General features: G+C 36.2%; 3 protein-coding genes and 2 non-coding genes across 5 annotated transcripts; 3 read left to right on the top strand and 2 right to left on the bottom strand.

Moving 5' to 3' along the window:
* Window positions 1–47,166: 47,166 nt before the first annotated feature.
* LOC133802846 (small nucleolar RNA R71) lies at window positions 47,167–47,273 on the bottom strand. The gene has a single exon (XR_009877591.1). It is a non-coding gene; the product is annotated as a small nucleolar RNA R71 (small nucleolar RNA).
* Window positions 47,274–47,961: 688 nt separating this feature from the next.
* Window positions 47,962–49,110, top strand: LOC133799954 (uncharacterized). Its single transcript, XM_062237938.1, has 2 exons — window positions 47,962–48,353; window positions 48,879–49,110. Exons 1-2 carry the CDS (start codon window positions 47,962–47,964, stop codon window positions 49,108–49,110), a joined length of 624 nt encoding a protein of 207 aa, XP_062093922.1.
* A 9,564-nt stretch (window positions 49,111–58,674) lies between these two features.
* Window positions 58,675–64,995, top strand: LOC133801956 (callose synthase 11-like). Its single transcript, XM_062240191.1, has 3 exons — window positions 58,675–64,097; window positions 64,282–64,439; window positions 64,668–64,995. The coding sequence occupies exon 1, from the start codon at window positions 58,778–58,780 to the stop codon at window positions 64,082–64,084; it is 5,307 nt and encodes a 1,768-aa protein (XP_062096175.1). The 5' UTR covers window positions 58,675–58,777; the 3' UTR covers window positions 64,085–64,097; window positions 64,282–64,439; window positions 64,668–64,995.
* LOC133803056 (small nucleolar RNA J33) lies at window positions 61,725–61,805 on the top strand. Its single transcript, XR_009877787.1, has one exon. It is a non-coding gene; the product is annotated as a small nucleolar RNA J33 (small nucleolar RNA).
* A 444-nt stretch (window positions 64,996–65,439) lies between the features above and the next one.
* LOC133801957 (uncharacterized) lies at window positions 65,440–68,450 on the bottom strand. Its single transcript, XM_062240193.1, has one exon. The coding sequence runs from the start codon at window positions 68,440–68,442 to the stop codon at window positions 65,527–65,529; it is 2,916 nt and encodes a 971-aa protein (XP_062096177.1). The 5' UTR covers window positions 68,443–68,450; the 3' UTR covers window positions 65,440–65,526.
* Window positions 68,451–72,089: the final 3,639 nt, after the last annotated feature.

Genomic DNA, 72,089 nt, shown 5'->3' with positions numbered 1-72,089 from the left:
TCTTGACATTCTTCTCCTCATGGGTCATGGCAATCAATGCCTTGGCCCTAGCTGTCATAGCCTGGGTCGGGAGCGGTCTATAAAAATGCCCAACGTGCTTAAACTTGGAGTAGTTGGCCTTTGCATCCTTAGTAAAGAAATCTCTTCTAGAGATCTCTTCTAACAAGGTGTTGATACCCTCACTCATATAATGGTGGAAGTGGAAATACCTCGAGTTGCACCGAGAAGGGTTTTTCCTTAGGTCAAACAGGTAATGGATCTCGTGAGGCACTGGAGCAGCCCATTTTCTGTGGTGATAGATAATGTACAATGCAGATAAGACCAAGATCGCATTAGGAGCCAATTGAAAAGGACTAATACTAAAATAGTCTGCAACACTGTGGAAGTATGGATGAAGAGGAAGTAGGGCACCAGACTTAATGGCAAAACGTGTCCAAGCGCACATACCCAGAGGGGGATCCCCAGCTCTGTCATTTGGACCAGGGATAGTAATAGACACGTCGGAGAGGTCAAAGGTCTTCCTTAAGTTCTTTACCTTTTCTTCAGACAGAGGCCGCCCCCTTGAACCAAACTACCTCATAATCAGCAGGGTGAGGCTTCTCAACTGATTTCCATACGACTTCACTGGCGAAGGTGGCCCCAGAATCTGATGAAATGAACTCCTTTTGTCATCTTTTCTTCTATTGCGCAGTTGGCGAGACCGTCTTGCTCTTGGAAGGAGGGGGAACCACCTTAGACCGAAACTTGTGAATAGAACGTGTAACGACCCAGATTTTCAAGACTCGATAATGCGGAAATATAAATGTTTTCATTTAACAAAATGTCTCAAAAACCCGTATAAAAAAAACTTTTAAAAAAATTGTATGGCCATACTTAACATTTAATACAAACATATTTTATGAATAGTAAAATGAGCCTAGTTTATGAAAATAACACAACATTTCCAAAACAAAACAGCTTCTCAAAAAGGTCGGTCCACATGTACATTTGCAAGGTAGACTCCACCTCTCACTGCTCTGCCTTGCCCTTATTCTTACCTACAACAGGGAACAACTAGGTAAGCGAAAATGCTTAGTAAGTTCAACTTTAAAATAAAAGCATGCAGAGAATTAGGGTTCCGGATCCATCTGGACCCTACACAATCAACTTCAAGAACGCAAAAGCATCCTGGCAAACTTATGGTCATGCCTGATATCCAATGACAAATTATTTCATATAAACAGATAAATTCATGCATTCATAAAATCCCAGAACAAGCAGATATATTATATCACAACTATTTATTATCAACAAATAAATCTCTGCACTCAGAAAATCTCAGAGCAAGCAGATATAATATATCACAACTATAATTCGAGACCAATGCTCAACAACTTCCAACAATTCGGGCATAACACGGCCTCCAGCATAAATGCTAATCTGTAAGAGAGAACCGAGTCTCAACGCTAAGATCTAGCCAATAAATATCCCCATCAAGGGTAAGTATCGTGTTCCCTAGGGCATCGCTACTTATCCAAGAGTAAATCCCTCACAAGGGTAACCGTCAAGTTACCTAGGGCATTACTACTTATCCAAAAGTGTAATCGAAGTTACATCGTTTTACAGAGACTTCTATGTTAATCAATGGTGCTGGTGAGAAGTTGCCCCTAAGGTGTTCAACCTCACTCAAACTTGGCAACCCCTAGTATCTCTAGGCACTCTCATTGAATGGCCAATATTCACAGCTACTATTCGAGAATAACTTATCAGAGCACTTGCTCGGGTTCTAACCGTTCACTGATTAAGTAAGCATGAGGGCCCCTAGGTCCCATTCATTTTGGCTCCCCTAGGTTTAAACCAGCAATTCTCACCTCTTGGCCACTCGTCGCGGTAATGAGCCGGACATAATAAAATCAAGCAGTGTGGCGGGGATTAGCCGTCTAAAATATGACGGATATCTACCGGTCATATTTTCTAAATCAGCACCTACTAGATTAACGTCTCTAAGCAAAATTTCTACAACAGTGTATATATGTGAATTTGTCTCTATACTAACATACAGTACATTAGTCATTTCATGTTGCAGCCACACAATATAAGTTGACTTACTTGGAATCCTTAGCTCTCAGCAGGATTTCACCCTCCAATGTATAGTCCAATTATGCTTAGCCAATATTGTAATTACCCATACAGTATACTCGGATTAATTATGGCACTTCATAATTCATTATTATTATTTTGGGCAGTTTGGTCATTTAAAAAAATCATTTGTAAGGATTAATGATCCTTATTTGGTTATAAACCCATTCAAGAATTTCATACTAAAAAATTTGAGACTAAACCCTAAGACTCGGGGAGACCTATTCTATGGTCTTGATACCTAGGCTCGGGTATCACAATAGAATTTTCCCACAATCCGCTAAAAATCTGATTCTTTAAAAGTATCGCTATTAACCCGTAAAATATATAGAAGATTTTAGCCGGTATTATATCCAGAAAATACTAATTAAATTTCTTAATTATTTTTCAAGAAAATAAACTCTTAATTTTCCTTTTATTTTTCTTAAGGTTTTAATCTCTAAACACTGTTTTAAGAAAATTGCCTAATTTATCTTAATTAGAAAAACCGTTAAAAATTTCCCATCTTGACTTGTTAATTTTTTTGAAGTTAATTAATCAAGTTTACTTACTAAAAAAATAATTCACTTAATTAGTTTATCTAAATATAGGGTTTTAAACCCTCTTTTAATTTATTAACTTATTAATAAATTAATTCTTTTATTTTTAGAAAGAATAAAAACTCTTTAATAAAAATAATTCTCACTAAACTCAAAGTGGTATTTTAGGTCAAAATATGTTTTCAAGACTTTCCAATCAATAAGCAAAATTTTACTTTTTACCTTGAGTTCCAAAATCTCATTTTTACACTGTGTTAAAACTCTATTTTTCACATTTTTAACTACATACTTTGTTAGGTCATAACTTGAAATTTACTTACCCAATTATTACCAAAATTTCCCAATTCCATTTTTTGGTATGCCATTTAGGTCTTTGAAAAATCTTAGGTCAAAAGGAGCATTTTTGATTGGTGAAATTATTTTCCAACAATGAGGTAAAAATGACCTTATTTTCAAGTCCTTAATTTTTCCAAACTTTGGCACTTAATAACTTTCAAATAGTTTAGTATTTTGTTACCAAATTTTACAGTGGAATACTAGGTTATGCCAAGATTATGTCCACCAAATTTTAGAAAAAACTGGGTTCATTTGCTCTATATGGTGGCCATCCAAACTTAGTCCCGAAATTAAGAATACGAAAAAAAAACAGTGTTTTACCTAAATTTTGAAATAGCATAACTCACTCATTTTTAAACATTTTTAGTGTTTGAAAAGCTTAATTTTATGTAATCAATCTCAACAACATCACAGTAAAATTAAATTTTACAAAATCAATATACAGTGGATGCTTGACCCCTTGGAAGTCACAACTCAAAACTTGTATTTTGTTTTAGGGTTCTCACCAAAACCCTTAGGGATTTTGGTCCCTATTTTCAAAAATTAAAACACAAGCATCATAAAAATTATAGAGCAACTACCATAGCCTTATTACATCACCAATAAGAAACTTTAAGCATTAAATATACAAAATAATGCTTAAAAATAAAAACCATACAATAACAACCATAAAAAGTAAACTTTTTACCTCTTGTTGTTCTTTCTCTTGGTTTTGATGTTCCTACTAGCTTTGAGTCCTTCAAAACTCTTTCAATACCTTAACCAACTCCCCCCAACAACATTGATAGTTAACTATTGAAATACCTATGGTTAAAAAATTTACAAAGTCAAGTTTTTTGAAACTTTACCTTAGGGAAACCCTTACTAGACCAAAGCTTAATGCTTCCAAGCCTTCTTAGTGTTCTTGAGGTTGAAGATGGAGAGAAAACTTGAGAGAGAGTTTTAAAAAAAGATGAGAGTGAAAGTGAGAGAGAGTGGTTGGTTTTGAACGGGGGGGGGGGGGGGGGGGTTAGAAGAGTTTAGACTTCTCTAAAATATCCTAAAAACATTTGAGTGTTTTACTATCCACTTGCCTATTTACCCTAATATTTGAAAATGGGATTAAACTTAATTACTTTGGTCTGCCCAATATTTTTCCCTCCATGGCCGGCCACCCTTTATTTATATATGTGATTATATATATATTTTATATATAAATGTTAATAAATATTTCCTAAGAAGAAAAATCCAATTTGACTTCCTATAACCTTTTTCACTCTTATTAAGTTTTAAAAACAAAACTTAACACATAATAATTACATTAAATGTCTCTCACATTTAATTTAATTAATCACAGAATAAATTTTAACCTAAAGTCCATTCATGGAATAAAATTCCCCAATTAGGTAAAATTAAACATTTAACACAAAGTGCCCTAAAATTTCCATTTTCCCTTAGGTTTATTATTTTTTACCAAACTTTAATTTTTATGAATGTATTTTAGTCCCAAAATATATTTTCCATAATTTTTCATTTTATTTTCTAAGATTTTTACCCGATTAGGGTTTTTGTGTCAGTCCAAGACCGAAAGTCTTATCTTGACTTTTAAACACAAAATTCATAATTTGGCTAGCAATTACTCATGGAAATAAATTCCAAACAAATATAATATTATTTAAAATAATATTCTTAACTTGGGGAAAATTCCAACCCGAGTCATTTCAAGGCACCTGAAACGCAGGACGTTACCATACGCTTCTGAGAATGAGTAGCATAGCAATGAGAACCCTTAGTATGTTCTTGCTGAGAAGAAGATTGATGGGGAACTCGACTAGTATCTCAGTGCAAAGGGCGTTGCAATGAGTCTCACTGACCTGACCTATCCCGCTGAGAAGAATGACTTCGCTGAGATGTGCCTTGGGAGTCGCGGGGCATACTGTGCTGAGAAGAAATCTAAGAAGAGGCAGGCGAGGAGCCCTGAGTGATGTGCCTGGCAATATGAGGATCATCTTCAGAGGGTTGCCGAGTCTTCTATTTTACTCTCGCCATTGGACAATACCTTTTCAAGAAATCTTCCTCGCGGAACAAATATAAAGCGGAGCGAGGGAGAATCGTTTTCACCCTTTCCAAGAACTCCAGGGAAGTACGCTCACTTACTGACTTGTCTGATGAAGAGGAGTTGGACATCTGCAACAAAAGAAAATTGAAGATTAATGTTAGTAAATGAGCATAATGAAGCCAATAGCTGGGGGCATATCCATGAACTAAGGAGTAAAATTCTATATAAGGGGTCGACCCAGTGAGCCTATGCCTGGGCCGACCACCCTGAATCCATCAAATTACGAAGCATGAAAAATGGGGCATAGGTGGTCGGCCTACCACCTTAGGCCGACCACCCCAGGGATGCGAGCCTCAGAAAAATGCTAGAGGACTGTTCAAGTCTTCAAAAAAAAGTAATTTTTACAATATAAGGAAGACCCCCAAGGAAATCAGTTAAGAGATGGAAAAAATTATTTTTAGGGTCCCAGGTGGTCGGCTTATGCTTGGGCCGATCACCCTGGATCCTTGAAAATCGCCCAAAGGGAGGTACTCGGCCCATGAGGTGACACTACTCGGCCCATGAAGCTCCAGGGGTGGTCGGCCCTAACCCTAATTCTAGGCCTGGAAATTGCCTAAGGCAAGGGAAGGGAAACCCTGGAGGTACTCGGCCCATGAGGTGTACACTACTCAGCCCATAAAGCTTTAGGGGTGCTAGGGCCAAACCATGTTCCTAGACCATGAAATCGCACAAGGACAAGCCCTGAAGGTGCTTGGCCCAAACCCTGTTCCTAGACGTGGAAAGCGCACAAGGAGAAGCCCTGAAGGTGCTCGGCCCAAACCATGTTCCTAGACAAGGAAATCACACAAGGAGAAGTCTTGAAGGTACTCGGCCCCAACCTTGATCCTATCCCTGGAATCGCAGGTGCTAGGGTTCAGAGTCCCATAAATCGCTGGGACTAGTGAGGTGGTCGGCCTAGGGTCTTACATCCCTGGAAATCTCCCACCATAGGGTTTATAACCCTGAAAATCGCTCAAACTAAGGAATTTTACAGAAAAATCTTGATTCAAGTAAATCAATTATTTTGGATCAAAATACAACAAAACAAGAAGATTCAGACAAAAATTCCTCAAAAAATTCAAAGTGTTTCTTATAAATCTAAGCATATTTAAATTAAATGGTGTGAGGATTAGAAGAAAGTACTTACCAAAGATCTAAGTTTGATGAGAAACTGGAGAAATCAGGCTTGGAATTTGTTTGGAAGTGGCGCATAGAGCTAGAATGAGAAGAGAGGACCTACTTATAACCTCTCAGGCAGACAAGATATTTTTAGGAATTCAAATTTCCTTGAAAAATATTTTGTATTTTTAGGAATTAATATCCTTGAAAATATATATTATATTTTTAGGACTTTAAAACTCCTTGAAATATACGTTATATTTTTAGGATTTCAAATTTCCTTGAAAAATATATTAGATTTTTAGGAAATTAATTTTCCATGAAAACCCTAATTATTTGTAGGAATTACTAATTATCCCTGAATATATTTGGGTTACTTGACGCGAGGCGATCCTGGTGAGCAAGTTAGCGAAAAAGCCACAACGGGGTTAAATACCCGGCTCGAGGTGAGCCTAGGGGTATTTTGGTAATTTAGTACATTACCAGGGTTTATCGGGTAATGGGAGATTAAATGATTATTATTTTGAGGTAGTTGGAATTAGAGGAACACTCGATGATTTACGGGAAGTGGCAATTGACGGAATTGCCCTTGAGGTCACTAGAGGATTTAAGTTAGTTATAAGGGCATTTTGGATTTTTTGGCATAAAGGTTAAGCTGAGACTTTAGAAACACTCAGAAGGAAGTAGAAGACTTCAGCTCTATAACACCCTACTACCCAAGGACTGTTACGTTGTGCATTTTAAACAGTGTTAAACTCACTAAACGAGTCATTTGGCCATAATCGTGTAACTAAATGTGATTAAAGGTTTAGGGTTAAAAATTTTGGTCAAAGATACGACGTTTCACTAAAACGTTTACTGTATACACTGGGATCCCAAAATATATTTTAAAGGTTAAATACAATAAAATATTTACAACTAGCTGACCTAAGCGGCAAAATAGGTTTTAACCCTAGTTCCTCTTTAAACCATCGGCCGTGATGGTCGAGCAACCGCATATGTACACATCGTCACCTAAGCTCTCCAACTCAAGGATGGTCTAGATTTCTCTTGCCTTTACTTGCACCACATAGCACTCGTGAGCCGAAGCTCAACAAGAAAACTCAATATGCTCATGAATAGGTAATAACATGTCATTGAATCACAATAGCATGCCTAGCAATAATAGCCCTACTTATGCATGCATACAAGTCCAAATCAATGATTGTGGACCTTGCCCTCCTGTATGGATGACTATCAAGTCAATCCTAAGTGAATATCAATAATGATTCTGGTAATCATGCTGGGGCTTGCAGCCCAATCAGATAAGTGACAAATGAGTCACGTACTTGAACCAGATAAGTGACTAATGAGTCACGAACTTGAACCAGATAAGTGACTAATAAGTCACAAACTTGAACCAGATAAGTGACTAATGAGTCACGAACTTGAACCAGATAAGTGACTAATGAGTCACGAACTTGGGCTCCGCACCCTAAGCCATGTGATATTACGGTCTCCTGAGCATTTTGGCTCTGGCTCTATGTAACTAGCCTTTAGACTAGACAAGAGCTTGTATTTTAATTGAACTTGAGGTCAGTCAAGCATTTCATGCTTATATTAATAATGCTTATGTCGATTAGATCTAATATTTTTGGCTTGCGTTAAACACGCTAATATCGTTCTTGACTCATAAGCCAATACCATACTACCAGTGCCCAGTACCTCTGCCGAACTTGACTAATAAGTCACAGCTTCACAATCAATACTGACACCATTGTCGTTGCTGACTAATAAGTCAATACCATTCACAAGTAAGCAATGCAACCAGGCATATATCATATGTCAAATATCCAAATACAGGGCATTCAACATGCTTACTCAAAAATCACTTGCATAATTATGATCATGCACATTTACAGAGACTCAAGCTCTGACCAATTCCATATTCAATATTCATGTCATTCCCTAATCACATGTGCTACTATGCATTTACAATACAATCAAGGCCCATATATAGAGCACTCAACTGTTGGGGTTTTATGCCCTAATTAAAACCCAAATTCTTTGTAATCTCATTTTTATTATCAATAAAAGAATAGAAATCATTTTTTGACTTGGTCAATCACTTTGCTCACATGTTTTATTTTCATGATTATTTGTTTAATATAAACTTCTATTAAATCCCGAGCATATAGCTAATCTTATTTATAGTGACGTAATCACAGTGGAATATAAATATGATTATATGTTCAAAAATAAGTTAGTCCTAAGATTAGTCAGTGCACCGGATTTACACTGACTTGCCAATCTACGATATGATCTACTTACACATTACAGTGTTATGTTCTTTCCAGAACATTAGCAAAGTAGATAAGATCGGATGTATTTGTTACATCGGACAGGACCGATATTGACAGTTGATAAGATAAGTAAACATACCGTTATTATCTATTCTAGTCATATCATATAGTTGACCATAGGTCAATTCAATCTCAATTATGAGTGGTTAGTATTCTAACTGATTGTATTATTTGAGTTCTTTGACTTGTTCGTTACCAGCTTACCCTACGGACTAGCCCATACTTACATCTTGGGAACTCGGTAGTATAATTGAGTGGGAGTGTTAATCATAGATATGAACATCTATAGCTTCTGATGAAGAAGTGAAACGATGGTTTCCTTTTAGTTTGGTTCAAGGTGTTAAATGATAGAGATCTCATTTCAGTAATTAAATTAGTTTACTGAAATATCATTGATAACTCTACAAAATAGAGTTATTTTACCACATTTTATAAGCCAATTGTTGCTTAGTTCTTGAGTTTTAAATTAATTTATCAATTTTTTAAGTAATTTTGAATTTATTAGTTTTATTTTGATTTTATGTATTTTTATTTATTTTTTGTATTTATTTTGTTTAATTATGTTGTTACTAATTTATGTGTGTTTAATTTCTTTATGTAGGTGTATTTGTTGGGGCAAATGAAATGTTGATAAAATGTTGGTATAAAGAAATGAAGAAATCAAGCCCAAAATGAAAGGCCCAATCCAATTCTTGACAATGCCATGTCATCAATCCATGTGCTTCTTTCTCCACCATTGGATTTGTAACTATAGGAAAAGATGACAATTTTGAGCATGAATCCATGTGCTTTTTTTTTAGACCAATAGGAGTGTTATCCTTTACCAAAGAATTTATCTATAAATAGGAGTCTCATTTCACCATTTCAAGCACACCTTCTCTTACACCACTTCTTCCATCTCTCTATTCTCTCCATCTTTTTCTTTTCTTAGATTAGTTTTTATGTATTTTTAGAGGAGTAATTTGGAGGTTCCTCCTCCAAATTTTCCTATTTATGTTGTAATTTTTATTTTGTTTTTAATAGTTATGGGTTTCTAATCCACTTAAAATTATTAAGGTGGAGGATGAACCAAGATATAACTATATAGTGTTTATTTTATGTTGACCTCCCAAAATGAGCAATAAAGTTTATGATTTTTCTTCTTCTAAATATTTCTTTCATCTATAATATCATGTATTTTAGATTGTTAGAACATATTTTACTTGGTTCTTAATTGTGCAAAAACATAGTATTCTTTGATTAAGATGTGTCATTAAATTGTTCACATCCAATGCTTAGAACAAAAATACTATATTTTGCTTTAGAAATAACATTATTTGATTTTTTTTGTAGTTTCATTAAATTGATTCACAACTAATGCTTTGAAGTTATACTATTGAAGTGAAGGAAAATCTATATTTTTGAATTAAAGAAAGCTTAAAGGAAGTATAATGTTTTAAAAAAGGTAATTAGATTGATTTCAATTATCACTAAAAATTGGGAAGTCAACATATTAATAAATATTATTATTTATATTTTGTGGATTCTAAAATCTTAATAATTTTATAAATAACTATTAAAAACAAATCTTTTTAGTTTATTTATTTATTTATTTTTTTAGTATTTTCTTTCTTTATTTTAAAACAAAACACATCAATTTTTGGAACTAGGTTAGAAATTTATTTCACTTTGATAAAAATAGTTTTCTCTTTTGATTTAAGTCAACTCCTTTGGGTTCGACCTCGTGCTTACACGAACACTATTCTATAAATACGATTCGTGCGCTTGCGAGTATAAATATTTAAAACATACCCGTTTTGGGTCCATCATCATTTACAAGGAACTAAGTGTTTTAAGGATAAAATATAATGAGGGGTAAAACGGTATTTTAGTCCTATCTCATTGTAGACCGTCTATAGAGGATTGAGTGACAATTATGGTTGTAACAATGGATAATTAATAGCGTATCTATATTTGTTATAGAGCGTTCTATGAATTCAAGAGTGCAATTCCAAGTCTATAGTGGAGTCACGAGGAATTAATAAGTTAGTAAATTTATTTGTTAGATTTATGATAACTTATTGGAGCTTGATTTCATAGGCCCATGGTCCCCATTGTACCTTGGATAAAATCATCTAGATAGTCTCAATTAATTGATTTAATCATCAATTAGAATTATCAAAGTTGACTAGGTCAATTTTGGATAGTTTCACAGAGTTGTGTAATTTTGAGAAGAAAAGAGAAATTATGGCAGATTTATTAATTAAGATAAATTGGTATCTAAATTAATAAATAAATTTAAATCAAGGTTCAAATTATAAATAATTAATTTGATAAAGGATTTAAATAATTATTTAATTAATTAAATCAATAGAAAATAATACAGGCCTTGATTTTAAGTCCAATGGGCTTATAATCAAATGGGAAATTTCACGGGCCTATAGCCCATGATAATTTCGACCTAGGGCTTCAAAATGGCTGTTATTTTATTGATTTTTTAATTAAATTAAATGGCCTAATTGAGTCTATAAAAGGAGTGCTTATAGAGAAGTCAAAACAAGGGTTTTTGATAAGTCAGATTTTCTGATAGTTTTATATTCTCTCTAAACACAAGTCCTTTTCTAAGCCTCTTTGTATTTTCTCTTCTTCTCTCTATATCTATCTCATGTGTTGAGAATTGCCCACACTAGTCTAGGTGGTTCTAAGGATACATTGGAAGATCGTGAAGAAAATAGAAGATCGGTTCAGTTTCTTGATAATACTCTGCGACAGAAAGGATACAAGAGTTAGAGAAACTGAAGGAAGGACTCTTAATTCCGCTGCGTATACTGTAAGTATTATATTGTTTGTTTCTCTTTGAATTCAATTTAGAAACATGTTTTAGGCTATCTCGTATTAATTTGTTTAATATCAGATATACATGAAAATAAATAAAGATCATGTATAAGTTATTTCCAACATCAACATGCCTCATCAATAACTATGCATTTCACATACTGGGTGCAGTTTTCTTACCTTTGGTCCAGGCACAGGTTACCAATAAATGAGCCATAAGCACAGGTTACCAATAAATGAGCCACAAGCACAGGTTACCAATAAACGAGCCACAAGCACGATCCTGCTTCCAAGCCCCTAGCGATAACCTAGTCACAACCACAATATAAAACCTCATAAAAAATGAGTAAATAAATACTTCCAGACCCAAACCTAGCCTCTGGGGCGTGGAATCCTACTCAACTGGGTAGTAGGATCGATCCCACGCCCTTAGAATGAAGTTCCCATGATTAAAAGCCAAATCTAGGAAAAAATGCACAAACCGGTCACGACTTGGCCTAGTGAGTCGCGACTTGCCCAAGTCAGAGAGCCCCTGCCTAGGCTTTGGGGTGGGCCACGACTTGACCCCTCTTACATCACGGTGCACCCCCCAGGCTTCCTTTTCCTGGCACCTGGCTTCATCCAAGTCGCGACTTGGTAAGACAAGCTCGCAACTTGACCACAAAACCAGCCATTTCCTCCAATTCTTACCACTTAAATCCTTCTAAAAACCTACCGAAACATATCCAAATTCAAAAATCAAAGTTCCCAAACATCCTAATTATCCAACACCATTAAAGCCCAAGATTTAATTCATTCAAAAACTCATCAAACACACAAAATCCAATTCAAGCTTAAAAACTTTAAAAACTTAGAACTGAAAACTCAAATTACCTCTGATTAATTCGTTTTCCAACTAAATCCTCTGGATAATAAGCTTATAATCTTTCCTAGAATCGCTATGCCTCGATCCTTGCTTGAATCTGAGTCCTAAAACTCAAGTTTCCTTCGAAAATGTGATCGGGTGTTGAAAATGGAATGGGAGGGAGAGAGAACGTTCTGAACGTTCTTTTATTATTCTGACAGGTTAATTCAAGCTTAAGTAACCTCAAGCAAATCCTAATGCTCGGGGTCCCAAAAACGCCCCCGGGGTAAAACAGTCCAAATTCCCATAATTTCCCCCTGATCTCACTAACTCCCAAGTTATCATCAAATATTTATTCCCATTACCCAATATCCCGGTAATGTGCTAAATACCCCTTGACTCACTCCAAGTCAAGTATGAATCCCTTTGTGACTTTCCCACTAGCTTGCCCCCTAGGATCGCCTCGTGCTGAGTTACCGAAGCATAACCAAATTATAATGAAGTACCACACACATACCACATATATGCCAAATATACCCAAAGCGGGCCAAATTATGAAAATTTCCCAATTAATCAAAAATGGGCCCACATGCATATTTAATACACCTAAACATGCATATCAAGTCATATTATGATATTATTCACATAATCACATAATGATACACATAAATATCATATAATAACATAATTCCAAAATTTTCCATCCTGGCCCCCTAATCAAGGCCCTAAGCCTTATTAGGAAAGGATTCTGAACTAAGGATTTGAAGGTTTAAGATTGGCTGAGCTTGGGATTTTGTTCAGGGCAGAGTATATCTTAAAGGTAAGGACCTGAACTTGAATTTCTTATGTCAATTCTGTTGATCTTGTGGGAAGTTTAGAGGTTGCATGTGAGAGGGTTTGAAGATTGAATTTTGGATTTTGATGAGTTTTCAATCAAGTTGATTTAGGTTTTATTGCTGAACAGGTGTTAAATCGGTTATAGGAAATGAATTGAGATTTTAAGTTGATTTGGGATAATTCTGATTGGGTTTGGCTGAGGGAAAACCCAAGAATTCTGGGTTCGAAGGGGTCGGGTCGCGGCCCTGTTCTTGGGATGTCGCGACCCTCTTCAACCCAGGGAGCCAAGGAAGCATCTGTCGCAAGGGCGCGCCGCGATGCGTGTTTAGTAAAAAGGAGGTTGAGCCTCTGACTTGGGGCGGGCCGTGGCGCTGGGGCATGGGGCCACGACGCTTAAGGGGTTTTGAACCCCGAGAGTGTTTTTGAGTGCGGGAACTCAGCCCTAAGGGCTTGGGATTGATCCTACTACCCAATTTAGTGGAATTCGATATCTCAGAAGCTAGGACTCGGTCGGGAAGCCTTTATTCACTCGTTATTGACGGGATTCTTTATCGTGGTTGTGACTAGGTCATCATTAGGGGCTCGGTTCAGGGATCGTACTCAAGGGCCGTTTGTTGGTAGTTTGCACTTGGACCAAAGGTAAGAAAATTGCACCCAGAATATGATGTACATGATTAGGGCTAGACCCTAATGCTGAACATAATCTTGATTTGGGTGTTGGCCCTATAAATGCGCATGATTATGATTATGCCTATGTATATTTGTTTAAACGTATTGTAATGCATTGTATTTGTATGTTTGATAAACATATTATGTGAATGTCTGCTATGGCAAGAAAGCTTGGTTTATAAGTCGAGGACTTGTTGTTGTATTTGGTTAAAGATCAACTTACGAGTCGAGGGCATACTTGATTTAAGGGGCTCGACTTACAAGTCGAGGGTCTCCGAGGCTCGACTTATAAGCCGAGGCTTTGCAAGACTTGGCTTATGAGCTGAGATCGGCATTATGCGTGTTGAGTGCAGGCCGCTATGGCTAGGCACCTCGAGAGTACATTAAGCACTTGACTGGCTCGGATTCCACATGAATAGAAAGAGAGTGCAACATGCACTTGAGCAACCCTATGTCTGGTGATCTGTATAGTGTTTATGCTTAGTTCTAGTTATTACTGTTAAACCTGTTGTATTATTCTGTGAATTGTTTGAATTTGTTTTCTTGCTGAGTCTTTTGGCTCATAGGTGCTTTGTGGTGCAGGTAAGGGTAAGGAGAAGCTTGGCCAGCCTTGAGTTGGAGAGCGATAGCAGTGACGTGTACATATGTAGTTTGCTCGACCGCCATGGCCGAGAGGTTTCAAGGAAGCTAGGGTTGGATCCAGTTTTTCTGCCTAGGTCGGCTTATTTTGTAACCTTGGAATTGTAACCGACATTTAAGCTTGTATTTTGGGATCCCATGTAAAGACCAAAGTTTTTGTTTAATGAAAATTTATGACTTGACCAAAATTTTAAATACCTGAACTCTTAGTGGCTTAATCACATGTTTAGTCCAAATGACTCGTTTAGTGAGTCCAACACTAATTTTAAACACACATGGTAACGAACCCTAATTAGCAGGGCGTTACACAGGAGCTTCCAGACTTGGGATTTACAATAGATTACATATTCAAATAATACTAGAAAAATACATTCAAATATCAATTACAAAAATATCTTGGGATATTTCATAATATCCTATGAAATCTGGATTATTTAGGTTAAATGACTTGTTCTTCGAGTAGGCCTCTCTTCGAGCAGCTTCATAAGGTGGTACCAGGTTCCTTCCCTTCGAGCAGCAAACTTGGTGGGCTTTCAATCTTCTACAAGGCAGACTTCTACCTTCATGCTGATGAAGCTTACACAAGCAGCAAACTTATCTTGACCAGCTCTTAGGGGTTTGATGTTGTTTACTGCCACGTGTCCTCTTCAAATTCCACGTTACCATGTCCAATTTTGTGTTAAACATTTTCCCCCCAAGTTTATCTCAGTGCTACTATCACTGGATAAACTCGTATGCTTTGTTCAGGTTAGCGCCTTTTCAAATTATGACACACTGAAATTCATAGTAGCACTTTTATGGGCAATGATAACACCTTCTTGGTAAGGCAACTAACAACTTTCGGGTTCCCAAAGTAATCTGACACCACGTTTGAAGGCAGCAATGATGGTACTTTTTGGAAAAAAGAGGCAACATTTCGATTCTCCGCAACTAACATCACATCACCCCAAAAAGTCATGATGAAATTTCTTTGATGACGCCAGCTACTCGCATGAAGGCAGTGAGGCTATAAATAGCCCTTGCCTCTCCTCTTCATTCTTTACTTCTTTCAAAATTTCTCAAACATTTTTTCTCTCAAATTCTCTCCCAAACCCGAATCTTTGTTCTTCATTTCCTGGTTCTCAAACTATTTCATCTTCAAATTCTTCTTCAAAGTCACTACTACAGTAAGTTTCTTGATCTCGTACTCATATTTGCTTTGCTTTGTAAATTCTTTCTCTGATATTTACTGCATTTGGGTCCAATTCAGGTTGAAAGTTTAAATGGAAAAAGATACATTTTTGTGTGTAGATGATTTCTCCCGTTTTACTCGGGTTGACTTTTTAAGAGAAAAATCTGTCACTTTTGAAGCTTTCAAAACTCTGTGTTTAAAATTAAGAGTTGAAAAAGATTGTAATATTGGCAAGATTATTAGAATTCTTGCGATCATGGTAAAGAATTTGAAAATACTGTGTATGATGAATTCTGTAAATCTTGTGGTATTTCTCATGAATTTTCAGCACCAAAAACTCTTGAACAAATTGGAGTTGTTGAGAGAAAGAATCGTACTCTTCAAGAAATGACGAGAGTAATGCTGAATAGCAAGAAATTGTCCAAACGATTGTGGGCTGAAGCTATTAATACTACTTGCTACACAATAAATAGAGTATTCTTACGCCCAGGTACTACCAAAACTCTTTATGAGATCTAGAAAGGTAAACGTCCAAATGTAAGTTATTTCCACATTTTTTGTTGTATTTGTTACATATTGAGGGATCACGACATTGTTGGAAAATTTGATGCTAAAAGTGATGTAAGTGTTTTTCTCGGTTATTCCATTAACAGTAGAGCATATCATGTGTACAACATGAGAACTCAAATTGTTATGGATTCTGCTAACATTGTTGTTGTTGATGTGAAAGATTTTTCATAATTTTCAACAGAAGCCGAGATAGACAAATTCACGGAAGACATGCATGCTGCCTCATATGCCCAGAATGATGTATCAGAAAGTTTATCTGCTGCGACAAAAACAACAAAGGAATTGTAACACCCTACTATCCAGGGATTGTTACAGTGTGCATTTTAAACAGTGCTAAACTCGCTAACCGAGTCATTTGGCCATAATCGTGTAACTAAGTATGATTAACGATTTAGGGTTAAACAATTTGGTTAAAGATACAATGTTTCACTAAAACGTTTACTGTATACATTAGGATCCCAAAAAATATAATTTAAAGGTTAATTACAATAAAATATTTACAACCAGCCGACCTAAGCGGCAAAATAGGGTTTAACCCTAGTTCCTATTTAAACCCTCGACCATGGTGGTCGAGTAGCCGCATATGTACACATCGTCACCTAAGCTCTCCAACTCAAGGATGGTCCACCTTTATTTTACCTTTACCTGCACCACATAGTACCCGTGAGCCGAAGCTCAGCAAGAAAACTCATTATACTCATGAACAAGTAATAACATGTCACCAAATCACAATTAGCATGCCTAGCAATGATAGCCCTACTCATGCATGTAAGAAAGTCCAAATAAATGATTATGGGGTCCTGCGTCTGAATAGATGACTAATGAAACAATCTCTGGGGACCTGCTTATTGAATAGATGACTAATGAGTCAATCTCTGTGTGGGTGACTAATGAGTCACACCCTGTATAGGTGACTAATGAGTCACACTCTGTATAGATGACTAATGAGTCTATCTCTGTTAGATGACTGATAAGTCTATCTCTAAGGTAGATGACTAATAAGTCTCTCAGTATAGATGACTAATAATTCTATCCTTATGTAGATGACTGATAAGTCTATCTCTGTGTAGATGACTGATAAGTCTATCTCTGTGTAGATGACTAATAAGTCTATCTCTGAATAGTTGACTAATAAGTCACTCTCTGAGATAGGTGACTAATGAGTCACACTCTGGATAGGTGACTAATGAGTCACACTCTGGATAGGTGACTAATGAGTCATTTTCTAAATAGATGACTGATAAGTATATCTCTGAATAGTTGACTAATAAGTCACTCTCTAAATAGATAACTGATAAGTCTATCTTTGTATAGATGATAAATAAGTCTATTTCTGAGGTCCCATGCCCTCCTAGCCATGTGACGTTACAGTCACCTGAGCTTATAGCCCTGGCTCAATATAATTAGCCTTTAGACTAGACAAGTGCTTTTAGTTTTCATCGAACTTAAGGTCGGTCAAGCATTTCATTCTTATGATGATAATGCTTATGTTGATTAGATCTAATCTTTTCAGCTTGCGTTAAACACGCTAATACCGTTCTTGACTCATAAGCCAATACCATACGACCAGTGCTCAGTACTACTGCCAAACTTGACTAATGAGTCACAGCTTCACAATCAATACTAACACCATTGTCGTTCGCTGACTAATAAGTCAGTGCTTCCTCAATGAGGTAATGCAAACAAACATGTATCATATGTCAAATATTCAGATATAAGGCATTTAGCATGCTTAATCAATAATCAAAAGCATAATCATAATCATGCACAATTATAGAGACTCAAGCTCTGATCAATCTCATATTCAATATTCATGCCATGCCCTAATCTCATGTATCTTATGCATCACATACATCACATACTGGGTCCAGTTTTCTTACCTTTGGTCCAAGCACAGGTTACCAATGAACGATCCTCCAGCATGATCCTGTTTCGATTCCCCTAGAGATAACCTAGTCACAACCATAAACGGTGTTTCAATGAGTTTAAGTTCCAAAACCCAAATCCCGGGACCAATCCCACGCTCTCGGGGGCCTTTAATCCCACAAAACAGGGTGGTGAAATCATCCCCCGAGCCCTCAGGTCAAAACCCCAAAAAGTACCAAAAACCAATTTCTAAAGGCTGTGTAGCGCTACAGCGCTACAAGCAGACTCAAAACCCCCAAAACAGAGCACCTAGCGATGTAGCGCTACCAACCTAGCGCTACAGCGCCCAAACCAGAACTTCGAATTTCTGGGCTTCTCTCTTTGTGTTCTTCGAGCTTCAAAGCTCCAAATCCAACCCCGACCTATCCAAACCTCAAAATTAAAGTTCCCAAACATCCTAATCTCCCAAAACCAATCAAACCCAAGCTTCAATTCATTCAAAACCTAATCAAAACACAAAATCCAATCCAAGCTTAAAAACTTTAAAAACTTAGAACTTAAAACTTGAATTACCTCCGATTGAGTTGTTTCCCCGCTAAATCTTTCGGTTAATAAGCTCTAACCTTCCCTAGAATCTCTATGCCTATCTCCTCGCTTGAATTCGAGTCCTAGAACTCAAGTTTCCTTCGAAAATGTGATCGGGTGACGAAAAGGGAACGGGAAGAAGAGAGGATGTTCCGAACGTTCTTTTTATGTTTCTAACAGGTTACTTCAAGTTTAAGTAGCCTTAAGAAAACCCTAATGCTCGGGGTCCCGAAAACACCCCCAGGGGTAAAATAGTTAAAATTCCCAAAATTTCCCCCTGATCTCACTAACTCCCAATTTAACATCAAATATTAATTCCCATTACCCAATATCCTGGTAATGTACTAAATACCCCTTGACTCACTCCGAGTCAAGTATGAATTCCGTTGTGACTTTTCCACTAGCTTGCCTCTTAGGATCGTCTCGTGCTGAGTAACCCTAGCATAACCAAATAATAATGAAGCACCACACACACGCCACATATATGCCGATATAACCGAAATGGCCAAAATATGAAAATCACCCAATTAATCAGAAATAGGATCACATGCATATTTAATACACCTAAACATGCATATAATCATTTAATTGCATAATAAATCAATTATGGCCCTCCCGACCTCCTAATCAAGGTCCTAAGCCTTATTAGGAAATTTGGGTCATTATAGGAATTATCATATGGCATCTAATGCATCCACATTTGAACAAGCAAAGGCACAAAATCCAAAAATCATCATTGATTCAATACATAGAGAACTCTCAACTAGGGTTAAAAGAATCATCCTGTTGATCCCATTCTAGGAGATTTGGAGGAGAGCATGGTCACAAGGAAAAGGTATGTAAATATCGTTCAACATGTGTGTTTCACCTTTTCATTTGAACAAAAAAATGTGAAAGAAGCTTTAACTGATGATTCTTCGATGAAAGTCATGCAAGAAGAGGTTGAACAGTTGCAAGAAATGATGTGTGGACCCTTGTGCCCACACCAAATCACACAAATTTCATTGGGACAAAATGGATTTTAAAAAATAAAAGTGATGAATTTGGCACAATAATAAGAAACAAAGCTAGATTGGTGGCACAAGGGTACACTCAAGTGGAAGGTGTGGACTTTGATGAAACATTTGCACCTGTTGCTAGACTTGAATCGATCAGGTTGTTATTAGCTATTGCATGTATCATGGGTTTCAAATTAAATCAAATGAATGTTAAATCCTCTTTCTTGAATGGCTTTTAAATGAAGAAGGTTTTGTTGAAAAACCTAAGGGCTCGTTTGGTACACATGATTGGAGTGGATTATTATTTAGGGCTGGAATGTGCTTAGTGATGTCCAGTGTTTGGTGCAGTGTTGGACTATAAATTAGATTAGTAATCCCATGTTTGGTGGAGGAAGGGGACTATACAAAGTTTTTTCTAATAAATAATCATTAAAATTGATTAATATAATATGCACAATTTAAAACTGTAAATTATTTTTAAAATATATTTATAAATTCAAATTAATAATTAAAATTAATTATCATTACTAAAATCCCAGATTTGGAGGAAGTGTTCAGTAGCGAAGAGTTTCTTGAGTCCCAGGCTTATTTTAACCCAATCTTTTGATGGGTTAAATTTATCACTTACTAGGGGTCTTAAATTGGGCCTGGACTCTTTTGTCTATGGACTAATTACAACACCAAACATAGATTAAGGCCTAAATAGTTCAGTCCCTTTAGATATCCAGTTGACCAAACATGTCCTAAGGGATTTGAAGATCCACATTTTCCAAATCATGTTTTTTAGTTGAAAAGGCTTTGTATGGTTTGAAACAAGCCCCACAGGTATGGTATGAAAGATTGACACAATTTTTAGTGTCTCATGGTTATCGTAGAGGTGGAGTAGACAAAACATTTTTCATCAAAAATATCAAGAAAGACATAATTATTGCTCAAATATATGTTGATGATATTGTGTTTGGTTCTACATCTAACTCTGAAGTGCCTAAATTTGTTCATCAAATGAAGGAGGAATTCGAGATGAGTATGGTGGGTGAACTAACCTATTTTTTAGGATTTTAGGTCAAGCAATCAGAAGATGGTACTTTCATATCTTACAGTAAGTATGCCAAAAACTTAGTGAAAAAGTTTGGGCTTGATACTGCAAAACATACCAAAACTCCCATGGGTACAACACTCAAATTAACAAAAGATGAGAATGTAGTTGAGGTAAATCCCACCTTATATTGCAGTATGATTGACATTTTTTTTTATCTCGCTGCTAGTTATCCTGATATATGCTATAGTGTTGGGGTATGTGCTAGGTACCAAGGAAATCCTATGGAGTCTCATTTGACAGCTGTAAAACGAATTATTAGATATGTTCACAGTACTTTAAAATATGGGATTTGGTACTCCGAAGAAACAAATTCTAATCTTGTGTGTTTTAGTGATGCCGATTGGGCAGGTAATGCAGATGACAGGAAAAGCACAAGTGGATGGTGTTTCTATCTGTGGAACAACTTGGTGTCGTGGCATAGCAAAAAACATAATTCCATATCACTTTCTACAGCTGAGGTCGAGTACACTGCTGCTGGCAGTTATTGTACTCAACTGTTATGGGTGAAACAAATGATGGCTGACTATGAGTTTGAATTGGATACTTTAACTATTTTTTGTGACAAATCGAGTGCAATAAATATTTCTAAAAATCATGTTCAACACGCAGGCACAAAGCATATTGATATTAGGCACCATTTCATTAGAGAGCTTGTTGAGAATGAAACATTGATCTTAGAATACATTGAGCCTAACAAGCAAATTACTGATATTTTCACTAAGTCTCTAGATTCAATTCGATTTGATTCCCTCAAGAAATCCTTGGGGGTTTGTAGCATGTAATTATTTATTTTCTCATGACCATCCTAGCTGATTACCAAATATTTTCATACCTGTAAAGAAATTTTCAAACATTTTCAAAAATTTTGTGAGTACTTTGTGTTAGATTAATTATTTTTTATATATGACATGTTAGATGTGTTGGTTTCAAAATAAAAAATTTCTTCATGGTTTACTTTTAAGAAAAACGCATACTATGAGAGTATTAAGCAAAATTAACAAAATTACTTCAATTTCAGATTCCTTTGGGAGAATAGAGCTACCTATGCTAGTGTGTGAAAGTCAGCTTTAAGTAAGTTGAGTCTGTGTAATTAGAGCTATGTAGAGGATACACTACCATTGAAAAGGGCTACCACTAGTGTAGTGTGACAGCGTCTCCTTTGGGTACTACAGACAAATGCATAAAATTGCCAACATGGGCAATGACCCCTATTTTTACACTTCACACACAACTACCTGTGTTTGAATGATGAAAAGTAAAAAAAAATAAAAAATAAATGGAAGTCTCATCCTCTATGTTAATGTTTTTCCTAAAAATATTTTGTGCTCTTGAAAATTTTATTTTTATTCCAACACTCTCAAGCTTGTTATATAGATCAAATAATTGTTCTAAAATTATAGTACTCATTTAATTTTTTATCGTTTGGTAATTATTTTTTAGGTTTTGAATTTTTGTTAGCAACAAAAGGAAATGTTATGGCCATACAAAAATAAAAAAAAATACAAAAAATAATAAAAAAAATGAGAATATCGAAGAAAAAATGAAGGAGAAATCTGAATGTATTTTGTGGGGTATTTGAAAATCTTGCTTGCACTCTTTTTGTCTAATTGATTAAGTGTTATTTTTGTTAAAATTCTCTCTAAATTTAAGGTTGCTTGTTTATTAATTGTTTTATGTGTTAAAAAATGACAGTTGGAAAATAAAATATATATCTTTGATTGCTTTTGTTGGTTTGGTCACAATTAAGACAAAACTGTAATGCCCCAACCTCCAGGGACCGTTACGGTGTGCCTTGTAAACAGTGCTAAACTCGCTAACCGAGTCATTTGGCCAAAATCGTGAACTAAGTATGATTAGCGGTCTAGGGATTAAAAACTTTGGTTAAGATGTAACGTTTCACTAGAACGTTTAATATATACATTGGGATTCCGAAAATATAATTTCAGAGTCTATTACAGAAAATATTTACAACAGGCCGTTCTAAGCGGCAAAACAGGGTTCAACCCTAGTTCCACTTTAAACCTCGGTCGTGGCAGACGAGCAGCTGCATATGTACACGTCATCACCTAAGCTCTCCAACTCAAGGATGGTCCAACTTCCTCTTGCCTTTACCTGCACCACGTAGCACCCGTGAGCCGAAGCCCAGCAAGAAAACACCATATAACATGATATAATATCAACAGATAACATGACGTAATATCAACAGATAACATGATGTAATATCATCAGGTAACATGATATAATATCAACAGATAGCTCAATTAATAGGTGGTTCCTTCATAAGCTTGATCAGGATAGGTGCATGGTGATAGTCACCAACATAACCATCCTCCCGACTCTAGAGTCGTAACTAAGGACAGCATCCCCCAGCCATGTGACAAAGAGTCACCGGGGTCATATACCTTGGCTGAAATCATCTGGTCTTAGACCAGGTAAGCGCTTATAGTTCTCATTGACCTTCCGGTCGGTCCAGCACTGATACCCTATATGGGTCATCCAATGCCGACCTCGATTAGATCTAATCTCCATTTGGCCCGGCGTTCACAACGCATTGCCACCTCTGACTCTTGGGTCGGTGAAACTCGACCAGTGTTCAGCCCGCTGTGAACTTAACTAATAAGTCACAGCTTCACAGATGGATGTGACACCATTGCCGATTCTGACTAATAAGCTAGCGCCATACACAAGTAAGCCATGCCACCAAACATATATCACTTATCCAACATCCATAAACAAGGCATTCAGCACGCTTACTTAACAGGTACTAGTACAATTAGGTCCATGCACAACACAGAGGCTCAAGCTCTGAACAACATCATACCCAGTATACAAAGCATGTCCTAATCACATGTTTCTCGTGCATCACATGCATCATACTCAACAATCCAACATGCACTAATAACCATCATGCATGTCACGTTCAACAATTAACCAACATGCATCAAGAATAGCCATGCATGTCATACTTAATAATCAACCCACATGCATCAAGAATAGCTATGCATGTCACATATACACAGGGTGCAATTTTCTTACCTCAGATTCGAGCTAGAGTGATTTAAAGAACGACCCTTAAGAACGATCAACTTTTAGTCATTTAGCGGTCACCTAGTCATAACCAAATATAAGATATCATCAATAAAAAATGGTCAACATAAATTCCCAAACCAATATCTAGCCTCCGAGACATCAATCCCCACTTAACCGGGTACTAGGTTCAACCCCAAGGCCTATGGCTTGAATCCCTAAGCTTAAAACACCATTTTGGGCTAAAATGACCTTAAGGGCCGCGGCCCTCCCCAGCTGCGCCGCAGCGCGCCCTCAAACAGAGAGGGCCTCCCTGCCAGACGCCAAGGGCCGCGGCGCTCCACAGCCGCGCCGCGGCGCTCAGCCCAAACCAGCAAAAAGACCACACGCGAACTCAGTTTTCCCCTGTATTTTTCCTCTCAAACCAGCCCTTCAAACCAACTCAAAACCTCCTCCAAACACACAATTAAACCCCTAAACATCACCCATAACTTCCCCTCATCAAAACCCAACCTAAACTTCAATTAAAACCTCCTCAAATCCATACTTCCATCAAGAAACCAAAAGCTGAAGACTTAAAACGAAAACAGGGTATAACCAGAAACTCAATGGATAAAACTCACCTCAAACCTGGAATTAAATCCTCTCCAATAGCTGAACCAAGCCTAAAACCTCAGCCCCTTGATCTCCTAGCTTGATTCCACCCTTTGAGCTCAAAACTCCAAAGAAGGAAAGAGGAAAATGGATGTACGGGAAGGAGAAAGTTCTTACTCTGTTTTTGTTCTATTTCTACAGCCTTCCAAACCCCAAAAACTGATATAAATCCTTAAGGTCAAAAGACCATAATGCCCTTAAGCCAAATAAATCCCTCTAAAAGCTTCCGAGGGTAAAACCATCCTTTCCCGCCTATCTCGTTAATTATAATTAACGCTCTCCAATTCCCGCTATTCTCAATATTCCCAAATACCAATAAATCATATCCCATTACCCTTTAATTCCCGGTAATGCTCTAATCATTAAAATGACCCCGAGACTCATCCCGAGCCCCGAACTTAAACCCGTTATGACTAGTCTGAACACTTACATCTCATGATTGTCTCATGCCGATTAGCTCGAACCAATCCACCTTATAATGTGGCTATATTAATTAATCACAACCATGCACCCAAAATATACAATTACGCCCACAGTGGCCAAATTACCAAAATACCCTTATAATAATAAATACTCCCATATGCATGCATTTACCATCATATAATAATATAATTCACATGAACATGCATATAATCATTAAATACTATAATAAATCAATTATGGCCCTCCCGGCCTCCTAACCAAGGTCCTAAACCTTATTAGGAAATTTGGGGCATTACAAAAACCTTCCTTTTTTTCTCTCATAATCAAAAATGGGTAACTACCCATTTTGTTTTGCCTATATCCCACGATTGACACCGCACTCCCACGATCGCTCTTAGTCCCTCTCACTTTATACTTTTGTTTCTTTGTATTTTCTCTGTGTGTTTTTCTCTCGGCTATCTAGTGCGCAGGAACCCATGTTGGTAACATGTGTTTACCATGTGCGCAGCAGAAAGCACTGGGTGTTGGGCCCAGAGATTTCAAAAATTATTATTTAAACAAACTTTAAATAATCGGATCCATTAACATGCAATACATTAATCACAGAGAAATAAAAGATGAGAATTTACCAGTTGAAGAACTATCAAGAATCATCGCTATCTTTTTGTATCTCCAACGAACATCCAATCCAAAACAGTTCTTCAAAATACTCAGACCAAGATCTTCCAAGATGTATATCTACACCTCAAGACATGTGTAGGCACGTAGAGTAATGATAGGGAAAAGGATTGAGCTTTGCGCATCCCTTGATCTCCGCCTAACCGGGGCTAGGCTAGTTTCAGTGTATTTCTTATTCACAAGATATTCTCAACACATGCGATCTTGGAATATTAGGTCTGAGACAGTTTTCAAGGATAGAGAAAAATAATACGATCTCTCTTTTTTTCTGTCAAAAATCTTATGTTTTTAAAAAAAACCATTTCCATCTGATAAATATATAAAAGAATTAATTAAAATTTTGAAATTCAAAATTCAAATTATAAATCAATTATTAAATAATTAAATAAGTAAAAGAAATACCCAATACCCATTATTGGACTCTGTTGCACGCCAACTACATTGCATGCACTATAGTTGGCATGTAGCACATCCCTGATTTCAGGGATGTGGTCCAACCATTTTCTTTTAATTATTATTTAATAATTATTAAAAATATCTAAACTTGATAACTTATTTATCAGATTAATTAAAGAATAAATATCATTTTAAATTCAAATCCAATTTGAATTATCAGAAATATCTTTTTCACATTATTTAAGTAAATAAAACTAATTAATTCCAAATTAACTATTTTAATTATTTAAATTCTATTTTCGAATATGTCATTTTAATTAAAAAATAAATTTCGAAAATATAATTAATTAATTTATTAATTTTGAAAATTAATATATTAATTAATCAATTTATCTCAATTTCATATTTAATCATAAAGAACAAATTTCTTCCAAATATGTTATTTTCCTGATTTTTTCCAGTTTCAACTCTTACCTTGACTAGTGTTGATAAAGTCATCTCGGGGACCTATAGACCTATAATTTCAAGCTCCAATAAATTTACATTATTAATTAAAACTCTTTAATATAATAACCTTAATTTATCAATCTCGATATTATTCCACTAAAAATATGAGATTTCACTCTTGTAATTATAGACATTTATTTATTGAGTACTTTTAAATCATAAAAGTGTCAATCGATTTAATCAGTACATACAATTCAATCATCTATTAATGTTTCATAATTAAAGTAGGAATTAATTACCATTTAACCTCTTTAATTATATTTTGTTTCCTTAAGTACCATTAACTTTACTAGTGAAGGTTAATTCATAAATTGATTTATGAATTTGAGCTTAATAACCTTTCAATTAAAAAAGTCAACCCTTAAGAGAACTATTATTCAATTCCTCTCTGAAAGGTATAGATTTCATATCTGTATACTATGTCCCCAACCATTTACATCAATGAGTTTCCAAAACAAAAGTTTTCAGCCTGATCATTCTGACAAACCATAACGAGTGAATAAAAGAACTCATATGACATAAACAGGAGTACATAATAACTTTAGGATGAAGATCAATTTATATATAATCATCTTATTGATATGTTTAATTAATACTTATAAAGAAAATAATATTATTAAGTATTAATAACATATCGGGTCTTGTTCGTGTATAACCACTTTATACAAAGTACCTCCACTAAGATGTCCTACTACATCAGTAATCCGGATCTAAATTACATGTATTCATAATTGATAAGTATCAAACTTGTCTATTTTTAATTCATTATTCTTCTATAATTATGCACTTTATTATTTATTTATATATGTTTAATTAGTTTATTTTGTGTTTTTAAGATTTTTAAGACATTTGGAAGAAAAATAATGAATTTGAGATGTTTTATAAGCAATGGTTAAACTCGGAATTACAAGTCTGAAACTTCACACTATACTCTTTTGGAAATCATTTAAGAAATAACATTTAAGATCTTTTTCTTAGTTTTCCATAGCTTCTTGAATCGTCCAATTCCGAGATATATCGAGGAAGTTATGGTTAAAATACCATCAGTGGATGTAGCTAAAGAAAAACAAAAAAAAAAAGGAAAAGATGCTATGGTCGCGGCTAGGGATGCACATTTTCCCCATGGGAACGAGGCCCCGTGGGGACCCGCCTCTAATGGGGCGGGGAATCCCCGTCTAAATGGGGAACGGGGCGGGGATGGGGATAGCACTCTCTGTAACAACCCGAATTTTCAAGACTCGATAATGCGGAAATATAAATGTTTTCATTTAACAAAATGTCTCAAAAACCCGTATAATTATTTTTTTTTAAAAGTCGTATGGCCATACTTAACATTTAATTACAAACATGTTTTATAAAGAGTAGAGTGAGCCTAGTTTAGGAAAATTACACAACATTTCCAAAAATAAAACGGCTTCCCAAAAGGTCGATCCACATGTACATTTGCAAGGTAAACTTCAGCGCTCACTGCTCTGCCTTGCCCTTGTTCTTACCTACAACATGAAACAACTAGGTAAGCGAAAATGCTTAGTAAGTTCAACTTTAAAATAAAAGCATGCAGAGAATTAGGGTTCTGAATCCATCCGGACCCTACACAATCAATTTCAAGAACGCAAAAGCGTCCTGGCAAACTTATGGTCATGTCTGATAACCAATGATAAATTATTTTCTATAAACAGATAAATTCATGCACTCAAAAAAATCCCAGAACAAGCAGATATATTATATCACAATAATATTTTATCAACAAATATATCCCTGCACTCAAAAAATCCCAGAGCAAGCAGATATATTATATCACAATTATATCTTATCAACAAATATATCCCTGCACTCAGAGAATCCCAGAGCAAGCAGATATAATATATCACAATATAATTCGAGACCAACGCTCGACAATTTCCAACAATTTGGGTGTAACACGCCCTCTAACATAAATGCTAATCTGTAAGAGAGAATCAAGTCTCAACACTAAGATCTAGCCAATAAATATCTCCATCAAGGGTAACTATCATGTTACCTAGGGCATCGCTACTTATCTAAGAGTAAATTGAATTTACACGGTTTTACAGAGACGTCTATGTTAATCAGTGGTGCTGATGAGCAGTTGCTCCTAGGGTGTTCAGCCTCACTCAAACTTGGCAACCCCTAGTATCTCTAGGCACTCTCACTAAATGGCCAATATTCATGGCTGCTATCCGGGAATAACTTATCAGAGCACTTGCTCGAGTTCTAACCGTTCACTGATTAAGTAAGCATGAGGGCCCCTAGGTCCCATTCATTTTGGCGTCCCTAGGTTGAACCAGCAATCCTCACCTTTTGGCCACTCATCACGGTAATGAGCCGGACATAATAAAATCAAGCAGTGTGACGGGGATCAGCCGTCTAGGATATGACGGATATCTACCGTTCATATTTTCTAAATCAGCACTCACTAGACTAATGTCTCTAAGAAACTTTCTACGACAGTGTATATATGTGCATGTGTCCCTATACTAACATACAATACATAGTCGTTTCATGTTGCAGCCACACAATGCAAGTTGACTTACTTGGAGTCCTTAGCACTCAGCATGTTTTCACCCTCCAACGTTCAATCCAGTTACGCTAGCCAATACTGTAGTTATCCATACAATATACTCTGATTAATTATGACACTCATAATTCATTAATATTATTTTGGGCAGTTTGGTCATTTTAATAAAAATCATTTGTAAGGATTTATGATCCTTATTTGGTTTTAAACCCATTAAGGAAATTCATACAAAATATTTGAGACTAAACCCTAAGTCTCGAGGAGACCTATCTTATGGTCTCGATACCTAGGCTCGGGTATCACATTAGTATTTTCCCACAATCCGCTAAAAATCTTGTTCTTTAAACGCATCGCTATTGATCCGTACTTTCAACAAGTCGGTTAAAATATATAGAAGATTTTAGCCGGTATTATATCCAGAAAATACTGATTAAATTCCTTAATTATTTTTCAAGAAAATAAACTCTTAATTTTCCTTTTATTTTTTCTTAAGGTTTTAATCTTTGAAAAACTGTTTTAAGAAAATTGCCTAATTTGTCTTAATTAGGAGAACCGTTAAAAATTTCTCATCTTGACTTGTTAATTTTTCAAAATCAATTAATCAAGTTTACTTACTAGAAAAATAATTCACTCGATCATTCTCTCAAAATATAGGGTTTTAAACCATCTTTTAATTTATTAACTAATACTAGATTAAATCTTTTATTTTTAAAAAGAATAAAAATTCTTTAATATAAATAATTCACACTCAACTCAAAGTGGTAATTTTAGTGAAAATATGTTTTCAAGACTTACCAAATTTATATCTTGCAATAAGCAAAATTTTACTTTTTACTTAAGTTCCAAAATCTCATTTTTTTACGTGAAGTGTGAAAAACTTATTTTTCACATTTTTAACTACAGATTTTGTTAGTTCATAACTTTTAATTTACTTACCCAATTGTTACCAAAATTTTCCAATTCCATTTTTGGTATGCTATTTAGGTCTTTGTAAAATCTTAGGTCAAAATGAGCATTTTTTATTGGTGAAATTATTTTCCAACAATGAGGTAAAAATGCCTTATTTTCAAGTCCTTATTTTTTTTCCAAACTTTGACAGTTAATAACTTTCAAATCGTTCAGTATTTTCTTACCAAATTTTATAGTAGAATACTAGGTTATGCCAATAATATGTCCACCAACTTTTAGAAAAAACTGGGTTCATTTGCTCTATACAGTGGCTGTCCAAACTTGGTCCCGAAACTAAGAATACGAAAAAACAGTTTTTTACCTAAACTTTGAAATAGCATAACTCACTCATTTTTTAGTGTTTCAAAAGCTCAATTTTATGTACTCAATCTCAAAAACATCACAGTATAATTAAATTTTACAAAATCAATATACAGTGGATGCTTGACCCCTTGGAAGTCACAGCTCAAAACATGTATTTTGTTTTAAGGTTTCTAACAAAACCCTTGGGGGTTTTGGTCCCTATTTTCAAAAATCAACACACAAGTGTCATAAAAATTATAAAACAACTACCATAACCTTATTACATCACTAATAAGAAACTTTAAGCATTAAATATATAAAATAATACTTGAAAATAAAAACCTTACAACAAAATCATAAAAAGTAAACTGTTTACATCTTTGTTGTTCTTGCTTAAGGTTTGGATCTTCCTATTAGCTTCGGCTCCTTCAAAACATTTCAAAAACCCTAACCAACTCCCCCCAAAAACATAGATAATTAGCTATTTGAAAATCTATGGTTAAAACTTTACAAAAGTCTAGTTCATTGAAACTTTACCTTAGGGAAACAAAATCCTTCCTAGACCAAGGCTTAGCTTCCAAGCCTCCTTAGTGTTCTTGAGGTTGAAGATTGAGAGAAAACTTGAGAGAGTTTTCAAAAAAAAAAAAAGATGAGAGTGAGTGAGAGAGAGTGGGGGTCGGTTTTGGGGAGGGTTAGAAGAGTTTCTACAACTCTTTAATATCTAAAACACTCAAGTGTTTTTACTACCCACTTGACTATTAACCCTAAACTTAAAATATGATTTAAAAGTTAATTAATTTGGGTCACACCCTTTTAAATCTTCACATGGCCGGCCACCTATTTTATTTTTTATATGTCTTATATATATATATATATATATTTTATAATGGTTAATAAATATTTCATAAGAAGAAAAACACAATTTGACTTTCTATACCTTTTTCACTCTTATTAAGTTTTAAAAACAAAACTTAGCACATAATAATTATATTAAATATCTCTCACATTTAATTTAATTAATCACACAATAAAATTTAACCTAAGGTCCATTTATGGAATAAAATTCCCCATTTCGGTAAAATTAAGCATTTAACACAAAATGCCCTAAAATTTCCATTTTCCCTTAGGTTTATTATTTTTGACCAAACTTTAATTTTTATGAATGTATTTTATACCCAAAATATATTTTCCATAGTGTTTCATTTTATTCTCCGAGATTTTTACCCGATCAGGGTTTTTGTGTCGGTCCAAGACCGAAAGTCTTATCTTGACTTTTAAATCACAAAATTCATATTTTTGCTAGCAATAACTCATGGAATAATTTTCAAACAAATATAATACTATTTAAAATAATATTCTTAACTCGGGGAAAAATCCCGACCTGAGTCATTTAAAGGTACCCGAAAATTTAGGACATTACACTCCCTGCCCCGATGAGGCCTCGTTTAAATTTTTAATATATTTTTGTAACATTTTATATATATTTTATATCTTTCTTTATGTGTTATTGTAGTACAGTAGTAAAAATTTTAATATTTTAAATTTTATTTAGGATAATGTTTAATATTTTAAATAATAAATATTGTGAAATATTTTAATTTACATATAGGTTACGAACTTTATTTTAAAATTTACTTTTTAAATAAATGGATTCTCCGTGGGGATTCCCCGCCCCTATAGGGGATTCCCCACCCCGCCATTGATGGGGAATAAGCGGGGATGGGATGGGGACAGGGTTAAAAATATAAACGAGGATGGGGGGAACACTCCCTGCCAATTCCCCGCCCTGTGTGTATCACTAGCCACGGCCAGCCACATTCCAGGTAGCGACCACACCAACAAAGCCCAGCGGCCGTGGCTAGCAATGTCCTAAGCCGCGGGCGACAATCGATTTTTCCTTAATTTTTGAATTTTAAATGTATTTTTGAAAGAGTTATTAAAGGGGTTAGGATTAACTTTTATAATACTTTGGATTGCGAATTTTAAAGGCTAGAGCAGCAAAGGACGAGAAAATACAATTGTAGGATCTTGGAATTTAAATCTAGATGCATGCTTCCTATTATTTTTTCAAACACATAATTGAAGCATAGAATAACATGACATACATATGAACATCATATTCGTAAATTAACATAAACACAAAGATGTAGAAACTTACGAATACGCAACGAAACTGGAACAACTCCTTCCTTCAATTTCTCTAACTCTTGATTCCTTTCTGTAGCAGAGTATTATCAAGAGATTGAACTATATCAGCAACATAGTCTTCCTCACCAATCCTTTGATCAACCTAGAACTAGTGTGGGCTGGTTCTCAACACATGAGATAGAGATTTAGAAGAGAAGAAGAGATAGTGGCTAAGAAAATATTAGAGTGTCTAGGTTTTCACTTACCCAATGAATCAACTAAGACTGACTTCTGAAAACCCTAGATATCATATTCCTTATATTGACAACTTAATGAGCTTTATCTAAATTTAATTTAAATTTGAATTAATTAAAATAATAAACAAAAGATAAAAGTCTTGGGCTCCCACAAATGGACTTGGGCCCAATACCTATATTTTGAATTTAAATCCCAATTGCGCCTAAATTCAAAACCTTTTATTTATTTATTTTTAATTAATTAATTAAATCATTATTCAAATTAACTAAGTATAATTTGAAACTTGATTTAATTTTATTTATTTATATTGACACCAATTTATCAATATTAATAAATTTACCCAAAGATTCTCTTTTATTCTCTAAATCTCATATCTTTGTAAATTTTCCAAAATTGACATAGTCAACTTTAAAAAATCCTAATTGATAATTAATCAATTAATTGAGACATTCTAAATGATTTACTCAAAGGTGATGCGGGGACCATGGATCCATGAAATCAAGCTCCAATAAGTTACCGTGAATTTATTTACGAATAATTTCACTACCTTATTAATTCATCATGACTCCACTATAGACTCGGAATTGTACTCTTGAATTCATAGAACGTATTTTCCAAATCATAAATATGTTATCCATTGTTATAACATTTAAAGTTAGTCAATCCTCTATCGATGACTTACTAACAAGCTGGGTGCAAATTACCATTTTACCCCTCATTAGTATTTTATCCTTAATTCCCACTAAGTTTCTTATAAATGATATTTCCGTGAACTTAATCACAGAAATGAGATCTCAATCATTTGACATTTTAAACAAAACAATTAAGGAAATCATATTTTCACTTCTCATACAGAAGTTATAAATTTCATACCTATGAATAATACTCTCACTCAATTACACTACTAAATCTCCAAGATGTAAGTATAAGCTAAGCTGGTAACGAACAAGTCAAGATATTTAAATAATATAATTAGCATAATATTATCACTCGAGTTAGGATCGACTTAACCTATGGTCAATGTTGTGACATTGATTAGATTCGATAACAACGATACTTATTTATCAATTAATAATCAATATCGATCCTAGTCCGATGTAACCAAATACATTCGATCATATCTACTTTGTCAATGCCTTGGACAAGACATCACACCCCGAATGTGTAAGTAGATCATATCGTAGATTTCCTAATCAGTGAAAATCTAATGCATTGATCTAATCTTAGGACTCGTAGTTTTGAACATATAATTACAACTATAATCCACTGTGACCTAGTCACTATAATTGTAACTATCCATATGTTCGGGATTTTATGAATGTTTGTATTAATTGAATAAACATGTAATAAAACAAGTGAACAATGCGCTTAAATAAACAAAATGATTTCTACTTCTTTTATTGATAATAATAACGTGTTACATAAGAAATATGGTTTTATTAAGGGCATAAAACCCAACAACATTATCATCTACATTCTTTAATCTAGTTTTTCTTTCTTCTCAAAACTCCTTTATTTTCATTGAATATTTATGTTTGTGAATATGAATGTGATTATGGAGTAGTTTTCTTTATAGTTGAGGGTTATTTCAAAACCCTAGACATGAGATCTTGAATGCATTGATGAATTTTATTCCTTCTATTCCCTTATATTAAATTGCTTCTATTTTTCTATTTCAATGTTATGAATCTTGTAAAATCTTGTTTAGATGTCCACTAATTAGGGTTTTTCATTGTTCGACTATCATCTTAGGATTGCTATTCACCTAATAGTTTAGGATTCTAAGTAGTGATAAATTGCAATTAGGGTATTGTGATAGGCATTTTAATTGTGATGAAGAATAGAACCTAGGTTAAATGAATTTGTTAACTAGATTAACTTGTTTCCATTGAATGTAATGCTTTTTCTGGGTTAAACAGATCACATGCTTAATGAATTTATTGCTTGGTAAAAAGGATTAGTTAAGAGCGCTTAACTTTAATTAATTATATTAGGGAAACTGGGATAATTGATTGCTTAAGTGTTATCTGTGAGGTTAATAGTTTAATTGGGAATATGGAATATTATTTGTCATTGTTGATAGATTGATTGTTGAAGGTGGAGAATAATTCTTAACTGTTTCTTTAACAACGTACTATCCATTGTTCTTTGTTTATTATTTTATTTTATGTTATTAAATCTTGAAACAAAATCCCTTATTTAATTCTTGTTTTTATTTTGAATGACAAATTGAATAATAATCATCATGGGTTCGACCCTTACTACCACTTTACTAATAATTTAGTGAGTAATAAGAAATAAATATATTTAAATTTGATACGACATACGACATGCATCAATAATACTAGTGAACCGTACTTACATTATTTAATCCAAAGATTCCAGATAACTTTGTTTTACTGCGAACTATTTAAATTCATTCCCTACAATCTTAATCCTCTCATACCAATACAAGATTGTAGTCACAATAACGTATTTGAGAATTTTCTAATATTCATATAATATTATTCTAATAATAATAATAATAATAATAATAAACAAACAAACAAACAATATATGCAAAAATTCATTTCAATTATTTATTTCATAAAACATTGTTCAAAACATATTCTTTAAAGGACATTAATCCTAACAACCCATGGCTCGAACCGAGACAACCGGAGCTCCCAGGCCTTCTGCCATTGCTACAAGTACCTTTGCCCCATCAACTTTGCCTCCGGTAGCTTCAGGACCTTCCACCAAGTCCTCCATCAAGACCAGGGCTTGCAAGGACACATTTCCCGTGCCCACAGCCTCACCCTTGACACTTCCATCTCTGTCTTTTGCTCTAATGGCTCTGCCCGCGCCACCATCTAAAGAGGTGGTGCCTACTGGAACTCTTCCCTCTGAAACTGAGAAACTTGATGTAAACCCTAAGACATCAAAGGTTGGGTCTGCAAAATTGAAAGCCTTCATTGTTGTTGCACAACCCATTTTAGGTCTGTCACCTGCTTCCTGGACTCGCTCCAAGTCAACTGCCTTTGTTCAACAGTAGTAGTGAAGAAAAGGGGAAAACATGGCAAAACATCTCCTACAAAGAAATCTCCTCCAACGAAGAAACTCAAAATCACTCCGCCTCCGAGTTCATCATCTGGGTTTGATCCCTCTGAATATCCTTCTGGTAAAGCTGCTACTCCATTTGACAATTCCAGTTCTGAAAGCACTCAGAAGTCAGAATCTGACCTAGAACTCGAAGATTGATTGCCTTTGAAGAAAGGGTTATTGAATCAAAAGATGGTTCTGATGCATCAGAAACTCTGTCTGAGCCTTCTGATCATGTCTTAGAAACTCTGCCTTTAGAATCAAAAGGGAAGAAGCCCATGACTTTTACTAGTGCAAATGCTCGTAAGGTTCTCTCCAAAACCATTTGATCAGGTTCATATTTTGTTCCTCACTCTCATCATTTTTGCTATAAGGATCATGAAAGGAACACGATTTATTATGCCAACCGTAAGCTTATTTGTGAAAAGAATTTTGACCTTGCTACTCATAGGGTATTTGGGGTGATTGTTATATTACAAGAAAGAGAATGGTTAGATTCTTTACATGGCTATTCTGGGTATGTTGATTGTGTTGTCAAGGAATTTTATGCTAACATTACTGATGATTTTCTTAATCATAATTTCTTTATGTATGGCAAAGTGTATGTTCGGGGTCATTGGTTTTCTTTTATAGTTAAAGATATTATTGTTGCCCTAAATTTGTCTATTTGTGTCATTCTGGATACCCTTGAATTTGATAAGGACTTAGTCCTTCCAGAGCTTATTGGTCAAAAGGTCTCTTGGAATCCAACACATCATTCTCCATTACTGATCTTACATACACCTATGTTGTGCTTATGCATTTTTCTCTGTCCAACTAGATGCCCTCATCTAATCCAGTTGTTGTGTCTCAAGATTTGACATTCTTTCCATTTAAGATCAATTCTGGTGCTTAGATCGATCTCCCTTCCTTGATTTTGGATCAAATTGTTTCTCTAAGGAATGCGAAAAAGAAGGGGTTGAACTTGTTGTTTCCACAACTCATCTTTAAGGTTTTGTCCTCACAAAAAGATGTTTTGATGCCCAATGAGTCGGTCGAGGTTCCTCCACCTAGTCCTACATTCAAAACATTTGAAGGGAAATACCAATCTTCGAAGAAGTCCAAGTCTGTGGTGATTCATTCTGTCTCCACTGTCATTGCTACTGATTCATCTGGTGTTGGTCCTGAGACATCATACATTCTCGCCATCAAAGCTAATTTGGTAATGGTTAATAATCGCCTTGGAACCATGGCGGCCACCCAACAAGCAATCCTTGCTCAGTTGTCTGGCATATCCAAGGGTGCTTAGTTTTTTTTTTTTTTTTATCTTGCCTTGTTTTCTGTCTTGTTTAGTTTAATGTGTCCAAAGAACAAAGTCTCTTGTTTTTGTTTCTTATTTTTCTTTACTTTGGCACCTTGATAGACAAAAAGGGGGAGTATTTTGGTTTTTTTGTGTACAACTCTGGACCCTATTTTCAGGGGGAGTTGTGTGGTTGTGTCTTGTTAGACTTTTTCCAAAAAGTTGACAAATCTTATCTTTGTTAGTATGCTTGTTTGCAGGGGGAGTTCTTAGGAACTTAATCATTTCTCTAACAAAGTGTTTGCTGCAGGTTTTGAGCTCATATTGCTACAAATATATTTTGTCTAAAAAGTTGCCAAAATGGGATATTGTCAAATCCTAATATTGGTTGTCTTTTTATTAAATATATTTTTCCAATTTAATTATTATTTTCAAAAATTCTATCTTGGGTAATTAGTGAATTTTGTCTTTTCTGGGTAAGTAAGAATTCTATATTAAATGAGTTTTATATAGTTAAAGTTTCCCTATTTGTTTATGGAAACTTTGTTTATAATAAGCATGACTGATATAGAATTGATCATTGCATATATTTCTTAATTTTATTTGATTTAAAAAGAGGAAACTGAAATATTCTTTCTGCCCAAGTAAGTTAAATTCAAAATGAACCTAGTTTGGGTTTAAGTCCAGGTTTGTCTATTTTCCTGATGCTACATGATGATTCTTTGTTACATCTGGAATAATCTGCAGTAAAGATAATTGGGAGTTATTTTTAGAAACTTCCTGATTTGGTCTGATTGAGATCATGAACGAGATTGGATGGCTTAGGGTTTCCTAAACTATATAAATACCAGACCTAAGCAGCAGCTAATCTCATCTCTTCACCATTCTAACATTTTTTGTTTTGAAGAGTTCTTTTATATGTAAAGAGTAGTCTTTGTTCAACTACATCTTTGTTTGTTTGCTTTGCTTTATGTTGTTTATTCTTAAATTGGTCATAAAGCTTGTGAAGTGACATACAATCTTTGGGAGAAGATTTCCATAAATCTCACTTCGGGAGGAAGCGAGCACTCATCAAGTTTAGAAGGGATTTCGTGTTCTTGGTGTTTATCAAAATCAGATTATTAAAGTGGAGTACTTCAAGGCTGCGACAAGGATTTAGAGGGAGTCTAAACATGTATAAGTCAATTGCTTATTGAATTCTTAAGACTTTACTAATTGATTTTATCTCTGGGTGTGGCCCCGTGGACTAGGTTGTCTGAACCACGTAAAAAAGTTCTTGTGTCATGTTACTTTTAGTTTATTTAGTTTTCGTTCATATATTTTGATTCATCAACACTCTGACCTGATACATTAGAATATATTGTTTGATCAAATAATTGTTTAACTGTTCCACATTAATTAAATTGTTTGTTAAATTCAGTTGGCAATCTTAAAAAACAAAATTCCAATTAGTATCAGAGCGTTTCACTAAACTCTTAGTGAGATCTTGTGTTTTTCTTTCCGTTTTTGTGTTTCTGTTTGCAACATGTCATTTTTTGCAAAAGGGAGTTCTATAGCTCGCCCACCATTGCCTAATGATTCAAATTATCCTTTCTTGAAGGCTAAAGTGAAAACCTTCATCAAACCTCAATTTGAGAAGGCGTGGAATTCTGTCTTGACAGGTTGGTCAACAACGACTGAAGTTGACGCAAAAACTAGTGAAACAACGGTAAAATTTGAGTTAAATTGGTCAACTGCTGATGATTTATTACCAGACCCATTGCCTGATCAAACAATTGTTTAACTATTCCGCATTAATTAAATTGTTTGTTAAATTCACTTGGTAATCTTAAAAAACATAATTTCAAATTCAATCTTTTGTTGGTCTCTGTCAAGAATATTTGTGAGTAGATTCTTAATATGCGTGTTATAGGAAACATGTGCATTGTCTAATTGCTCACGTAATTTTATTTCAAAAGAATAGGTGCAAATTTTCTTTTAGCACAATGAAAAAATGAACATTGCTATTTAAGGATGTCAATGTAATATGAAATATTTCTATACATTATTGAATATTACTTTTCACTCTAATATGAAAAAATGTTTTAGTTCATTTACAAACATATCTAAATTTTGGATTATAATTATTATTATTTTGAATAAAATAAATGATAAGAAGAAAATTGCTTGAATAAAGAAATAATAATTTATATTTATAAAATAAGACTTTAAGTAATTCTATGTTAAGATGGTCCTATTTAATAATTTTGTCCATACACGTATAATTTCATATAAAATTATATTATTATAAATATTTAAATATTATTAACGAATGAATTATTACAATGGTTACGGCGACGAGGGGTATCGAATTGGGTTTAATGTGAACCTCTCTCATGAGAAAAAAAGGAGAGATGAAAAATACAAGAAACATGGAGAATAAGATTGTGAAAGTTTTTGGGGTGACCTATCCTATTTATTGAAGGGGCATTATATTTACACTCTATTATTAAGGTTACCACATTTTGTTTATTAAAATATTATTTTTTATAAGGACACCCATCTCTATTTACCAAATGGGGTCTTATTTGAAAAACAAGACACCCTAAACTTTTTAAACATTTTAATAACCTTGCATTAAATGATTCTGTTGACCCTCGAATTGGTCAACGATACGGAGTCAGATAAACGATATAAAATGAGATGAAAACAATAAGAAATCAAGATGAAAAAGTAAACGACACAAATAATTTATAGTGGTTCGGCCCCAATCAAATGGTAATGACCTACGTCCACTTAGTGTTCTTATTGATGTAGGATCCCAACACTGTGATCAATGAACTAAGGGTTCACGAGTTTCACAAGCTTCAGGATGATTACAATTTCGGTGAATAATAACACTATAATTTTCTCTCCGAATTCTCCCGGTCCAAAAGTCCCTCCCTTTGAGCCTTTTGATTCGTATTTATAGGCTCAGGAAGGTTACATAGGTCAATGGGCCTTAATTACAATTACAACTCACGTCTCTAGATAATAAGAGAAATTACAATTAATGCACAATTACAAGATTGCACATCTGAAGGAAATAAATAAATATATGCGACCAGGCTGGTCACACATAAATATGATGCTTGATAAACCAATAATCTTCTGGTCGATGGCCGAGCAGGATACACTTACTAAAAACAGCCACGTGCCTCCCACGTGTAGACCAATCCCACCACGTCATCAGGTAGTCTGTTTTTGGGTAAACAGATTCTTCTATTGATGAAATTTCAAATTGTTGCTTCATTGATCAATACTTTCTAAGGTTTAAAGATGCTCAATTTTCAAAGATTTATTTTATTAATTCATAAGTATATTAGAGATTGAGTAAGTGAGGTGTACTTATAAAAGGGAATTGAGATTTATAAATATATATATAACTAGGCATTTTATATAGGGATAAATATGTAATTAATTTTTTTAAAAGAAAATAGCATACTTAATTTGTGGGGTGTGAATATAATGTCTTTTTTATAGAGGGAGAGGCTTGCAATTTACCAAAATACCCTCAAGGCCTTTATAACTAATACGATAAAAAAAATGTATAGGTTGGTAAACTATCTTTAGTGCATAACAAATGTTCTTGGACACTGTGTCGCATTAGAAGTATGCTTATGGGGAATAAGAGTGCCAAAGACATACTCTCGAGGAAGAGAGTGTTAGTTGAGATCTTACTAAATGTCAGCGGGATCTTCAAATGTTACACTCATTCCTTCTCATGGGGATGTCTCCCTCTTCTTTCAAGGTCTTCTAGAGATGAGGCAAACATCTTAGTGATTGGATTTATCACTAGGAGTTCTTGTTGTGCTCAAGATGGGAGATTGAAATGGCATTCTTTCTCATTGATCTTCTTTCCGTTAGGAATATATGACTTTACACTTTGCAAATCAACAATGAATACTGAGAATAATGCAATATTCAAAACCCTAGATGTTAATCAAGATTCAAATTCAAAGTATGAATGCAATTCTTGATAATCAAATAAAATATTCATGATATGAATGTTAATCTTGAATATAAGAAACTAAATGATTAAATGATAATAAGATGAACTTAGAAACATTTAATCATCAATACTAACAATGAAAACACAATAGAGTAACACAAAAGAAAGTTAGGGTTACATATAAACAACCTTTGATTTAGAGCAACTTGAATCTTTAAACTTGAGAACTTCTAAGGCTTATACACATTAAGAATATTGTTATTCAAAATCTCTATTCCAAGCCTTCACTTATTGCTTGAAGCTTCAACTAAGTAGAATGAGATTTGAGATTTAACAAGCCTTAGAACTCATACAAGTCAAGCAAAGCTTGATGAGTTTCTTGGATAAAATTTTGATATTTGAGAGCTAGAGAGAGAGAGAGGTTAGAGATAGAGTTGAAAAATGTGATTAAGACTTTACAACTCTAATAACCCATACTTATAGTGTAGACATCATCATTAGTTTAACCAATAGGATTAGAGCATTTAAAACACATCATTTGGAGCATTTTACGTAAACTGTACGGACACCCGTAACAGCCTAGGCGACGTGTCGCTTGGAACCAGATGATGCATTGCCTGACAGGCGATGTATCGCCTATGACCAGGCGATGCATCACCTGGTCTATCTCAGCTAGGGTTTTGAAGCCCTAGGCGACGTGTCACCTCCTAGGAGGGGACACATGCCAATGCATGTGATTTGACACTCCAAGACTTGTCTCAAAACACCTCTAAATGCTCCCAAACTTTTTGAGAATGTTTGGATACCTCATTGTATCACTTTAGACCCATAAAAGTCATTTTTAGATGCCTTCCACACACAACATGACGTTTATGCCGCTCCTGACTCTTAGGTCAGTAACACACGACCAGTGCTCAAAACTACTACCGAACTTGACTAGTAAGTCACAGCTTCACAGCTAGTTCTGACACCATTGCCGATTCTGACTAGTAAGTCAGCGTCACGCACAAGTAAGCAATGCTACCAGGCATATATCATATGTCAAATATCCGAATACATGGCATTCAACATGCTTACTTAACAATTGCTAGCATAATTAGGATCATGCATAAACATAGAGACTCAAGCTCTGATCAATCTCATATTTAACATTCATGGCATGCCCTAACCACATGTTTCTCGTGCATCACATTTAAACACTCGACATGCCTCAATAACAACCATGCATGTCATATACAGGGTGCAGTTTTCTTACCTTTGGTCCAAGCACAGGTTACCAATAAACGAGCCACAAGCACGATCCTGATTCCAAGCCTCTAGTGATAACCTAGTAACAACCAAAATATAAAACCTCATCAAAATGAGTAATAAAAGGTTCTCAGACCAAGACCTAGCCTCCGGAACATCGAATTCCACTAAACTGGGTAGTAGGAACGATCCCGAGGCCTAAGGTTTGAGTTCCCATAACCAAAACACCATTTTGGCCACAAATGGCCTCAAGCGTCGCGACCCTTCCTCCCAAGCGCCACGGCCCGCCTCCAAACAGAGGCATAACTCTTCTCTGCTTGAGCCTAGCGCCGCGGCGCTCCACCTTGCACCGCGGCCCTTACAACCCATCAACAACCTTCACCTTATTCATCGAGCCTGGGCTGCGGCACCCAAGAACAGGGCCGTAGCCCAATCACGAACCAGCCATTTTTCCTCGTTTTCTCCATTTTAAAACCTTCCAAAAACCTATCCAAACATCACCAAATCCAAAAATCAAAGTTCCCAAACATCCTAATCATCCAAAACCATTAAAACCCAAGTCTCAAATCATCCAAAAACTCATTAAAACACAAAATCCAATTCAAGCTTAAAATCTTTAAAAACTTAGAACTTGAAACTTGGATTACCTCCGATTATGTCATTTCCCAACTAAATCCTTCATCTAATAAGCTTCTAATCTTCCCTAGAATTGCTATGCCTCAATATTCGCTTGAATCCGAGTCCTAGAACTCAAGTTTCCTTCGAAAATGCGATTGGGAGACAAAAATGGAACTTTGAAGGAGAGAGAACGTTCTGAACGTTCTTTTTATTTCTGAACAGGTTACTTCAAGCTTAAGTAGCCTCAAACAAATCCTAGTGCTCGGGGTCCTGAAAACGTCCCCAGGGCAAAATAGTCAAAACTTCCAAAATTTCCCCTTGATCTTACTAACTCTCAATTTATCATCAAATACTTATTCCCATTACCCAATAACCTGGTAATGCTCTAACTACCCCTTGACTCACTCTGAGTCAAGAATAACTCCCGTTGTGACTTTCCCACTAGCTTACCTCCTAGGATCGTCTCGTGCTGAGTAACCCTAGCATAACCAAATAATAACAAAGCACCACACACATATCACATATATGCCAAATATGCCTGAAATGGCCAAAATATAAAAATCACCCAATTAATGAGAAATGGGTTCACATGCATATTTAATACACCTAAACATGCATATTATCATTAAATAGCATAATAAATCAATTATGGCCCTCCCGGCCTCCTAATCAAGGTCCTAAACCTTATTAGGAAATTTGGGGCATTACAATTATGTCGTGGGGGGCCCCTGACCGCAGAGCTTGACTCAGCATGCCTCCTGTTAGCAGAAGGACATTGTCCCCTACTCGGTGGATTCAGTTCCTTAGCAGTTTGGCGTCTAGGGCTTCGGGGAGGCTGCGTGGCCCTATTCTGCCTTTGATGCTGGGGATTATCTCGACCAGCGCGAGAAGGTGGCTGCTGCTCAGGATCTTGAAATGGAATATCTTTTTGAGCAGCAGGATGTTGCTTCGGCCTCTGAGGGCTTGCCGGCTGAGGTGGAGGACTTGGGTCTAGGCCTTGTTGCGGTGGTGCACTTGGTGGATGATCTGGTTGAGAAGATGGCGCAAGTTGTCCTCATTCCAACTGGATGGCTGCCTCCAGGGCGGCAGTGGCATCTCTTTGTCGGCGGTCCATGTCTGTAACGCCCTTGGTAACCAAGACCGTTACACTGTGTGTTTAAAATAGTGCAAGACTTGCTAATCAAGTCATTTAAACAAAATGTGAATCTAACATCATCAACGAATTAGGAATAAAAGATTTTGGTCATAAACAAGTTATTTTCATTAAAAATGACAATTTAATACATGAAACTCAAAACAGGGTTTAGATGACATAATTACAACAAATTCCAGAAGTTATAAATAACTCAGACCACTCTAATGGAAAAATACACATTTTAGGTTTCCGTCCCTATACAATCCCTCGACCGTGGCGGCCGAGCAGCTGACAATGTACACCTCGCCCCCAGAGCTCTCCAACTCATGGTTGATCCAACATACCATTGCCTTTACCTGCACCACGTAGCACCCGTGAGCCGAGGCCCAGCAAGAAAACATGATATCATAGCAAGATCAATATAAATAACTAGATTTTCCATAAAATGTAACCAAGCATTCAAAAATTCATAACATTTTCCTATTCAGTGATAACAATCGACAAATCACAATTTGTCATCCAGATAATCAACATTTCATATTCATCAAATTAACAACAATGATCACATTCATAATCATCAATCTATCACAACCATTACACAATATCCAAGGTCGATGCCCTTAGGCCACACCCTCTATTTAACCCACTGTCTTCGGCTCACTTAGGCCGCCCCTAGTGTTATACCCACTGACTCCGGCCAGCTTAACCGAGCTCAGTGATTAATAAGTTGTCCTCAGCTACCAGTGGCTGAGCTACGCCCTGTGCGCATATATTGATTCCGAAACTCTTAGGTCGTTTATCATATGTCCCCATGGCATAATACAATCTCATGACATCATATTCAAGTATAGGGAGCTCTTAGTCCCATTATATTCACATAGTCTATCACAATCATATTACAATGCACACAAACATAGGGAACACTTAGTCCCAACCTAACCACATAATCGGGTGCAGTTTTCTTACCTCTTGTTCGAGCGAGAAATACATTACGAACGACCCTTGAGAATGATCGATCATTTGATCCCTTAGCGGTCACCTAGTCATAACCAAATGTGGAATCCAATTAATGAAGATATCAATAAATGGGTCTTAACCTAAACCTCACTCCCGGGACCCCGAATTGTACCCAAACGGTGAGTAGATTCGATCCCGAGCCTTAAGGATTGAAACCTCGAGCCAAAAACCCTTAAAAACACCCAAAATATGCATCTGAGAAAACAGGGTAGCGCTATAGTTGTTAGGACTAGTTTTGGTATGTTTTTATGGCATGTGTTTAAGATGCAATTTTAGTCTTTTATTTGGTTTTGTGCGATATTATGCCGGTGTTTATTGTGTTTTCAGGATTAGGTGTGGTTATTAAGGAAATATCTTGAAATTGGAGGAAAAGCGCTTAATTCTTGAAGAAACGATGTTAAACGAGCTAAGGAATGGAAACTAGGTGAAACCAGGGGTCAAATTGATGATTTGGTGAAAAGTTGGAATTAGAGCCGCAGCCCTAAGAGTTTCAAAGAAGAGAAAAAAATCTGCCAGAATTAGAGCTGCAGCTCTATCAGACAGAGCTGAGGCTCTATTAAAATTAGAATTAGAGCTGCGGCTCTATCAAGCAGCACTGCGGTGCTACAAAATCCAGAGACAGAATCTGGATCGCAAAATGCACTAGAGTTGCGGCTCTATCACATGGAGCCGCGGCGCCAGTCCGTACGGAAGCCGAATTTAGGGTATTTTTCAAGGGCAATTTTGTCCTTTCGCACATAATTAATTAGGGATTATAAAATCTTTCTTAATGACGTTTTTAGGGGAGATTAACCCTAGGAGACGGCTGGAGGCACATTGTGGAGGATTGCAAGTGGAATAAAAGAATTCATCACAGTTTTCATCTTTTCTACTTGGAATTTTCTGTATTTTTGGATGCTTTTTATTTCTTCTATAATTATTATGAATCTTGTCATGAACTAAGCTCTTTTTCTAGGGTGTAATGGATCCTCCTGAGTCTTTATTTTAAATTAATGCAAGTTTTATGATTTCAATTTTATCTTGTGATTTATTCAATTTGAATCTAGTGCTTGTGAATGATTGATCACCATTGACATGAAATATATGATTTTGATTCGAAATGTGAGAAGTGAGAATTGAATATGCTGTAATTGGATAAACATAGATTTTATATTAGGACGAGAGTACCTGTGTGGTCTATGTAGTTTTAGGGTTGTTAATCTTAATGCCTATCTTATGTTTATTTATCACAGAGATGTAGAAAATTTGCATAAGATTGAGACTTATATATCCTAGTACGAATATAAGCTATTATTGTTGACCTGCTATCACAAGAGAAAAATTGAATAGTAAGATTTGTGTTAATAAGGATGAAGGAGGATGGTTGATGAAATTGATTGCCCTAGTTCTTAATCTATTAAATTTTCTTAACGTTGTTTATTTTCAGTTCTTGAAGTTAATTTCATATTTTTAGTTAAATCTTGTGACTCAATTATGGTTAGCCAAATAGAAATAGGAATTAAGTTTTGGTACTTAATATACAGTCCTCGTGGGAACGATCTCACTTACTCTTTATTACTTATTACGATTACGTGCACTTGCGTATCGATTTTACACAAGTTTTTGGTGCCGTTGCCGGGGACTGTTTTTACTAATATCAAGAAATTAATTCTTTTTCTAATTTGGTTGCTTTTCTTTTATACCGTTCTCATTCTGGTTTTCTTTTGCAATTTGTGATTTCAGGTATTCATATATTTTATGCGACGACAGTGGTCTGAATCAAGGGTGCATGTTGATCCTGAAATTGAGAAAACCTGTAGAAGAAATCAGAAACAAAAAAGGTTAGAAAGAATGGCTCAGAACAGAGGTAATGAAGGGGTTGACAACATTGCCCATGACAACACTGAGAATATTAATGCTGGGATAGTAGCGGGTAATGTTGGAGGAGTAGGAGTTGCTGAACGAGTTGCGCACCAGTTCAGCAACCAATACAAAGAAGTTTGAGGGACTATGTGCTACCTACTGTAACGGGGCACAGTCATGCATTAGACCTCCAATGGTTGAGGCTAATAATTTTGAAATTAAGCCAGCTATATTGCAAATGGTACAATCATTAGTTCAGTTAGGGGGATCACCAACGGAAGACCCAAACTTACAATTAGCTAATTTCCTAGAGCTCTGCGCCTAATTCAAGATGAACGGAGTGACAAATGATGCAGTGAGGTTGAGACTTTTCCCATTTTCATTGAGGGACCGAGCAAAGAGGTGGCTTATTTCTCTGGAAGCCAATTCTATCACAACATGGGAGGAGCTAACTCAGAAATTTTTAGCAAAATTTTTCCCACCATCACTGTCTGCAAGGTATAGAGGTGAAATTAACAATTTTCACCAAAAAGATGGTGAATTGTTGTATGATGTGTGGGAGAGGTTTAAGGAGCTGCTGAGAAAATGTCCCCATCATGGAATCAAAAAATGGATGTTAGTCCATATTTTTTACAATGGTTTGTGTGGTACTACTCACACAATCATAGATGCAGCGTCTGGAGGAGTGTTCATGAGTAAGAGCGCTAATGAAGCTTATGATCTGTTGGAAGAAATGGCTATGAATAACTATCAATGGCCATCAGAAAGAGAAACCACTAAGAAGGTGGCTGGAGTGCATGAATTGGCTGCCATCTCAAAGTTGTCTGCTCAAGTGGCAACATTGACAAAACAGTTACAACAGAACAACATTCAAGCTTAAGCTCTAGTTATGCAGATGTAGATTATGTGTGAGTTATGTGGGGGACCTCATTTATTTGAACAATGCACAATGAGGGATCTTAACAATATGCCTCTGGAGCAAGTGCAAACAATAGGTAATTTTCAAAGGCCCTCAAATAACCCATACTCAATGAACTACAATCAAGGGTGGAGGAATCACCCTAATTTCTCATGGACAAGTGGTCAAGGTAGTCAGCAGCAGTTTCAGCAGAGCCAACCTCAGTACTCAAGGCATCCTCCTGGATTTTATCAATCACAAAATAGACCACCACAATAGCAAATACCTATGAGGTAACCTGAAGCACAACCTGATGTACTTAATCAATTTATGACATAAACGAGGGCATCTATTCGAAGCTTGGAAACTCATATTGGACAGTTGGCCACGTTAATGGCAAATCGAGCTCAAAGGAACTTGCCAGGCACTACTGAAGTGAATCCAAAGCGAAATCTTAATGAACAATGTCAAGCTATTACCTTGAGGAGCGGAACGGTGTATGAGGGACCAAGTATAGAGAAGAAAGTTAAGCAGAAGCAGGATCAACAGGCACCTATCACAAAGAACAAGCAGAAAAGGGGTAAAGTTGAAGAAGAGGCTAATGAGAACCTTGAGAAAAAGCAGCCAGAAATAAGCATAGATCACCATATAAAGATCCCATATCCTCGGAGGCTTCAAAAGAATAAGCTTTACAAGCAGTTTTCTAAATTTTTGGATATCTTTCAAAAGCTACACATCAACATTTCTTTTGCCGAAGCACTTGAACAGATGCCGAGTTATGTGAAGTTTATGAAAGAAATTTTGACTAAGAAAAGGAAACTAGAGGATTATGAGACAGTGGCACTTACTGAGGAGTGCAGTGCAATACTTCAAAAGAAGCTACCTCCCAAGCTTAAAGATCCGGGTAGTTTCAACATTCCATGCTCTATAGGGGGTTCAATGGTGACAAAGGCTTTATGTGATTTAGGGGCTAGTATAAATCTAATCCCTCTATCTATTTTTCGAAAGTTAAAATTGGGAGAAGCTCGACCTAGTACCGTGTCTTTGCAAATGGCAGATCGATCACTGGCTCATCCGAGGGGGATCATAGAAGATGTGTTAGTAAAGGTCAATAAATTCATCTTTCCTGCAGATTTTATTACTCTTGATATGGACGAAGATGAAAATATTCCAATTATTCTTGGAAGGCCATTTTTAGCAACTGGTAGGGCCTTAATAGATGTGCAGAAAGGTGAGTTGAAGTTGCGAGTGCAAAAAGAAGAGGTAACATTTAATGTTTTTGCAGCAACGAAGGTTCCAACTTGTTGTAGAGTTGATGTGGTGGAAAGTAAGGGTGATACGCTGAAATTTACTAAGAAGAAATCTATGGTTGACGGTGGAAAGCGAACAATTCGTCATAAAGTGAAAAATATCTTTAGTGAGAAAGCTCGATTGTCTCATGAGCGGTGGAAAGTTCCAAAAATGTGCAATATCAAGAAACGGGCATCTAATCATGATACTATGGCTCTTAAGGACATGATGGGTGGTTTGGATCCGAGTTGAATTTAAGAAAGTGGTCAGCGTCCGGCTAAATGACGTTAACGACAGCGCCCTTGAGAGACATCTCAAGTTTTTGTTTTCATTTTTATTTTATTTTATTACTTTTATTTTTATTTTTATGATATTTTTAGTTGAACAGTTCTATTTTATTTTTGTTTAGTTTTTTTTAATAGTTTATGTAATTAGAATCGTGAAAAACGTGAAAAAATAGCAACAAAATAGCACAAAAGTTGAATTAGAGCCGCAGCTCTAGGGAAGTCAGAGAGCAAGTGCTGAGAAAAGTTAGAATTAGAGCCACAACTCTATACACCAGCGCCGCGGCGCCAATTGGGCCCAGAAACGCAATTTAAGGGTTTCCATTATAATTTTTAGCACGACTCCCATTCCATCTCCTCCTCCATTTTAATGTTATACAATGGGGTCTCAGGTAAGTCTCTTCTTTTTATTTGAGTTTAACATTGGGGACAATGTTAGTCTTAAGTTTGGGGGAAGGGATTTATTTTTAGCTTTGCTGTTATTTGTTGTTTTTCAAGTTTAGTATTAGTTGTTATTGTGTTTGAGTCTAGTTTTCACGGGGTTGTTAGAGTGTAAACCAAGTTGATAATTTGTTGCCGATGAGATTGAATGATTGCTATGTTGTATAATCCAAAGGAAGAGTTGTGCATATAAAAAAAATCTGTGTGCTTGATTGAAATACTTTGTCACTTCACTGTGGTTAATTGGATACTTGTTTGAACTATTGCTCATAGTTGTAAATGTGGGAATTGAACTTTGTATATGCATGTTGAATTTGGACTGTGGAGTGTACAAGTTGAAATTTTTCTAGAACTTGCTTGCTTGCTATTTGAGATGAAATCCTAAACAATACACACTTAAGAAGAGGATATAGGCCATCTTTGGAATGATTGAGCCTTTCAAGCTAACCCTTATATATTTTTATCACTAGTTACCCTATTTGAGCCTTACAATTGACAATTTTCATTGTTTAACACATCTTTTGAGCCTATACTTGTATCTGTATATTCATTATTGCCTTTGTCCTGTACCATGAGCATAAAACATATCTTTTGATTGGAAGGGGGAGTGAATGTTTAAGGGACATATGTAGAAATATGTGGTTACTCAGTGCATTTAAAAAAAAGATTGAAGAAGAAAGAAACAAAAGGAGAAAAGAAATTATAAATTCACAATAAACTACATTCCTTAAGTTATTTACTGAAAAATCTAAGTTTGGGGGAATGTAGTTTGAAAAAAAATGTGATGAATAAATAGTCAATTCTTCTCATTCTTGAAAAAAATAGAAAAAAGAGTAACAATGGGATGTGAAGTTGAGTTAAAGGGATAGGTTGCTTGGTTTGAATGCTTATGGTATATTTGAGCCTAAAATGTCTTCTCATCTACCTTTACCTAAGCCATCTTTTACAAGCTTTGTAAAGTCCTATTGATTTTTAAGTGTGTATTTGTTTACATTAGTGGAGAATAGTAAGTATAGCAAGCATATGGAATAATCGTGTTGAGTGGATTGATGGTGAGAATTAGGCATGCATAGATTGGTTCAATTCTTTACATTTATTGGTTATGGGTGAATGAGCATGAGTATCGATGAATTATAGTGAATAGGTAAAGTATTTTGATTGAAATTATGGATTAATTTTTGAAGTGGCACGTTACTTTTCTTTAGAATTATATGCATATGGTATTCATGATTTTTGAGGCTATTTTAATGGTTGTCAATTTGGTTTGTTTAGGTTTTATCAAGTCTTAGTTGTGTTCTTTACTCGAGGGCGAGTAAAGGATAAGTTTGGGGGAATTTGTTAGGACTAGTTTTGGTATGTTTTTATGGCATGTGTTTAAGATGCAATTTTAGTCTTTTATTTGGTTTTGTGCGATATTAGGCCGGTGTTTATTGTGTTTTCAGGATTAGATGTGGTTATTAAGGAAATATCTTGAAATTGGAGGAAAAGCGCTTAATTCTTGAAGAAACGATGTTAAACGGGCTAAGGAATGGAAACTAGGCGAAACCGGGGGTCAAATTGATGATTTGGTGAAAAGTTGGAATTAGAGCCGCAGCTCTATGGTGTAGAGCCGCAGCCCTAAGAGTTTCAGAGAAGAGAAAAAAATCTGCCAGAATTAGAGCTGCAGCTCTATCAGACAGAGTTGAGGCTCTATTAAAATCAGAATTAGAGCTGCGATGCTACAAAATCTAGAGACGGAATTCAAATCGCAAAATGCACTAGAGCTGCGGCTCTATCACATGGAGCCGCGACGCCAGTCCGTACGGAAGCCGAATTTAGGGTATTTTTCAAGGGCAATTTTGTCCTTTCGCACATAATTAATTAGGGATTATAAAAGTTTTCTTAATGACGTTTTTAGGGGAGATTAACCCTAGGAGACGACTGGAGGCACATTGTGGAGGATTGCAAGTGGAATAAAAGAATTCATCACAATTTTCATCTTTTCTACTTGGAATTTTTTGTATTTTTGGATGCTTTTTAGTTCTTCTATGGTTATTATGAATCTTGTCATGAACTAAACTATTTTTCTAGGGTGTTAATGGATCCTCCTGAATCTTTATTTTAAATTAATGCAAGTTTTATGATTTCAATTTTATCTTGTGATTTATTCAATTTGAATCTAATGCTTATGAATGATTGATCACCATTGACATGAAATATATGATTTTGATTCGAAATCTGAGAAGTGAGAATTGAATATGCTGTAATTGAATAAACATAGATTTTATATTAGGACGAGAGTACCTGTGTGGTCTGTGTAGTTTTAGGGTTGTTAATCTTAATGCCTATCTTATGTTTATTTATCACAGAGATGTAGAAAATTTGCATAAGATTGAGACTTATATATCATAGTACGAATATAAGCTATTATTGTTGACCTGCTATCACAAGAGAAAAATTGAATAGTAAGATTTGTGTTAATAAGGATTAAAGAGGATGGTTGATGAAATTGATTGCTCTAGTTCTTAATCTATTAAATTTTCTTAATGTTGTTTATTTTTAGTTCTTGAAGTTAATTTCAGATTTTTATTTTATATTTTTAGTTAAATCTTGTGACTCAATTATTGTTAGCCAAATAGAAATAGGAATTAAGTTTTGGTACTTAATATACAGTCCTCGTGGGAACGATCTCACTTACTCTTTATTACTTGTTACGATTACGTGCACTTGCGTATCGATTTTACACAACAATATCGCTACCCCCCTAGCGCCCCATTGCTATAACCAGGGACATTTTGCCCTAGCTAGCGATGTAGCGCTACCCTCTGGGCGCTATAGCGCTAGGACCAGGCAGACATGGCCCTGGTTCTTCCTCCTTCAAATCCTCCATTTCCAACCTGATTCAAAAGCTTCCAAACACCATTTAAACCCCCAATTGAATCCAAATACCATATATACTAGTCCTAGGCATCATAACCTAACCAAGCTTTGCCAAAAACCCCATTGAATGCTCAACTTTCAAACCCAAAATGTCAACTGAACTCACTAATAAAACAGAGCAGAAAACCAGAGTTCTAATGGTTCGAATCTTACCTCAAGCTCGGTTTGAACTCCTCTTCAATGATGGAACAATACCCTAGATCCTCAACACTTGATTCCCCAGCTTAATTCCTCAAAAGAAGCTTCAAAAATGAAGAAGAAGAAAAGGAGAAGAAATGGCATTCGGTTCAAGCAAAAGGAGGTGCTCTGTTTTCTTAAATCTTCTACAACTTTCTAGTTTTAAGTATTGATATATATCCGTAAAGGTAAAAAAGACCTAAATGCCCTCAAGTTTAATTAAAGTCCTTAACAGCCATCAAGGGCAAAATCGTCCTTTTGCACCTATCTCGTTTACCATAATTAACACCCTCCAATTCCCGTTATTCTCAATATTCTCGAATACCAATGATTCATATCCCGTTACCCCTTAACTCCCGGCAACGCTCTAATCACCAAATTACCCCAGGATTCACCCCGAGCCCCGAACTTAATCCCGTTATGACCAAACCGCTAACTTATACTCAAAGATCGTCTCATGCCGAACAGCTCGAACAAATCCACATTATAATGTGGCCTCAACAATAGTTTACCAATATGCATACAAATATACAATTACGCCCTCAACGGGCCAAATTACCAAAATTCCCTCATAACAAAATATATACCCCTATGCATGCATTTATCATCATATAATAATAGGATCCACATAATCATGCATTTAATCATATAATGGCATAATAAATCAATTATGGCCCTCCCAGCCTCCTAATCAAGGTCCTAAATCTTATTAGGAAATCTGGGTTGTTACAATGTCAGCCTGCCACTCATTCAACTCTTGACATTGACGGTCAATTTCCCTTTGTTGCAACGCCATCGTCTCAGCCACATTCTCGTTATTGGTCCTCAGATTGGCCAACTCCTCCTTCAACACACTCAGTGTTGTCCTCAAGGTCTCGAAATCCATCTCATCCTCTTCAAAATCCAACTGTGGTTCATCTTCAGCCACATTTGGGGGAGGAGGTTGGGTGGATGTAGCACCAGAAGTATGTCCCGTCTTCCTAGATGTTTTCGCCATTTGATTTTCTTAGAAGTCTTGAGTTCGGCTCTCAATGAAAGTACCAAAATGTTGACCCTCGAATTGGTCAATGACACGAAGTCAGATAAACGATATAGAATGAGATGAAAACAAGAAGAAATCAAGACGAAAAAGTAAACGGCACAAACAATTTATAGTGGTTCAACCCCAATCAAATGGTAATGACCTACATCCACTTAGTGTTCTTATTGATGTAGGATCCCAACACTGTGATCAATGAACTAATGGTTCACGAGTTTCACAAGCTTCAAGATGATTACAATTTCGGTGAATAATAACACTATAATTTTCTCTCCGAATTCTCCCCATCCAAAAGTCCCTCCCTTTGAGCCTTTTGATTCGTATTTATAGGCTTAGGAAGGTTACATAGGCCAATGGACCTTAATTACAATTACAACTCATGTCTCTAGATGATAAGAGAAATTACAATTAATGCACAATTACAAGAAATAAATAAATATATGCGACCAGGCTGGTCACACATAAGTATGATGCTTGATAAACCAATAATCTTCTGGTCAATGGCCGAGCAGGATACACTTACTAAAAACAGCCACGTGCCTCCCACGTGTAGACCAATCCCACCACGTCATTAGGTAGTCTGTATTTGGGTAAACAGATTCTTCTATTGATGAAATTTCAAATTGTTGCTTCATTGATCAATACTTTCTAAGGTTTAAAGATGCTCAATTTTTAAAGATTTATTTTTTAAAATTCATAAGTATATTAGAGATTGAGTAAGTGAGGTGTACTTATAAAAGGGAATTGAGATTTATAAATATATATATAACTAGTCATTTTATATAGGGATAAATATGTAATTAATTTTTTTAAAAGAAAATGGCATACTTAATTTGTGGGGTGTGAATATAATGTCTTTTTTATAGAGGGAGAGGCTTGCAATTTACCAAAATACCCTCAAAGCCTTTATAACTAATACAATAAAAAAATGTACAGGTTGGTCAACTATCTTTAGTGCATGACAAATGTTCTTGGACACTGTGTCACATTAGAAGTATGCTTATGGGGAATAAGAGTGCCAAAGACGTACTCTCGAGGAAGAGAGTGTTAGTCGAGATCTTACTAAATGTCAATGGGATATTCAAATGTTACACTCATTCCTTCTCGCGGGGATGTCTCCCTCTTCTTGCGAGGTCTTCTAGAGATGAGGCAAACATCTTAGTGATTGGATTTATCGCTAGGAGTTCTTGTTGTGCTCAAGATGGGAGATTGAAATGACATTCTTTCTCATTGATCTTCTTCCCGTTAGGAATATATGACTTTACACTTTGCAAATCAACAATGAATAATGAGAATAATGCAATATTCAAAACCCTAGATGTTAATCAAGATTCAAATTCAAAGTATGAATGCAATTCTTGATAATCAAATAAAATGTTCATAATATGAATGTTAATCTTGAATATAAGAAACTAAATGATTAAATGATAATAAGATGAACTTAGAAACATTTAATCATCAATACTAACAATGAAAACACAATAGAGTAACACAAAAGAAAGTTAGGGTTACATATAAACAACCTTTGATTTAGAGCAACTTGAATCTTTAAACTTGAGAACTTCTAAGGCTTATACACAATAAGAATATTGTTGTTCAAAATCTCTATTCCAAGCTTTCACTTATTGCTTGAAGCTTCAACTAAGTAGAATGAGATTTGAGATTTAACAAGCCTTAGAACTCATGCAAGTCAAGCAAAGCTTGATGAGTTTCTTGGATAAAATTTTGATCTTTGAGAGCTAGAGAGAGAGAGAGAGAGAGGGGTTAGAGATAGAGTTGAAAAATGTGATTAAGACTTTACAACTCTAATAACCCATATTTATAGTGTAGACATCATCATTAGTTTAACCAATAGGATTAGAGCATTTAAAACACATTATTTGGAGCATTTTACGTAAAACGGACACCCGTAACAGCCTAGGCGACGTGTCGCTTGGAACCAGGCGATGCATTGCCTGACAGGCGATGTATCGCCTATGACCAGGCGATGCATCGCCTGGTCTATCTCAGCTAGAGTTTTAAAGCCCTAGGCGATGTGTCGCCTCCTAGGAGGGGACACTTCGCCAATGCCTCTGATTTGACACTCCAAGACTTGTCTCAAAACACCTCCAAATGCTCCCAAACTTTTTGAGAATGTTTGGATACCTCATTGTATCACTTTAGACCCATAAAAGTCATTTTTAGATGCCTTCCACACAATCTCATGTTTTTCCTTCTCCTTAAGTGAAAGTCGTTAAGTATTTTGCATCTCAATGTGTAAACATCTTAACCATTATATTTAACCAATCTCAACACTTCCTCATGAGAGCTCTGGATGGAGGCTAGATTATTTTCATGTGATGACTAAGGGTCTTGTCAACTTATTGCGTTTTTGATGAATGAGCTTCTCGCTCAGTGCATCTTAACCTTCTTGGGTTTAGAGGAAGATCTCTTCGCTAGTGGTATGTTCTTGTAGGGGTATTTCTTGCAAGTTTCTATCTTGTTACAACATCTCACTCTAAACTTTCAGGATGATACTTTTCTCATTTTGGTAGAGAGTGAGAACATATACGAACACTTCATGATCTGTGTGGCTATCACGAGATGGATGTACGGGTGAATTCACCATGAATATGATATGTCTCCTTCACAGTTGGCCATATTATGTTTGGTCATAATATCTTGAAATAAAGTATTAGCAGAAAAACCCCATTATCTTTACATTTTGCTACACTTAATCCCTTATTATTTTTTATGGAAAACCTTGCAATCCCTCATTTTTGTTAACAAATTTACAGTCTCCATTAGTTTTTGTTGTTAACTGCCAGTGTGGAGCCACGTGACCATCTAAAACGAATGTCACATCATTATTTTATATTAAAATTTTAATAAAAATATTTAAATTAATTTAAAATATAATCATTTAAATTTAAAATAGATTAAAAACAACAAAATTAATATTAATTCATAAATCTGAAATTAAAATCTAAACCCTAATTTCATTCTATTTCTTCTTCCTTCCTTCACTCCTTCCTTCCTTCCTTCCTTCTTCTTCTTCTTCTTTCCTCCCGTCGCTAGCCCTCAAGCCCCATCCCTCACCCTTATCTCTCTCATGACTGACCACCTCCAACTCCGGCATAGCCCATCCCCATTCACCCCCCTCCCCGTTCACTCCCCTCTCCCCTCTCCCACCTCCCTCGCACCTCGACTTCATCTGCACTTGAAATCCACAACCTCAACCTTTCCATCTCCGCCTATGCCTTCAACTACCCAAAAAAAGAGCCACCAACTTGCTGCTGCCATCATTCCGGACCCTGCCCCGTCTATTTGCGACCTAATAGGGTTTATGGTGGGAAAACAATTAGGGTTTTGCTTTTTTAAGAAGAGGGGAAGCTAGAGGAAGAAAGAGAAGACATGATCGGGTGCCGTTTGGTATGCAGGAATCTGGACACGGGAATGAGAATCTGAACACTTTCCCATGTTTAGTACTGGGTTTGAGTTTTTCTAACCTGGGAATCTGTACTCCAGGGGTTTTAATTTTTCATAGTTCTAGGTTCAAGTGAAACTTATCTGACAAATGGTTTTCAGATACCCAGGAAAGTGAAACACTTCAAAATTATTATTATTATTATTTTTTTAAAATCTTAAAACAATAATTTTTTAGTTAATGCCTTATTTTATTTTTTGAAGCTTATAATATAAAAACAAATATACATATATCAAATTATAAAATGATAAATAATATTTATTTATTTAAAGAAATTGATTTGTAAAGCCTTTATATCATTACTTTAGTTTAAAATAACAAATAAAATATTATTAAAAATAAAATATAGGTATTTTTGTAATTTTAAAAATTATACTTGATTCTAGTATTCAATAGATGTATTTTTTTAATTCTGTTAAAAAATATTTCATGAGTAAAATTGTTTATAAATTATTTTGATGAAATATATTATTATATTAATTTTATGAAAATATGAAGAAAAAATAAATATACATATATAAAATTATAAAATTATAAAATGATAAATAATATTTGTTTATTTAAAGAAATTGATTTGTAAAGCCTTTATATCATTACTTAAGTTTAAAATAACAAATAAAATATTATTAAAAATAAAATAAGGGTATTTTTGTAATTTTAAAAATTATACTTGATTCTAGTATTCAATAGATGTATTTTTTTAATTCTGTTAAAAAATACTTCACGAGTAAAATTATTTATAAATTATTTTGATGAAATATATTATTATATTAATTTTATGAAAATATAAAAACTTAACAGATTCTTATGCACAATCAAACACAAAAAGTGATATTCCCAATAATCATAGATAAGATTAGAGTGCACAACCAAACACAATGATGTAAGTTTCCAGACTATCAGATTACCCTCTTCAACTTTCCCAGTAATATGAAAACTGCAAACTCCTCATACCAAACGGCTTAGGGTTTTGTTTTTTTTTTAAAAATTAATTCAGATTAATGTATTTGTAAATATTTTTAAAATCTTTATTAATCCATTTTAAAATAAAATGTTTTTTTTTAATTTTTAATTTTTTATTTAAAGTGATTAATTAATTATGATGTGTCATTTATGGTCACCTAATTATCAATCCATCTCTGTTGACCGAAATAATTCAAAATCTTTGCTATATTATTATGATTTTTTTTTTGACAAAACTTTGCTATATTAATATATTTTTGGTAGGCAACTATTAACAAAAAAAATAAAATAGAAAAAGTACATAGATAATTGTGTAAATAGCGTTTGTAATTTTGTTGTTATTACAAAAAAATAAAAAATAAAAAGAAAAAGAAAAGTTTTCTCCAGTATATTCGTTTTGTGTTGCGTGCCCCAATGTCTAAACCCACGACCCACTTTTCACGTTTCAATCCAGTACTTACAACTATCTATATATATATATATATATAACTGATCAAAAACAACTCACTCGCTCACTTATTTTTTCTTACAGTAACTGAAAATGGACATTAAATTTAAAATTGATTACATTTAATTAATTAGTCCAAACTAGACCAGACCAGACCTGACCAGACCGCCACTGCTACTACCATGAGACAGTACGCTCCGCCCACGCGCGGCGGCGGCCGTGGTGGAGACTCATACGCGCAAATTTACAACATTATCCCTATCCACGACCTACTCATGGACCACCCTTCCTTGCGGTACCCAGAGGTACGCGCCGCCGCGGCTGCCTTGAGGTCCGCCGGAGAGCTCCCTCGCTATCCCTACGCGGTTTATGACCCCAACCACGACCTCATGGACTGGCTCGGATTGTTCTTCGGTTTTCAAGGGGACAACGTTCGGAACCAGAGAGAGCACCTGGTTCTTCACTTGGCTAACTCTCAAATGCGCCTCCAACCTCCTCCCAACATTCCCGACCAGCTCGAGCCTTCTGTGTTGAAGAAGTATCGCCGGAAGTTGCTTCAGAACTATACCTCTTGGTGTTCTTATGTTGGCCGGAAGTCTAATGTTTTGCTCTCTAGCCGCCGCGACGGCGGCGATACGACTCGGGAGTTGCTATATGTGGCTCTTTACCTTCTGGTTTGGGGTGAGGCCGGGAATCTCAGGTTTGCTCCCGAATGTCTTTGTTATATATATCATCATATGGCTATGGAGCTTAATCTTCTTATGGATAGGAGGACTGACCCTAGCACTGGTCAGCCACATTTGCCTTCGTTTTCTGGTGACTGTGCTTTTCTGAAGAGTGTGATTATGCCGATTTACCAAACTATTAGCGATGAGGTTGATAGTAGTAGAAACGGGAAGGCTCCTCACTCTGCTTGGCGGAACTACGATGATGTGAATGAGTATTTCTGGAGCCGGAGGTGCTTTTCCAGGCTGAAATGGCCGATAGATTTGGGGAGTAATTTCTTCTCCACCACGCCTAAGAACAAGCGGGTGGGGAAGACTGGGTTTGTGGAGCAGAGGTCGTTTTGGAACTTGTTTAGGAGCTTTGATAGGCTATGGATTTTGTTGATTTTGTTCTTTCAGGCTGCTGTTATTGTTGCTTGGGATGGTACGACGTTTCCATGGCAGGCGTTGGAGAGACGGGACGCGCAGGTTGAGCTTCTTACTGTGTTTATCACTTGGGGTGGTCTTCGGCTTCTTCAGTCTGTGCTCGATGCCGGGACCCAGTACAGCTTGGTTTCGAGGGAGACAAAATGGCTTGGTGTGAGGATGGTGTTGAAGAGCTTGGTTGCCTTGACATGGACTGTTGTGTTCTCAGTTTTGTATGCAAGGATATGGAGTCAGAAGAATTCTGATAGGAGGTGGTCATATGGGGCCAATCAGAGGATTATTACTTTTCTTGAGGCTGTTCTTGTTTTTCTTGCTCCCGAGTTGACAGCATTGGCTCTTTTCATTGTTCCGTGGGTTAGGAATTTCATCGAGGAGTTGAATTGGAGGGTTGTTTCCTGGTTGACATGGTGGTTCTACACTCGAATTTTTGTGGGTCGTGGTTTGAGGGAAGGGTTAATTGATAATATCAAGTACACTATTTTCTGGGTTGTGGTTTTGGCGTCCAAGTTCTCATTTAGCTATTTCCTGCAAATCAAGCCTCTAATTTCTCCAACAAAGGCTCTTTTGAATCTTAAAGCCAAGTACCATTGGCATGAATTTTTCAATAGCACTAATGAGATAGCAATCGTGTTGTTATGGCTTCCTGTTATATTGATTTATATGATGGATTTGCAAATCTGGTACTCCATATTTTCCTCCATGGTTGGTGCAACAATTGGGTTATTCTCACATTTGGGTGAGATTCGGAATATCGGGCAGCTTAGGCTCAGGTTTCAGTTCTTTGCTAGTGCTATGCAATTTAATCTCATGCCTGAGGAGCAGTTGCTAACTAATGATATGACACTGATGAAGAAGGTCCGTGATTCTATTCATAGATTGAAGCTGAGATATGGACTTGGTCAAGCCTTCAAGAAGATTGAGTCAAGCCAAGTTGAAACTACCAGGTTTGCTTTGATATGGAATGAAATTGTAATAGCTTTCAGGGAAGAAGATCTCATCAGTGATTATGAACTTGAACTTTTGGAACTGCCGCCAAATTGTTGGAATATTCGGGTTATTCGGTGGCCGTGTTTTCTCATCTGTAATGAATTGTTGCTTGCGCTTAGTCAGGCAACGGAGCTGGCTGATGAGACCGACTTGTCTCTTTGGTTGAAGATCTGCAAGAGTGAGTATCGACGCTGTGCTGTGATCGAAGCCTATGATACTGTCAAGCATTTTTTGTTTGTGATTGTTAAATATGGCACAGAAGAGTACTTGATTGTTGAGAGATTTTTTAACGAGATAGATAATTGCATTCAGAGAGGAAAGTTCACGGTAGAGTACAAGATGTCTTTGCTTCCACAAATTCATGGCAAGTTGATTTTACTTATTGAGCTGCTGTTGAACCCAAAGAGAGATATAGACAGAGCAGTAAATTTATTGCAGGCCTTATATGAACTTTCAGTTCGTGAACTACCAAAGGCGAAGAAGTCCATTGAGCAGTTAAGGCGAGAAGGATTGGCTAGTCTCAATCCGGCTAATGAGACAGATTTGCTATTTGAAAATGCAGTTGTGTTTCCTCCTGCTGAGGATGCAATCTTCTATAGGCAACTCAGGCGCCTGCATACAATATTAACTTCTAGAGACTACATACATAACGTCCCAAAGAACATTGAGGCGAGAAGACGCATTGCTTTTTTTAGCAATTCCCTATTTATGAACATGCCTCGTGCTCCGGTGGTTGAGAAAATGATGGCTTTCAGTGTTCTGACACCTTACTATGATGAAGATGTACTGTTTAAACTAGATGGGCTTCGGAAAGATAATGAAGATGGCATTTCCACACTGTTTTATCTGCAGAAGATCTATGAAGATGAGTGGACTAACTTTATGGAGCGAATGCGCAGAGAAGGCTTGGAGCATGATGAGCAGGTATGGGTCGAAAAGGGAAGAGATCTGCGGCTTTGGGCATCATACAGAGGCCAGACGCTATCTCGCACTGTCCGGGGAATGATGTACTACTATAGGGCCCTTCAGATGCTTGCTTTTCTTGATGATGCGTCTGAGATGGACATAAGAGAAGGATCACAGCAAATTGCTTCTCACGGCTCTGCAAAAAGAAACAGAGGTTTTGAAGGTATGCAGCCAGTGAAGCCACCAACTTCACGGAATCTTGGCAGAGCAGGTAGTGGTGTAGGTCTTTTGTTTAAAGGGCATGAGTATGGATGTGCTCTAATGAAATTTACATATGTGGTAGCGTGCCAACTGTATGGTCAACATAAAGCAAGGGGAGACCCCCGTGCTGATGACATTTTATATTTAATGAAAAACAATGAGGCCCTTCGAATCGCCTATGTTGATGAGTTTAACTTTGGTAGAGAAGATGCTGAGTATTACTCTGTTCTTGTTAAGTATGATCAACAACTGGGAAGAGAGGTGGAGATTTATCGGATCAGGTTGCCTGGTCCCTTGAAACTTGGGGAAGGCAAGCCAGAAAATCAAAACCACGCCATCATTTTCACACGGGGTGATGCAATTCAAACCATTGACATGAACCAAGATAATTATTTTGAGGAGGCACTCAAGATGCGGAATTTATTAGAGGAGTTTAAGGTCAATTACGGTCTTAGGAAGCCAACCATTTTGGGTGTTCGGGAGAACATTTTCACAGGTTCTGTGTCGTCACTCGCTTGGTTCATGTCTGCCCAGGAAACAAGTTTTGTGACTCTGGGTCAGCGTGTTTTGGCAAATCCTTTAAAGGTGAGAATGCACTATGGTCATCCAGATGTGTTTGATAGATTCTGGTTTTTGCCTCGGGGAGGGATCAGCAAAGCTTCTAAAGTAATCAATATCAGCGAGGATATATTTGCTGGCTTTAATTGCACCCTTCGAGGGGGCAATGTAACTCACCATGAGTATATACAGGTGGGCAAAGGGAGAGATGTTGGACTGAACCAGATCTCCATGTTTGAAGCTAAGGTGGCCAGTGGCAATGGTGAGCAGGTCTTGAGCAGAGATGTGTATCGTTTGGGTCATAGATTGGACTTCTTTCGAATGCTATCATTTTACTACAGTACTGTAGGGTTCTATTTCAACACAATGATGGTGATACTTACTGTTTATACATTTTTGTGGGGGCGCCTTTATCTTGCTCTTAGTGGGGTTGAGGATGCAGCTAATAGAAATACCAGCAACAATAAAGCCCTTGGTGCAATCTTGAATCAGCAGTTTGTTATACAGCTTGGTATCTTCACTGCCCTTCCTATGATAGTTGAGAACTCTCTCGAGCATGGCTTCCTCCCAGCAATTTGGGATTTCTTGACTATGCAGTTTCAGCTTGCGTCATTGTTTTACACGTTTTCTATGGGAACGCGCACCCATTTCTTTGGTCGCACTATTCTTCATGGGGGTGCGAAGTACCGAGCAACTGGACGTGGATTTGTGGTGCAGCACAAGAGCTTTGTTGAGAACTATCGACTTTATGCTCGAAGCCATTTTGTCAAGGCAATTGAGCTTGGGGTTATTTTAACAGTGTACGCTTCTCATAGCCCCATGGCTGACAATACTTTTGTTTACATTATCATGTCGATGTCCAGCTGGTTTCTTGTAGTGTCGTGGATAATGTCTCCTTTTGTGTTCAACCCTTCTGGCTTTGATTGGCTGAAAACTGTAGATGACTTTGAGATTTTCATGAATTGGCTATGGTTTACTGGTGGGGTGTTTACAACTGCTGATCATAGCTGGGAAAGATGGTGGTATGAAGAGCAAGATCACCTGAAAACAACCGGTCTTTGGGGAAAGTTGTTGGAGATTATTTTAGATCTCCGATTCTTCTTCTTCCAATATGGTGTTGTGTACCAGTTGGGCATTACCGGTAAAAACACCAGTATAGCTGTTTATTTGCTGTCTTGGATATACATGGTTGTGGCTGTTGGGATTTATATGATCATGGCATATGCCCGTGACAAATACGCTGTAAAGGACCATATGTACTATCGACTTGTCCAACTTCTTGTCATTTTAGTTTTAGTACTTGTGGTAGTTCTACTGCTGGAGTTCACTCACTTCAAGTTCCTTGATATAGTAACAAGTCTCTTGGCCTTTGTCCCCACTGGGTGGGGCATCATTTTAATAGCCCAGGTTCTTAGACCATTTTTACAGTCTACAGTGGTTTGGGAGACGGTGGTATCAGTGGCTCGGATGTATGATATGCTGTTTGGAGTGATTGTTATGATGCCCATGGCATTGCTCTCTTGGTTACCTGGATTTCAAGCAATGCAAACTAGAATCCTATTCAATGAAGCATTCAGCAGGGGGCTTCAGATATCGCGTATTCTTACCGGCAAAAAGACCAACTGAGGAGATCGTAAAGGTACTTTCTATCACAAGCTAAGCTATTCTCAAATATCATATTAACTGACTAACTAACTGCATTCAAAGGAAAGCCAGAATTCACTAGGTTTGTTTTCGCTCTAAATGTTTTGTATATGTATTCTTATGCTGTATTGTGTTCTACTTTTCGGAAATTTACAACTTGGTTTCAAACAATGTTTCAGGGTATGAGATGGAATCAGCAGCCACCTTTAATTCCACTGACAAAAGAAGACTGTATGTGCTGTCTCATGAGGTTCTTCGTTTAAAAAAGTTAAACATTGGTTTTCACTTCATCAAATTGCATCACCCTGCTACTGCTCTACTTGAGAAATGCCCAGAGGTACTTGTATTGCAAGTCACTCTAGAATTTATGTTTTTCCTTACCGAATGCAGCATAACACTATTTTCTTGCTAGTTAGTAGTGACCATAACATGAGCTGGAGAAACCTGAAAATCCAAACATAAACCAAAGAAAAACTATTTTGTCTCAATAGAATGAGTAGGTTTGTCTTGTTCATAGTCACTACTTATTGTGTTCTAATATTTGGAATTTTAAACTATATTTCAGGGCATGAGATGTGGAAGAGTGGCCATAGATTAGACTGACGCAAGTAGTTTTTCAGTTTGTATGTAATTTTTTTTGTTTGTTTGGTGGTGTTGAGCAAGTTAGGTTTTGATCTTCAATTTCCCTAGCCAGAGGCATTGTTATGATGCAAATTGGGTACTAATAGGACTAACGTTATTGTAAGTGACAGAGCTTGTTGCTTTTTGTTCTCATTAATTAGCTTAGCTATTTTCTAGTTTTGTACATATGCCATTTGTTCAATTATATGTAATTGCTTAGGCTACTCAAAAGCATATGTTAATTAATGGAGTTTTCATTTTTCCTGATTCAATATCAATGGCATGCTAAGCTATGTAGTTTTGATTTTCTTTAGCGAGTAAGATCGTTTTAAGTTTATATTATACTTCTTAAACATTTATATACGTTATTATTGTACAGAAAATGTCATAATAAAACCAATTTTCGCATGTTTTGGAGATGTTATTTTTTACAGTTAGTATTGCTATAGAACAACCGTATTAGTGTCTTGTAAAAATTGTTAGAAAGATGTTTGATAATTATGTTTATAAATAGTTCTTGTCAATAATAAAGCAATACTTGTAATCAGCTACATATATCTAAACTAATGAGAATACTTGAAAATTAAAATTTTAAAAATAATCATGTTCCCTTTATTATAATTTGGTCACCATATTAATATTTTAGAAAAATAATAAGTTAATAAAACCTGTTAAAAGACAAAAAACAACAAAATCTTAAAAAACAAAAAAAAAAGTGTGGTCCATCCTCTGTAATATCTATCTATGAATTTCTTCAAATGTAACAAACAGTTCCCAAAAAAGAAAACTCCAAATCACAGGAGTCATAAATCATCGTTGCCTATAACTACAACAGGCACTTTCTCATATACAGAAGAACTATTATGTCTAAATCTTCTTGGCAAAATGCAACGGCCACCAAACTTCTGCTGGAAGAAAATGAGAAGAACAAACAGCAGACCACCAAGAGGGATGACAATGTTCCAGGCAGTCGAATACAAATCCATTTTATGGCTTGCATAAATGTAAGACATATCCAAATATGATAATGATGCATAAGCATGAGCCCTGTAAAGATCATATGCATGAGGCAGAAGACGAACCAGTGTTGTTCCTGTGTAAAACAGTGGAGATATTGCCATTTCACCTGAATTGGAGAAAATGTTGAAGAGTATCTGAGGGAGAAGGAAGCCGTCTAAGGCCAGCCCGGCATACGATTTAAGGTCCTCCCAAAGGGAATGCACATGAATCGGTCTAGGAGTAGGAGACACTATGTAGAATTTGTGCCGGTGTGAAGAAATCCCATATGAGTTCTTCAAGTGGTTGATAAGCCAAGCAATCAATGCCCCACCAACATAAACTGGTAGAGTAATATAGAAAACCTTGCTTTCAGAGCTCCACAAGGTTTTCTTACTTTCATTTTCTTGTCTTGAGGACCAAGTTAGTTGGAGAAGGCGTAGCTGGAAAAGGAAGGCTACCATGGTTACTATTCTGACGATTACTTCGTTCACTTCAAGCCATCCACCACTTCCGAGAAAGACATTCTGCTGGCTGCGTTTCGCGACGAACAATGCTTCAAAGTTAAGCAGCAGAGGAATCATGTTTCCCATGGTGAGTACAACAAGCATTATGATTGAAATGAATGGAAGGGCATTAGGGTGTGATTTTACATGAAAGAGCTGTAACCCCACAAGAACACAAGTGAGTGTATTTGATATGAGAACTAGTGTTATCTCCAGGTCCATTCTCCAAATGGAGGCTGCAGCTTGGCCAGTGTACAAAGAATTAGAAGACAATTCCAGACGTTCAAAGTAGAAAGGATCCGAGTTCTGCCTTGTACTTTCAATACTACCCTTGATGTTTTTGCCACTATTTGCTTTTAACGGAGAAAACTGAACATACACTGTAACATTACAATCTAATGTATCATTTATAACTACATTTTGAGTTTTTGATGCGAGATTTCGACATCCTCTCATGCATAGCACACCGGTATCCCTATCGTAAGTTCCTTCAGCAGAAATTTCCATATTTGACGAAAAACCATCACGACGGAGCTTGAAATCAGGTGGTAGTGTCAAGCTCATCCTGTAGCTTATGTTCATTAGGCTGCTTTGGCTACTTTTTGGCAGAATGGAAGATGTTGTTTGCATAACCTGTTGTGCGTTAGTGGGAATTCTATAAAACTGGTTTGTTCTATACAACTGATTGCCCACAAAAAATGGTGTTGAATAACCCCATGCAACTTGCCCTTTGCTGTTTCGTATTGACATGTCAAACCTCATATCTGACGAGTACTCAACCGGATACTTTTTTCCCTTTCTTCCTTTATCAGAATTCTTTTTCCCACAAGTTCTTCTGAGGGTGTCACTGTCAATCCCATTACTATACTTGTAATTGTAACCTAAAATACCCAACAAGTCTTCATTGAAACTCCGAAACCCTATCTTCTTCACTGCGCTTGTGGTGTTCCAAATATTTCCAACAGCGGTACTCCTGTTCTGCAAAGAAAAGCTCGCCGGAAACCTCAAGCTAAACCCCGCGGTGCAATCCCCAACATAAGCATTGGCAAATGACTCTGTAAAATTCAAAATCCTGCACGCAACACCGCAGAACCTATTCTCTTTCGTGTTCCATGCTCCTTCAGCAATGAAAGTTGATCTGGGTGTGAAAGAAAACCTAGGACTATCAAAGGTTGAGTTAGGAAAACTCAACAGCATTTGCCATTTGGTTCCATTAGTAGTGCACCTAGTCTTGTGATAAAACATATGACTAGGTACATATCCAAGACTCCCACCAAGAACATCACAATCAACACTATTACAATCCAAATCAAACCTTGGCACAATTCCATTAAGAACATAACATTTGTCTTGGCTTTCAACAGATAAACTCTCCCCTATTTCTTCACACCTATCAGTTTCAATACCCTTTTCTTTCCCTACCAATGTGTATTCATAGCTCAAATCTTGTTCTTGAGACAAACCCATTAAAGAAATCGGTTCAAAATGATTCTCATCCAAACTCTCTAAACTTCCAGTTATCAAACTATTGTAGATAGAAGCAGTAGAATTAATCGGATAATTAAGCTTAAGAAGAACACGAAGAGAGTGTGGATTACCGCCATAAGCAGCTGAGCCAGATCCCACCATACAAAGCTTCCGAGAAGATTCCGACCAATACCCAATAAGCGAAAACCTAAGCCGTTTTCGAATCGCAGATTTGGGTCCGCGGAACCGGACCAAACGCAACCCACGGCGGCGGGTGGAGTTTACCGAAGTGTCCCGAAGATTCAAGTTCGCCTGGAATTGGAATACATCGTCGGCGTTTGTTTTGACGGAGTTATAGGTGTAGAAGTTTATAGATTGGGCTTTATAGGCAACGCCGTCGGCAGGTGGGTTTTGGTTGAGGAATGGAGCGCCGCCTCTGAAGTAGCCTAATCGAAAGGGAGAAGGTGAGCCGCCGTAACGGGAGGAGGGAGCGAATTGGTCGGAAAGCGAGGGGTTTCGTGGGACGATATGAGTGCAGTGTTGATCGTAAGTGGATTCGAAGTGGGGAAATGGAGTAGATGTGAGTAGGGTGGCGGAGGTGGTGGTGGAGAGGAGGAGAAAGAAGAAGAGGAGAGAGCTTGGGGTTGATTGAAAAACCCTTTGTTTGGATTTGTGAGAAGAAGGATTAGGAGGATCCTCCATTGTTATATGGATCGGAGCTAGAGACTCTGGTAGTAGTAGACATGACATGTATACATGGTTAGTTAGTTAAACGGTGGTTATAACGACCCGGTTTTCTCACCCGTTCGAGCTAAAGAGTTTTTTTTTTCATGAGATCTTTTTATTTATGTCTAGTACTGTATACCAAGGTGCCTCCAATAGAGAATAAGAAAAAAATTATTAAATTATTTTCAAGCTTGCATTAGAATTACACAAAAAAATTATAGAAAAACCATTCTATTATAATGACATTTCAATAAAATGTAATCAAACAAATAAATAAAATAAAAATCAATTATTTTCTATTCTATTCTATTACTCCCAACTAAACATCACCTAAGTGTGGATACGTTGTTGTCGTCATTCTTTCATTTTCCAACTTAAGTTATTCACATTATTCTTTTATCGTTTATTTCTTAATAAATTTAAATAATTTAATTATTTAACAAAGGACTAAATAGTAATTTTGTTGTACACATTAGTAATTTACATTTTGAGCATGGTAGAATGGCATTTTCACAAAATTTTATTATCTCACTTTATCATTTTTTTTATTTTACAAAGAATGGTTGTAACGTCCCAAAATTCCTAATAAGAGTTAGTACTTTGATTATGGGTTCAGGAGGGCATTATTGGAATATTAAGTAAATTAATTGAATATTTATGTGAATTGCATGAGTTATATTATTATATGTCTGATTATGTATGTTTAAGTGTATTAAATGTGCGAAACAGGCCCACTTTTATTTAAAATAGCATATTTATAATTTTGACACGTTGAGGGTCTAATTGTGATTATATGATTGAGACCACATCATTATGTGGATATATGTGAGATATTCGACAGGAGTCGGTCCTTTTGAGCAAGATAGCGGTTTAGTCACAACAATGGATTTATACTTGGTTCAGGGTGAGTCAAGGGGTATTTCGGTAATTCGGTGAGTTACCGAGACTCATTAGAATATGAGTTGTATTTTGGGAAAAATAGTGATGTTCCGAGTTTAGCGAAATTATCTGGAAATTTTGAGTAATGCGGGATTAGAGAGTCAAATGGCATTTTTGCCCTTGAGGGCTTTGATAAGATTTTAAGAGTGTGAGGGCATTATGGTCATTTGGACCATGGGTTGTCTTAGTTAGCTGAGGCTTATCAGCTTAGTTTTAAAAAAACAGAACAGAACACTATCTTACTATCTCTCTCTCTAAGCTTTGAGATTTTGGAAGAGAACTTGGATTTTAAGGAGATTTGGGGCAAGTTGGAAGCTGTTAAAGCTTAGGATCCAGCTGGGGAAATCGTATAACAGAGGTAAAATTTAAGTTTTGAACTCTAAGTTTTGGAGTTTTGAGTTCTAAGTTTCTTTTTCTGAATTTTGATTTTCAGTTGAATTTTAAGATTTGTTTTGGTATTTATGTGCTGCAGTGACCATTATTATGGTCGAAATTGGTTAAAACCGTGTTTTGGGACAATTTTTGATAGATTTGTGATTCTTAAAATTGTTGGTTTTCTGGGTTCGCAGGTCGCGTCGTGACGCTATTCTTGGAGCGTCACGACCCTCATGGTGTGCCTCGAACCGCCTTGGCGCTAGGCAGGTTGCGCCACGATGCGTATCTTGTGATTTTTGGGCACGGGCTCTCTGACTTGTTGAGTGTCGTGGTCCTTAGTGGGGGGAGTCGTGTCTCAAATTGGGAAAAATTAGAAAGTAGGTTTTGGGAGCTGGGAACCTAAACCTAAGAGCTTGGGAATGGTTCTACTACTTGGGTTAGTAGAATTCAGGGTCTCGGAGGCTAGGACATGGTTCAGAAGCATTTATTAGTTCATTTCTTGATAATCATTCCTTGATATGATTGTAACTAGGGTGAACCGTAAGGCTCAGGAGGAAAGGACTGTACTCGGGGTCGTCATACACTCAGGACCTGAGGTAAGAAAACTACACCCGGTCTCTGTTTAGGGCTTGGCCCGGTTATAGAACATGGTTATAACCATGCTTATAATGTTTTTATTAAACATGTTGATTGTGTTGTGCTTACTTAAGTTAAGTAATGTTGCTTATCTATTATATCTGATTGAAAGGCTCAACTTATAAGTCGAGGGTGATCTGTTATATCTGATTGAGATGCTCGGCTTATAAGTCGAGGGTTATCTGTTATTATATCTGATTGAAAGGCTCGACTTATGAGTTAAGATTTTATTGATTATATTCGACTGAAAAGCTCCTTTAACACCCTAGTTACCCCAGAACAGTTACGATGAACGGTGAACCAAAAATTTAACTCGCTACCTGAGTCCTTTGGTTAAAAACGTGCTTCTAAGGGTTATTAACAGGCTAAGGTGGAAAACCAATCAAAAGGAAATTATATATTTTATTAAATACATAAAACTGTTCATGAACCCATCAAAAACATTTACAAATTATTTACAACTCAAAATGGTCATTACTATTCAAATTTACAACTCGCCGACCTAAGCGACAAAAATAGGGTAAACCCCCTAGTTCCTCTGAGAACTCCTTGGCCGTGGTGGTCAAGCGGCCATATATGTACACATCACCACCTAAGCTCTCCACTCAAGGCTGGGTGAGCTTTTCTTTCCCTTTACCTGCACCACATAGCACCCATGAGCCAAAACCCAGCAAGAAAACACAGTAATACATATAAATATTAACAAATGATTATTATTATAATCACACAGAGGGGCTCAAAACCTGTAATGCCCCGAATTCTCCAATGTGGTTTAATGGCGGGATTAGTAGGCCGGGAGGGCCATACTTGTTTAATTATGCCATTAACTGATAATATGCATGTATATGTGAATTATATTATAATATGATGTTAAATGCATGCATGTGGGTCCGCATTTTAATTACAGGGGTGTGATGGTAATTTGACCCATTGAGGGTATAATTGTATATTTGTATGCATGTCGGTGATATATGTAGAGACCACATTATAATGTGGGTTTGTTCGAGCTATTCGGCATGAGACGATCTTGGAATATTGATTAGCGGTCTAGTCATAACAGGTTTAAGTTCGAGGCTCGAGATGAGTCTCGGGGTGATTTTAAGGGATTAGAGCGTTGCCGGGAATTAAAGGGTAACGAGATATGAATTATTGGTGTTTGAGATTATCGAGAATAGCGGGAATTGGAGAGCGTTAATTATGATTAACGAGATAGGTGAAAAATACCAATTTTGCCCTTGGGAGCCTTTAGAAACTTTAAATTGACCTAGGGGTATAATGGTCATTTCACCCCTAGGATAGATATAACCATTTTTGGCTGAGAAAGAGGTAGAGAAAACAGAGTAAGTTCAAGAGCCTTCCCGTATCTATTTCTCCTTCAGTTTCCTTTGAGATTTTTGAACCATTCTTGAGGATTCAAGCTTGGGAAGTAAGCCTTGGGAGTTTGGGAGAGTGTTCCTCCATTGAAGAGCATCATAAGCTGAGCTTTGGGTAAGTTTCTAACCATATAATTCCCTGGTTTGCCCTGTTTTAGTTATGTTTTACAGTTGTGATTTCTAGGTTGAGATCTTGGTTTTGTTGGGAGTTTTGGCTAGGGTTCTTATGGTTGTGATGTTTGGGGTATGTTAGGATGGTTTTTGGGTTCATTTGGCATCAAAAATGGGATTTGGAAGCATTGGAATCAGGTTAGGATCGAAGGAGATGAAGAAGGAGGTTTCAGGGGG

The sequence above is a fragment of the Humulus lupulus genome, chromosome 9 (genome assembly GCF_963169125.1).
Source record: "Humulus lupulus chromosome 9, drHumLupu1.1, whole genome shotgun sequence".
NCBI classification, from domain to species: domain Eukaryota; kingdom Viridiplantae; phylum Streptophyta; class Magnoliopsida; order Rosales; family Cannabaceae; genus Humulus; species Humulus lupulus.
The sequence above is the reverse complement of the archived record's forward strand: the minus strand, read 5'-3'. Positions and strand labels throughout refer to the sequence as shown.

Bases quoted from the DNA above. Each gene is read 5' to 3' on its own strand.
- LOC133799954 (XM_062237938.1), top strand. From the start codon at position 47,962: ATGGCAAATCGAGCTCAAAGGAACTTGCCAGGCACTACTGAAGTGAAT. The intron at 48,354-48,878 runs GTTTATGAAAGA...AACTTGTTGTAG, and splicing joins CAGATGCCGAGTTATGTGAA to AGTTGATGTGGTGGAAAGTA.
- LOC133801956 (XM_062240191.1), top strand. From the start codon at position 58,778: ATGAGACAGTACGCTCCGCCCACGCGCGGCGGCGGCCGTGGTGGAGAC.
- LOC133801957 (XM_062240193.1), bottom strand. From the start codon at position 68,442: ATGTCATGTCTACTACTACCAGAGTCTCTAGCTCCGATCCATATAACA.